This window comes from Gadus macrocephalus, chromosome 3 (assembly GCF_031168955.1).
Source record: "Gadus macrocephalus chromosome 3, ASM3116895v1".
Classification (NCBI taxonomy): domain Eukaryota; kingdom Metazoa; phylum Chordata; class Actinopteri; order Gadiformes; family Gadidae; genus Gadus; species Gadus macrocephalus.
This window is the reverse complement of record NC_082384.1, coordinates 18,133,383-18,205,471: the sequence shown is the minus strand read 5'-3', so window position 1 is coordinate 18,205,471 and position 72,089 is coordinate 18,133,383. Positions and strand designations below refer to the sequence as shown.

The window sequence follows — 72,089 nt, the reverse complement described above, 5'->3', positions numbered from 1 at the left end:
ACCTCACATTGGGTTCTAATGTAATGATCACCATTCAATGTAACTGTGTGTGCGTGTGTGTGTGTGTGTGTTCTGTCCCACTGCTTCCCTCTGTTCGGTTCTCCCATGCCTGCCTCTCTTTCATTCTTCTGCTCCTTGTCTATTTCTCTGTCTACAGCTTACTGAACTGTGTTGCCCGACGGGGATGTCTACCGAATACTGTCGGCTTGGGGTTTCGTTCGAAAACAGCCCTATTCCGATTTCCTGTATTTCTGCTTTGATATCCTGGACCGATTTTCTGTGGTTTCGTATTTTCTTCGAAAACATTATTATTGTGTCACCATGACATCCCCCCCCTCCCCCTCCCTCCCTCAAACACACACACACACACACACACACACACACACACACACACACACACACACACACACACACACACACACACACACACACACACACACACACACACACACACACACACACACACACACATACACGTTCCTATTTTGTTCAATGTACAGTGAAATTGTATTGGCAATAGTGAATTATTTCACTATCACCCGCACATTTCACAGCTCATCACATGCTTAATGGCCTTGTCCTTGGGGTTCGAAAGAGCCAGTTGGACCCTCCAAATCCAGAGCACATCACGTCCTCAGGCATGATGCAACATTTCATGGTATTTCCATTCAAATGCTCTGCCTTTCACCCTTTGCCAACCAGAGAAAACGAAGTTAGAGTTCGTACAACATTCTAATCAGCATCCATACCCCATGAATGCTGAATTAGAAAGGTGTGCAGTCCATACTGTGCACTCGTTCATTTCATCTGTGTTGATGTTATCGGTGTCATTTCGTGTTTGTTTAATCTAAACCCACGCGGTTGGTTTGCACCACAGTCTGCTCCTCTGGCCTCGTTCACACGTTATCTCCTGGTTCTGTCACACTGCTCTTTTCATTTCAATTCTTGCCAGCACCCCCGTCTCCCCCCACCTCATCCAGCTTGTTTGCTGCCTTGTCCGTCTCATATGTACGTATCCCTCTGCACCCTCTCACACAGTCCCACAAACACCCACACACACACCCTCCCCCAACGCCACACCCTGCGTCACCACTGCATCAGTGTGAGAAGACGGTGCTAACAATAGACTATGTTTCTGTTTCCATTACACACTCGACCCCACCACCACCACCACCAACGCCCTCGCTCCTTATTGCCATCTTTTATCTTCACTTGATTTCTTTTTTCTGGACGTAGGGGTTGCAGTTCATGGGCCATTTGGCAGCAGAGCTCCAGGCCAGAGGCGACCGCTGAATACAGGAAACGCTCTGAATTTATGAACGTCAACGGGAAAGAAACGATATAAATTCATGCCACGTGACCAAGTCCCACCTCCACAATGGTGGACATGAAGCTGGGGTCAAGGCTTTAAAGGGACCCTATTATACCGCCAGGCGTCAGGTGTCATTAGCCATTGCAAAGCCTTTTTCTGTGCCGTAGTGACATCACAAGTGGGCGTGTCCACTAGATGTTTGCTGGATAGTTAAACAACACGGTTAAGCTAGTAGTCTGACCTATTCGGCAAACATCTAGGTGGACACGCCCACTTGTAATGTCTCTGAGGCAGAGGAAAAGTCAGAATTTCAAACGGCTTTTAATGTCTAATCACCCTCCCACCTGGTAGTATAATAGGGGACTTTTAAATCTTCAGCTCTTTCTTTAACTTTGACTAGATTTTGGCAGCAATTCGGGGGTTATTTGACTTTCATGTACTTTAGCTTTGTCTTCTACGTGTTGTGGCTGATTAATAGTGCAGCACACATTTGAAATATAAATGGGGTTCTTTCAACGCTGTTGAAAAAGAACAGCCTGAAAAGGCATCACTGTAACTTTGTCAATCAGACTGTAAAATTAGCTGTCATTGTCTTCTAATTAGATATCCCCAGATTGCATCTATTTGAAGGAAAGACAGGCCTGAAGTTACTGATTGAGACACATTTGGGAATTTTAAGATTGCAGTATGCAAGTTACGGATTTTATAATATGCCACTTCATTTGGATGAGTCAGCAAATAATAATTTTGTTGGTATGTTCGTTTTTTTGCTTGCGGTTTGACTTGATTTTGTTCCTAATGTGCCAATGGAGAAGCACTGACAAATGGTCAGTTTCGCCGCTAATCACAGCCCCTTTACCATTTTGGGCTGACACTAACCCAAACAGTTTGTGTATTGTTGCAGTATATTCTCGTTTCCACGTCTTACTCTGCTTTCTAAAAAATGAATAACCTTGGAAGAAAACTATAACATTTAACAGCAACTAAATATATGTACTTATTTCCCCTTGTTTCTTGTCTTTCGAACTTTCGTCCTGTCTTGTTTACTTTCTTTATCATTCATTACTTCTTCAACAGAAATCAAAGCAAAATCACCCCATGGGCCCCGTCTTACATTTTTTCACTAATGTGTCTTTGCTTGGTGTGTGTTTGGACGTCGTTGTCGAGTTGTGTTTAGATTATATATGCTTATGTTGCCCATATGTCATCCAGATGTCCATGGCACATAATTATACTGCACTTTTCAATTTTCAGAAGAATCAGGCTTTTCCTGCCCCCAACAAGAAGTAGTCTCAGTCACCCGCGTATTGTCATTGATTTCCAATAGCTGCCCTCTGGAACATGTTTAGCAGGAGAGACAAGGTTCAGTGACATGGCGCCAAAAGAATAAAAAAATAAAAGAGAGAGGTCAGAAATGGTCAGATGTCCTTCCTGATTCAGTGGAGGCTGAAGTCCTCCTGACAACAAACTAACTGAGACTAACGATTCCCTCCCAGAGCTCCTTCCTGTACTCCAGCAGAGGGGAGGAGAATTTTTCACGAAATGCTTTCCAAGAAAAACTGTATCATCTTCAGCCTTCCCTGATTAAATAGCGACGCGAACAGTGTGGGTTTTTTGGCCCCAGACTCAATGTAAACAAGACGTGGAGGTCATGCCACAGATTATCATTATCACACCTTTGACATTAAGGAGGCTTCAGGGGATGCATGTAGACGTCTCTAATCCTTCCCAGGACTCTTTGCCCCCCCGGGGGCAGTTCTTAACGGTGCGCTATCACTTTTCATTAAGTAAAAGCAGTGCTCGCCAAGCTATACACGTACGGCACTAGTAACAGATGGGAGTTAGTATCAGCCCTCCGTCCTACGGGCTGATACTAACTCCATAATGCGACTTTTAGAGTCATTATTAGATGAATTGAACACAAGCAGCGATTCATCAAATGTCAAAATAACAAAGCATTTAGGCCTGCAGACAGACAAACCTAGCTGGTGCCTATTTTTGTGTTTTTTTTTTTGCAGGTGTGAGTGTGTGCGTGCATGTCTTAGTGGGACTGCCAACCCTGACTGCATGCACAAGCTGACAGACGCACTCGCGCTGGCTACCGGCAAAGGCGCCGTCTCCAAGGGCGGCGTCCAGAGAACAAAAGTGCGGGAGTCATTGCCTTCCGTGTCCTTTATCTCTGTGCATCCCGCCAACTCTTCTCTATCCTCTGTATCAAACGCTGGGGAAATGTGAGCCGTGATAAGCAATTCCGTTCATGTTCATGTTGTCGACAAAAAACAATATTATTCAGACACAAATCTTCTGGGGAATTGATTGGTGTCTCTGTCTTATTTTCCATCAACCTTGTTTGAAATGAGCTCCTTTTCTTTTATAGATAGTATGTATGCTGTATCATACACAGGGTAGAATACAGCAAATATTCTCGAATGTACTCGACTAAAACAAAGAACTTAACAACCAAGACCCTGTCTGTGACAGATTAAAACAGTTGTAGCCTTGCTTCAGTGGGGTTCTTGGTGCTCAATGTGCTTAGGAGTAAATTACAGTTGACAGTTGCACTTTATCAAAAGAAAACTGCCAAATCGGCTTCCATGCCACCCTGTTCCTCCATGCAGATGTATGGAACATTGCTCTGACTTTTACGCTGGATTTTTTCCTGCGACACGACCTGCGGTCCTTCGCTTTAATTATGTGTCAGCATCGCAATCAGATGTACTTTGGAGAGAAAATACATTATTATAGGATGTACAGATATGTATCTTCTTATCATTTAATTTGAGCATCACATGAAATTATATTAGTATGATGAAATGATGATTAAACCTAAGGGGAATTGTAGGTTGCTATTGTTATTTTGTATTTATAGGATTTATTACAAGGGCTCTATGTTTGGGGCAATTGTTTTATGAAGTCATCAGCAAGAAGCATAGTTCAATGAGAAAATGGTAATCATTGCAGAATATCATTTTAAGAAGGACAACCAGAAGAGCTAGCTTAATATCATAGTATTTCCGGTCAAAAAAACACAAAAAATATGTATTATGCGGCAGAGAGGCAGTCTGTCCTCTGTGGTATGATAACTATCTATACGTGTAGCCTGCTATCGCAAAGAAATGCTAAACAACCTCCCAGATTTATTCCATCATCCCGGGACATACTAATATCCTGTTTTACTAGGTTACGCTTCGCATAATATTTGATGGTCTTTTTATAGCTTGTTCAGCAATGTAAAGCGTAAAATTAATGATAGAGTACGCAAGTTTTGGCTCAACAAACAATTTTAAAACCTTTCCTGCCTGGAAACGTGCCAACCGCCAGAGGTGTAAAGAGTACTGAAATAATCGATTCAAGTAAGTACAATAACTGTTACTTGACAAAAATTTAGTAAAGTAGAGTAAAAAGTAAAAAGTAGCTCACTTAAAAAAAACATAGAAATCGATTCCTAATGGTTTTAAAAAACACAAAATTCTACTCACTACTAGTACTCAGATTACACACAAGGTGTCTCTTTTTGCCGCACCACACGCACACTCTCATTGCGCCACAGCCTTGTGTTTCCCCGTTGCAAAGGCCTGTTCAACCACTGGTGTTGTTTCCCCCAAACTCTCCTCTATCTGACCCATGCTCCACTAAGCGTTGTGCTGTTTACTGGAGCTCTCCTTCTTCAGATTGGAATCCTCGAAAATCCACCGGCACGGTGCACCGCTGTTTTGGCCCGGTGCATGACACCTGGATCTGGCTGGCTGGTTTGTGACGGAAGCATTTGACTGATAATTTGACTTTTTCCGTAAATAATTTTAAAGCAAAAATAAATCACATGGGATGTAAAAAAAAATTGTACGTTAAGATAAGAGGTATTGAACGTCTTATCTTAATTTAAACCATACTGAAGTAAAAATTAATTTACTGACTTTAAAAAGTAGTAGACGAAATAACGCCTTAATGGCAGTATTGTTACTTCCACCTCTGCCAACCACTCAGCATTCTCCTAGGTTTCTTTGTTACATATGCTCAAAGAGCAGTTGAGAGCATATCCTGTGCATCGACAGCTGCTTATGTGAAAGAAGATGGCTTCTCAGACCCATTCAAAGACCTGTGGAAGTCTTCGTTGCCGAATCAAGTCACGGATGAGGAAATGGAACTCAGCACATTCAAGGATCTAGCGTTGGCTCGCCTTTGGTCAGTTGAGCCGCTACTGCTTAGACAAATGTTTCTCAACTTCACTTGCCTCCTTTGGCTTAATAGCTTTAGCTTTCTTTTGTAGGGCAACTCGATCAATCTAGCTCTTGAGACAATCCCGATCTCTGAAAATCACAAACTTTCTCTCTGCAGATAAGTCTGGCCTAGATCCTGTTGAAAGCCTTTTCCTATCCAATCTATTCCCCCATGAAAACAGAGTCGAATATGTTGTTGCTTAACTATAAACCAGATTTGGCTGAAGTGAAGTGAGCGAGAGGGTCCATCTATCTAATTGGTTGGATTATTTTGAACATCTTAAGGTCGTGGCCTTATTTGGAAATCCATAACTAAAAGGATGTGTCCATTATGGTAGTATTTGGTATCATACAATCAGTGCCTCTTGGAGTAGAAACGTGCAACACAACTTGGTATAGCTCACACACAAAAATAGAATATACAAAACACACAGTAGGCCTAAGTGCGAACGGACACCTCCACTCCACAGTAGAGGCTGTATGCTGAGCAGGATCTCAGAGTTGATCGCCGATTTACCTTCATATATAACCTTTATCGAGGTTGCAATGCACCAAAGCTAGACGATTTACTCACTGAACTTTTGAACCATAAAAAAAGGTCTGGATTCTGTGTCTACGGTTACCTATGGCAACTGCCTCTACACACTCGTCTCGTCAACATGCATTATTGGTAAAGCATAAGGCCCTGTGTGTGTCTCAGAGCTGGGATCAAGATTTGACACGTTTAGCAGCATTTGAAAGTGTATTCACTGCATGAAAGGCATATTTCTCCCTGTAGAAATGATTCCAAAGGGGACTAAGTAAACAGAGAATAGTCAGACAGATTTAGACCACCTATATATTCCTCCCACTTGAAAGATGCACATTCTTTACCCAACTCCAGGTATTTTTCATATTGCTGCTTTGGAATGTTTTGGAATGTGCTTATTTTGTTTGTGTGTATGCCAGCTGAAGCAAAAGGCATTTTCCCCCTTGTGTGGTCAACAAAGTTGAAATGTATTGCATTGTTTATTCATATATTCATGTTTGGGATTGCCCATTTGTCTATCCTATATTTTTTGTTTTGAATTCAGCAAGGAGGACAGTGAGGTTTGTAGTATTGTTGAAAACTCCTTAGGGTATTATAGTTTCAGTTTTTATTGTTTTTCTTTTCTTTCTCTCTCTCTCTTTGTGCTAGTATCCTGCCACAGAATGAGCGGATCGACATTTTCGCACCAAAATATCGGTCACACAATGTGTATGGGCTTGTTACCTCAAGCCTGCCAACAAATGGCTAAAAAAGGAGTTAAAAAGTGTCACTGCAGGTCACCGAGGTGAAGGAGGAACAGGATAATGGTGATGGTGTTTGATTCCTAGACTAAAAGTACTAGTTCCAATTCCCAATGTCCATAGTGCCGACCCTACCTGCTCCTGAAGGATATGTTTCGCAGAGAAATGTAAATTGAAGTTGCTTTGGAGGCTCTCATCTTTAGAATGGCTGTAAGCTATTGGTTCGTAAGATCTCTTGGTTTATTATCTGCAGTCCTATAAGCAGTCAAAGTATTTAGATGAAGACTATGGCGGTTTGCTTCTTGCCATCTATTTACCTGTTTTTTTACTCCATTCAGTACATCAGGGAATGTTGAGGAGGTAGATAGATCTAAGCAATCAAAAGGATAGGGATTACCATGTGCATATGTGGATGGGGTAATGGTGCTCAACAGCATTAGATTGGGTGATCCATCTATACTTGGGTGCCCTAGTTTTCTCCCACCATCATTAACACTATGCACTTAATGTAGGTGTGAGTGTTGTTAATGTGTGTATGGATGTGTGTATGAACATTTGATACAATGGAATGATGAAAAAAGCATCATCGACTCACATTTACTAGCTTCAATTTTAGGGCGCATTATACTCCGACGCTCGTATTATTGAGGCTGTGACAATTGGGTGGCCTTTATTTTGAATTGGTTCTTTTTTTCATCCATTCTCTCCATTCTTCTCTTGCAGTGTACTTCAATTCCATTTCCAGCGTGACAGAATAGATTTCAGCCTGTGGTGACCCTGACCTTGGATAAGTATGGAGAGAGAGAGAGAGAGAGAGAGAGAGAGAGAGAGAGAGAGAGAGAGAGAGAGAGAGAGAGAGAGAGAGAGAGAGAGAGAGAGAGAGAGAGAGAGAGAGAGAGAGAGAGAGAGAGAGAGAGAGAGAGAGAGAGAGAATGCAAAATGAACAGGTTAAATGGAGTCATTCTTATATTCAACTCTTCACCGGTGATTTATAATGGGGCTCCAGCTGTCTACAGTAGACTCTGGGCCTGCTGTGTCCAGATAGAATGCTAAACACAACCCATGCAGTATGCTGCTCGCTTAAGGAGGAAACAGAAGGAAGAACTGAAGACGTTCAACTCACCAAACGCCTCGAGCTACCACTGAGATCATCTGCATCATCGCAGGGGTAATTTCTGTAGTGGCCCACATTTGCCTTGTTTGAAATGGACACAAAATTACAGCTATCAAACAGCTTGCCAAATGTTGAAGCAGAGTCTCGATGTTTGCCTCTGGTATCGGGGTATATAGTTACCACCATGAAGAGTAGTAAAGGTTCAACACGAAATCGGTTTATTCAGAGATACGCGGTTAGCGGACGTGTACTCCGGAGGTGGTTCATAAAGCATCTTTGGGACGGAGGAAGATCTATAGTGTATATTAGGAAGCATGGCATGACAGAGAAGTCACCTCTGTAGGGTCAGGTTTATCTCAGACACTGAAAAGAGAGTTTACCAGACAGTTGAGTTGGGTTTAACCTTGTATTGTGTTAGACCATGCATTGTGTTAGACACAAATGTGGTTTATTTTAATGGAAATTACTACTATTAAGTCTAACTGCTTGCACGATGCAGGAAAAGCTAGAAAGGAAAGTGCACGTTCACATGGGTCTTAATACAATCAATGTTATACTGTGTTGTGTTACTATAACTTGTGAGTTGGCTTCAAAGAGCGATTGGCAATGATTTATTAATTGTGTGCGGATAGCGAATATATGTTGAGACTGAACTGAAACTGAACACAGCAGGGGACTTGGGAAAAGTTAGTACAACCTAGCTGGCATACGGAGAAATATAGAGCAGGAAAACAGTGAAAATAGAAAAGCCATAAGGGCCGAACATGCACTCTATTCAGAACCAAGCAAAGGCATGGCTAGTCCTGTTATAATACGTACAGAAAATTTGAATTTATTTGTTTCTTGAGAGAACTGCTAGAGACCTGGAGATATTCGCTACGTCCTATGGAGGATCAGTAGATCAGTCCGTCTTTCAAAATGAATAGATTTTTGGGGATTACGATAGGATTCAGATAAGACTGAAACTACCCTCTGGCCTGTGGATCCAGCAAGCAGAAAGTATATAATATGAAAATCGATATTCTGAGGGAAGTTGTGCGTCATCATTGTCCCATGATCTTGGTTGCAGATCCATAGTGTTTTCTATATCGGGTTAATATTTAGCTATACACTCAACCCACCTCCTCCCCCACATACACACACACACAAACAAACACACACACACACACACACACACACACACACACACACACACACACACACACACACACACACACACACACACACACACACACACACACACACACACGCACACACACACACACACACACACACACACACACACACACACACACACACACACACACACACACACACACACACACACACACAAATGTGTTATCTCAAGCATATTTGGTATTATCACATTGACATTTGGCCGATCTGTCTTTTTAATGTCCTACTTTACATGAGTATAATACAACTTTATAGTCAAAAGGACCAATTTTGTTATTTTTCTTTCTTTCATACATCAAAATATTGTACTGATGAATTATGATGAGGAATATTGTATACCTTCCTAATTATAATCTAAATGTCTCTCTAGAAACATATCCATGTGCTTCAGTAAAACAATCAATTAAAACCACACATTATTCTTCTGCATAGCCAGACTTAAATCGCTGTGAGTCTGACATCAAAATGTAGAAGGCAAAGACTACAAACTAAACCCAACATCGTGCCATTTACAATCAGTGCAAACATCTATTGTTGATGTGCAGAGGCTAGAAGAGGCTAACAGGATACACATACTAATGGATGGCCTCGCTAACCAGGAAGCCCACACACATGTTTACCCTTAGAAATGGCTGGCCGATTTATCACTTAATTGGAAGACAGTGAAGCAAAAAGCCAGGCTAATTACAGTGCTTCCTATATGTAGCCACAGTCCGTATCAGGCCATTGGCTCCCTCTCCCTCTCCTTTTTCCTCCCTCTCCCATAATGTATTGATGTGAAGGAGGAGTAGAATAATTAATGTTTCAGGAAGCATGACTGCTTGGCTAAGCAGTGCTGGTGGTTGACAAACTCATGATGACCCCACCTGCTCATTTTGAGCATATGATAATCACAACACATGACCATGATTATTTCATCTCATTTCATTTCAAACTGCTTTTTATTTCATCCATAAGTAAATGTGAACCTGTAGATGGTGCAGATTACTAGGACCGACCAGCTGCCAGACTCACATCTTCCTGGATCCCGGATCCGTTCAACTCACCAGCACCCACTCCATGACAATGGTCTCATTTTTCTGAGGAGCACCGGAGCCGAGAACAATTACACTGCAGTGACTGTAACAGGCCAAATAGCTCAAGGAGAACTAAGAGCAAACAAGCCAAACCGCTAAGGCCTGATTAGATCGGTTGCAGTCATTTTTGATTGTGCAATTTATTGAATCCAGAGAATGGAGGATTAATTGGCTAAACGGGATTAGTAAATCAGAGGTAATTTGATTAACGAGGGGGGTGTCGAGTCATGACTTTCACATAATTCCCTTTGTTTCTGTCCTCACGGAAGCATCCCGGCAGCCGCTACTGCAATGCTTCATAAAAGTCTGCATGAACGCGCACCTACTTTTCGACGAGCAGGAAACAGCGAGCCACATAATGTAGAACTGAATCATGTAAACGGGAAGCCAGGGACAAAAGCTAAAATCAATAATAGAGTTGGCGATTTATGAGGTGGTTGTTTCAGATGTGGGCCAAGATTCTAATCACTGGTAGCAGATGGTTCCCACCTATATTTACTCAGTTCTCTGGCCTCACGTTCAGACCCTTTGATTTGTCAAACTCAATCTGTCAACCAGTCAATTCTATCAGACTTGTAAAGGTCACAGAGGGAAGAGATTAATTTCCTGTGTGATGCCACACCCATCATGTCCAAAGTAGATGGACCAAAAGTAGATGGATGTGGATATCAGTTCATACACGAACATGTTCGAACACGATCGCGTAGAGAGCATATTAAAATCAACACGTGATCAAGGTGTTTTTCTAATATAGCCAGAAAGTCTGGGTATGTACATGTTACTTAGAAGATGCGTAAAGTTTCATTCATTCACAGCCAGCCTATAATATCAAAGCCTATAACACACAAAGCATCAAATATTTATTGAGTGGATATTTTGAATCTGGTGAGGTTACAAGCCAGAACGTGAGATCAACAGACTTCACCCTGATTTATGATCATCATTATGTACTTATTTGTTGTAATTTTTTTTCTGTTATCTGATCCCTATAGCTATTTTTATATCAAATGCTTATAACTGCATTACCTCATGTTAATTAAAGGATATTTGACCACTAGTTAATTGTTAATTAACTGGTATTACTTATTAAGAGTTTTAATTAACGGTTAGTTCATGTACCCTTACTGTTACCAGTTTATTTTGTCTCCTTGTGGAAGTGTTGTTCTTAACTTGTCCAGCCAGATGGAAATGTACAAATTGTGTTACATTTATTATCTGGGCATTGAAAACCATTGAAACCTCAGAACTGAATCAGAATCCTTGCATAGATCATCCTCCTTGACCCTGATCTCCCCAAACTTCTAATCCACCACTCTTTCCTTCTATTTTATTTTTCCTTTCATTAACTTAACTAAATTATTAAAATATATATATCAATTATATATATAACAATTCAATATAACCAACAAAACAATTTCCTGGTTGAAAGCCAAAACCTTATTTTGTGTATAGTACACAATCATTGTTAACTTGAATTTTAATAGAATGTCAGATATAACTGGGTTGCTGTTTCTTTGAATAAGTATGGTTTCATAGCATTCTAGGAAGTATTTTAATAGCTAATTATACAACTAGACATTTAAATCTTTTGAATTTTGTTTTATATGTTAACTTACCAACACCTATACTTACTGGAACTCAATGCCAACTCAATACTAACCAAACACAAGCATGTTGCTGTAGGATATTCTTACAGGACTCATTACAGAAAAAAAATGGATGGAATGAAAATGTGCGATATTAATCTCAGATGTGAAATATGTGATATTACATCTTTTTCCTGTTCCATTGGGGGAAGACGTGGTCTCGGAGGCCATGCAGTAGGGTGTACAGGGCATCCTGTGCCGAATGATCATCATCATATGAATGATTGAAGATTAAGCACCATTAGACCATTGGCGGCAATACAAGATAAAATTGCTCGAAATAATAAAATGAATACCTCATCCTCTCCTTGTGGTTTGCACCTGCCCTGCAGCCCAGGTGGGCTGACTCCGCGCTTTTTGCCTTTATGCGGCGCAATCCAATGTACTATCAATTGAAGAAGGCGCTGGAAGGCAATGAGTTGGGGAGATTTGTGCTGATCGGATGTGAAAACCGTGGGTAATCAGAAAGAATGGAGCTCTCAGGCTCCGGAGAGACTGGCCACAATTTCATAGATGTATCATATTTATTACGGTACATATATATTTATATTAGTAAGTCTACATTATGGTATATAAGGCTGATAGTAGCCTATATTTTCTCTCAAATTTGAATGCAGATGCCGACATGAACCGAAGCGTACACGTCGTCATTGTGAAAGTGAATTTGGAAAGGTGGTCGATCATTTAGCGTAGGCGCTGGGCCTCGCCTATAGACATGGGGGAAACTCTAATAAGCCAATTTATTACTACAATATCATATCAATAAATAAGGTCTCTATTGGATTTCTGTTTTGACGTGTTTCTCCGAAACTCCCGAAAAATTAAACTACAGATTTCTCAAGGTTTGCACATTGTTGGAAACATTTTATATTATGTACACAATTCAACGTAACATATAACATAGGTTTTTAGAAACTTTTGATATGTTTTGAGATGTTTGACCTTTAAACCAACACAAATTACTCTAGTAGTAAAGAATGCATACAGATTGCTGAAAATGAGTGATTAGTAAATTAGTAAATAACTTTTAGTAGCAGTCTTATCAATCTGTTTATTTGGCTAAAATACAATTCTGTTTCAAGTAGATTCCTACAAATAATACAGGGACTATAGGTACAGCATTGTGTGTGTCTGTTTTTGAGGACAGTGGAGAGAATACTTGGAACTAACTGTCACCATTATCTTATAGAGACAATACAAGGCAGGCTGGCCCCATGGAAAAACTTGCCAGAAATGATTATTATCCATTGTAGTCAGTAGGCAGGATATGAAGATATTAATTACACATATATATCACAAATGGCAAGCCAACTTGTGTGGCACAGCAATTAATGCTCCCTTCTCTGGTTTGTTGCAATCTGCATGGCAGATTGCATTGAAGGTCACATCTGCAGCCACTTCTGCTGAAAGACCTAATGTGTGTGTGTGTGTGTGTTCCTACACATACAGTGTTCGTTTCATTTTCAAAAGCTGTTGCATTCAGGCAAAATTTTGCTGCAGAGTAAGGGGAAAGGATGATTACTTGCTAAGTGCCTGTGTGTGTGTGTGTGTGTGTGTGTGTGTGTGTGTGTGTGTGTGTGTGTGTGTGTGTGTGTGTGTGCATGCGTGTGAGTGTGTGTGTGTGTGTGTGTGTGTGTGTGTGTGTGTGTGTGTGTGTGTGTGTGTGTGTGTGTGTGTGTGTGTGTGTGTGTGTGTGTGTGTGTGTGTGTGTGTGTGTGTGAGTGTGTGTGTGTGTGTGTGTGTGTGTGTGTGTGTGTGTGTGTGTGTGTGTGTGTGTGTGTGTGTGTGTGTGTGTGTGTGTGTGTTTGTGTGTGTGTGGGTGGGTGTCGGTTTGTGTATGGGTGTGTGTATGTGTTGGGGTGTGTGTGAATGAGTGCTGGAGTTTAGACAATAATGGTTCGGGTAGAGAGAGGGAGGGGGGAGAAGAAAGCAGTGACACAGAGAGTGATTGAGAGAGAGGGATGGAAAGAGAAATAGAGAGTGAAGCTCTTTTATTTCATCCTCTCCAGCCCAAGCCCACCACTGTTTGTTCTTACAACATCCTGACAGGATATATCTAATGGGATGCTAGAGCTTCTGTATCCAACAAGCATTTACTATTTTACTTTGATTGTTAAAGTTTTTGGATGGTTAAAAAACCCAGGTTAAATGTTGACATTGTCTATGTAAGGATGTAAATCAGCCATGCTTTTGGTTCAACTCACCTCATCTTGAGGCGTAGACGCGTTCAAAATGGTTGGCCATCAATTGAAATCCAGTATATCCCAAGTCAGTTAAATAAAACAGACGCGCCGACACTTACCCTCGCGACTGATGAAAAGACGGCTCTGCTTTCAGAATTCAGAATTATTACACTTATCTTTACTTGAATCTTTACCTAATTCTAACTGCGCGCCTCAGTCTACTGTGAATAGTGGCTTGTAAACACAGATCGAAACATGTGGATTTGTGGTTTTGTGGTGCACTATAGAAAGAGACGAGGGCGACAAGAGCCGCAATCATGTCTTGTTGTGCGGTTGGTTGCACAAACCCTTTAAATAAGACTGATTATCCCATTTATTCTACTTCTTGCTTGCCAACATAATAAAACAATTCAAATACTTTAATAATTATGTTTTTTTTTTTTTTTTTTTTTTTTTTCGTATTGCACGTTTATTAAATTTATACTCTGTTTGAGTTCATCTCCCGCCTTTTTTTATCAGAGTAATTTACTAATCCCGAGGGGAATTATTGTTATGTCGCTTATACATTTTCATAAAAAACAAACACAGAAATAGACATGAGGTAGCCCAGCAAAGCGACTCTCGCATCACGACTTCTCAATTCCGCAATTCCCTCCATGTGCCATATTCATGAATCTAAAGAGGATGACCTAAACCAGGGATGGGCAACTTTCATGATAAAGAGGGCCACAATTCTTCATCATCACCATCAGAGGGCCATGTGACTGTGCACTTCAACTAGACGTAAACTGAGAGAAGCTACACATTTTTGTATTTGTTGGATATGATTTCCTGTATTCTGGTGCATTTTGGGGATGGCCACTGCCTACAAAATCTTCCACATTCATAGGCCTACCTATGTATGGTATGTTGATTGAACCAACATACATTCATTTCATGTTTTCCATGCTCCAACAGCCACATGATTGGTTAGTATTTTGATCAGTGCAAAGGGCTCACATACATCATCATTCAATGATGTCACAAAACTGAAAAACAGTGGCCCAACATTAAGTGCAACAACTCAATGAACTCAAACCCAACAAGCATGATATTCACTTCAGGGCAGTTGTAGTAGTGGCGACTTAAGTGGAAATATTTCATGACTGATATCGTTTCTAAGCAAACTAGACACATCGGTTTGCCTTTGAATAGTATGAACAGATACTCTGCTTTTCTTCTTTCTTAACCAAGTTTTCTGTAACTCGATATATATATATATATATTTTTTTTTATTAAATAAAAATTATGTGCGGGCCTGATTGAGTGAGTATGCGGCCCGCGGGCCGCCAGTTGCCCAAAACTGTCCGGAAAGTTGCCATATTGTTGAGTTCATCGCCATCAAAAACAATCAGATAAAACTTATATTTTCAGAGATAGGGCACTCCATTGAAGGCTATATGACCAAGAGGTCGCACAACAGTCGGAATACCCGAATACGCTTGTAGAAAATTAATGAACAGCATCTAGAGATGCCTTGCGAGAAACCTCTATTGAGCTCTATTGTCCGTTTGTCGTCTAGTCTAGACCCGTCTCAGGGATGCACTCTGCTGGGAAGATATGTAACTACACTTGTGTTGAAGAGTATCTCAACGGTTCTTCACAACTCCTAGACAATATCCCCTTTGTCACGTATTATTGAATGTGGACCGTTTTGTAGGCTACTCCAACCCACGTAATGGATAATGCAACGGCGTATTAATTGGTTTTATTTATTTATTATTTACTTTATTTTTTTTTTCATTGAAAACATCGTTGCGCGTGATGTATCACTCTGGTACACACAATATTTTTACAACTGTCAGTTCCATGTGCTGCTTTACACATTTAAGATCTTACGCTGAAGTCTCGTGATATTTCACAGTTCACGTCAAAGTAAACTGGAGGGATTTTGGCATGCTGCTGGATAGCTACGGATAGTATTAACGTTAACTACTACAAGTACGACAACAATAAGGGTAAGGATTTTGTTGGACATTATCAAGGCTATGAGAGATTTAGAGCACCATTTAACCAGGACAATTTGCATGAACCATTTTCGCTCTATAAACTTGTTCTGACACTCATCTGCACATCACATTAGCGTAAAGATCCCCAACGATATATCTCGCTGTAGCATAACAAATACTATCTTCTCTTTTGAAACAAATTGCAATAGGAGATCAGCCCAGCCCAGCCACAGCTATCTGATTAAATTCAAGATACATTTAAATGGTCGCCTGCAGTCGAAACTATCAGTAAACACATAGCCTGTCTAGCTAATGTTGATGTTTGTTATAAAGCTGGCCAGCGCAAAGACAGGCATTTCCGGACAACCTCAAAAGTAAAAGCCTTCAAGTTGTTTTCAGACACCGTTAAACGAGTTTATTGTCCGTCTGCCCTTAACAACGATTATTAATATATAATAAAATCGTATTTTCTGGTTGCTAATTTCCAAGATGCATTTGCTCTTCAGGGCATTGATTTAGCCATTACCCGGCAACGCTTCACTACAGCCGGTTTCACAGTAACTTATTCACCTGGTTACACTTCATGTAACATGCTATTTATCTGCGCTATAGGGATGACTTTATTGATGAACTTCTGAATGGGGAGGGTTGTTACAGTGGAGTAATCTGTATCATACCTGCTCTTGTCACCTTAAATCTGACCTTCCTACATGGTTCGATGGTATCAAGATTCTTCTGTGTTTCACATAGCAATACACAGGTGGTCTCAAGATGGATATGGAGGACAACACCACTGTATTCTCAACCCTCAAGTCCTTCAACTCATTTATCTCTCACCCTGAGCCTCCCAAGCGCCACTCCGAGCAACCAGCAGGAAGTGCAAACTTGCAGATAAACTACAAACGCAGCATGGAGGTAACCATCTATCCGTCCATCCACGGCAGGAACACCATTTATAACCTTAATGTGTACACACAGCACTCTCAGGCAAACCCCATTAATGGCCTGCTATCTCTCAGCTGTTAGACGCAGCAGAACGGGTTCAGTCCAAGAGCCAGTACATTCAGTTGGACCAGGAGAAGAAACAGATGGAGTTGAGTCACAAGCGTGCTCGCTTTGAGCTTGAGAAGGTTGCCACTGATAGCGCCCGGGATCTGGAGGTATAGTAGGCTACTTCTGTGTTGTTGTTGTTGTCGTTTATGTTGTAATTGTCCTTGGGAATACTTATTATAAAAAAAAAATGGATGCAGTTCAACAAATGCACATCCCTCTTGTCTCTGATGCATTCAAACACAAATAACAACCAATTAGAGATCAGAAGTTAGATGGAGCAGATTATTAAAGCAAACATTTTTTACGTTTTGTTTTTCAAGCGAGAGGTGGACCGAAATCAGGACCTCCTGGGGAGAATCAAACGTCTGGAGCAGAAGGAGGGAGATGCTGCTAAAAACCTTTCAGAGCAGTCTGGGAATAACAGAGTTCTGCGCAAGAACTTCGATGACCTGAACAAGAAGGTGTTGGAGCGAGATGTGAGATTAAACACTGCAAACCAGGTAAATACAAAAAACCCGCAGGGGGTTCAGGGGTGCTGGCCCCGTTGCTAGGCTACTTGTTTACGTTTTAAACGTAAACAAGAGCTCAGCTCCGGCGGGTGTCCCGGAGTCCGCAATCATTTTGGGACAATTGCTGTACTGCCTTTATCGAAATAAAAAAAAGAATACACTTTCGAGACAGTTTAAGATTTTGCGTCATGGCACGCATTTTTGAGCACTCTTCATATTGTACCTTGTAGTTCTGCTTCAAGTGATGGAAGTTGTTGGTCGTACCCGACCCTTTAGTTGCGACAGATTTGAAGCACTCTCTACAAAATACCAGATTCTGTCATTCGTCAGACACCTTGTACCCAAACCATTTCCCAACTATGGAGCCATTTGTCTTCCGCTTACATACAAGCTCCTCGGCGCCCTGTTGCCGGCGGACTCCATGTTTCTCGCCGTAGGGGATTTAAAAAAGTGACGCGAGTGGAAGGGGGGCCGGGTCGTGTGTGTGTGAGCTGGAGGCATAGCGGGAGAGAGATAAGCTGGGTAACGAAATAGCAGGCGGCAGGTGCGGTTTGAAACTGCTGTTATTTGGAACAAATGTGCTTAAACTATATGGATGTTGACGATAGCGTCTTTCATATCTCATTTGAAAAAATATCGATATATTTCAAATATCGGTTTATCGCCCAGCCCTAATGCACACGCACACATACACTGTCATTGATGTGCTCTAGTGTTTCTTCCTCAGCAATGTGTGTTTATGTTTCTTCATCATCTGCCCTGCCACAGATGATCAGTTCTCTGCATGATGAGATCAGAGAACTGAAACAGACGGTTCAGAATCAGGACTGTACCATCTCCACAAAGAACCTGGAGATCCAGTCCTTGCAGGAGCAACTGGACCTGCAACGCAGGTACTCACTCACTCACTCACTCACTCACTCCCTCATGGCATGAAACACAGAGCAGATGGAATTTATATAATCCGGCTTGTCGTAATAAAGCTAAAGCTAATAATGGTGCCGTCCACTCTGTTGGGTTCACTTCTATGATTTTAGGAGGTACCAGGAGATGTCCCAGCTCTGCCAAAGTCTCCAGTCTGCCCAGTCCTCGTGCTCCGAACATGTGAATAAGATCAAGGTTTGTCACTCGCGCGCTACCTCACTCACCTCACTCACTTCACTCACTTCACTCACCTCACTCACCTCACTCACTTCACTCACCTCACTCACCTCACTCACCTCACTCACCTCACTCACCTCACTCACCTCACTCACTTCACTCACTTCACTCACTTCACTCACCTCACTCACCTCACTCACCTCACTCACCTCACTCACCTCACTCACTTCACTCACCTCACTCACTTCACTCACCTCACTCACCTCACTCACTTCACTCACCTCACTCACCTCACTCACCTCACTCACCTCACTCACCTCACCTCACTCACCTCACTCACCTCACTCACCTCACTCACCTCACTCACCTCACTCACCTCACTCACTTCACTCACCTCACTCACCTCACTCACTTCACTCACTTCACTCACTTCACTCACCTCACTCACTTCACTCACTTTTCTCACCTCACTCACCTCACTCACTTCACTCACCTCACTCACCTCACTCACCTCACTCACCTCACTCACCTCACTCACTTCACTCACCTCACTCACCTCACTCACTTCACTCACCTCACTCACTTCACTCACCTCACTCACCTCACTCACCTCACTCACCTCACTCACTTCACTCACCTCACTCACTTCACTCACCTCACTCACCTCACTCACCTCACTCACTTCACTCACCTCACTCACCTCACTCACCTCACTCACTTCACTCACCTCACTCACTTCACTCACCTCACTCACCTCACTCACCTCACTCACCTCACTCACCTCACTCACCTCACTCACCTCACTCACTTCACTCACCTCACTCACCTCACTCACTTCACTCACCTCACTCACCTCACTCACCTCACCTCACTCACCTCACTTCACTCACTTCACTCACCTCACTCACTTCACTCACCTCACTCACTTCACTCACTTTTCTCACCTCACTCACCTCACTCACTTCACTCACCTCACTCACCTCACTCACCTCACTCACCTCACTCACCTCACTCACCTCACTCACCTCACTCACTTCACTCACCTCACTCACCTCACTCACTGACTGATGCTTTCCGCCAGGAGTTGGAGAGACGTCTGTCACTTCAGGAGCAGGACATTGCGTTGGTGAGGACCATGAGGTCAGAGGTCGCCAGGGTTCAAGATCTGGACAAGGAGGTCCGCCGCCTCCGGGAAGACAACGCCTACCTCAGGTAATCTGTGCTGCCGGTCAGCGCTAAGAAGGGCACTAACGGACGATCTTCACGGCCAAAACATGCTTGGTAGGCCTTCCCCGCTGATCCTGAACGTTATGCTGTTGCTGGCATCTGATAAGAGGTGAAGCTACATATTCTTTAGCATTACTTTATCCAACACGAGGGCCTTGGATCGGGATTACCCTTCCTTCCCTAACTTACTAAAGACCACTAGATAACTTCCTCCTCATATTGTGCATATGAAGTTGGGCTCCTGGTATTACATCCTTCTATTGACCGTATTTCTTCCTGGTGTTGGGCTGGTAATTAGAACGGTCCAGAAACGAGTGGTCTTTTCGTTTTCTTAAAAAAACCTGTTTCATGATATCTTCTTTTCGTTTGATCAGGGAGAGCAGAGAGAACAGCAGCCTATTGAAGGAGGAGGTCGAAGGGCTGAGGAGGAAACTGGAGAGGATGGAGAAGACCAATGAAGACCTTGTCAATTCAGAGCTGGAGAAAGAGGTGTGTTTTTGCATTTTGTTTGTGTTTCTTTTTGACTAGTTTGCTGCTTGTGTGTTTGTACCCAGTATCAAGTAAAGATTAAAAAAACTGGAAAAGTTTCTTCCTTAGCCCCACTGATACCCCCATGTGCAATCAGCTGTAATTCAGGTTCCATCCAGCCGTGTGTGTGTGTGTGTGTGTGTGTGTGTGTGTGTGTGTGTGTGTGTGTGTGTGTGTGTGTGTGTGTGTGTGTGTGTGTGTGTGTGTGTGTGTGTGTGTGTGTGTGTGTGTGTGTGTGTGTGTGTGTTATGCGTTTCTTATACATTGTATTTTTTTGTACAAATTAAACATAGAGGCTGATTGAAAAGCTTCAGGCCTGGGAGAACCTTGGACAATCTACCGGGCTGAACATAAGGTAAGTGAATTTAGGGTATGAAATATGGCTCAATTTTTAGGCCTGCTGAATCTGATGATGCACTAGGGGGAGCTGTGGCCATTTCTAAATATGTCACCCAAGCCTGCAGTCGCTGGGTTTTACATTTGTTGAATCTTCATGATTGTGTCATACACTTTTTTTTTCATACTTGTTTTAACTGCATGGTAATGGTAATATACAACATCTTCCATTCAACAAGATCGTCTCGTTATAAGTGCAAAGAGAGAATAAGATTATTATGAACAGTTTTCTACCAATGAGTCAATATTGCTTTGCTCCAAGTAGAGCTATGTGACGGTAAACGATTCAGCCTTGGTAAGTGAGTACGTGAAGAGATTATAACAAAATAAATTATTGCTTTGGCACTGAAAGTGTTCCTACATTTTTTCCCACACGCTAAAAACAAAGCATTTAGACTCTCCTGATGATATGCTTCCTGTGCCAACATGTGTTATATTATTTAGCAAAATCTAGCGAGCAATGATCTGGATGAAAGTTTGTTAATTATTTGTACTTAATTATATTACATATACAATAATATGATTGAAGGCCTTAACACAATGCTTGTGTAAAATGAACCATAATATCTTCTTGCTACACGATGTGTTTAATCACAATATTAACAGAGACGTCTTCTTAATTTAAATCATAATGTCAACATTTTTACATGTTAATAGTGTCATGATGATTATATATTGGCGTGCTCTGCATGTTGTCACAACTGCCAGTCCATTGCCTTCTGAAAAAAAAGATTGATAGGAAAAGTTTTTCCAGTTGTTTGTAGCAATGTCAAAAGAGCTTAGTGAAGCAGTGGGAGGCTAAATCGAGTGGTGAAAAACCATCCAAGTGCCAAATTGCAGCTAAATTGAATAAATTTAAAGGGACAGTACATATATTATTGGAACGTTCTCATAAATCAAGTTATTTCCGACCAAACGCTTATCAGACTGATGAGCTTATAAGAGCTGATGACCAAGCTACTAAATGCAGGGCTCAATAGTTTCTGCACCTGGCATTTCAACCACAAAAAACACCCAATTGTAGCTTGCCACTCACTACTTGGGGCATTCAAAATGTGCCAAGCTTTAAAGGTCCCATGACATGAAAATCTCAATTTATGAGGTTTTCTAACATAAATATGAGTTCCCCTAGCCTGCCTATGGTCCCCCAGTGGCTAAAACTTGCGTTTGGTGTAAAACGAGCACTAGCTGTTCTGCTCGCCTTTGAAAAAAACGGAGGCTCAAGCGCGCTGATTTGGAAATCTGTGCTCATGACGTCATGAGGAATCTCAGCTCCTCCCCTTACTCTGCCTGGCCCGCCCAGAGACGTTGGCCCGCCAATGAGACTCGACCGTGCGAGCGCCACATGTGTGTGCGTGTGTGTGTGTGTGTGTGTGTGAATACACACACTGTAACGCAAGTGTTTCTTGTCGGTTCTTTGACGTGTCTTGTATTTCCACAACGAGACTGTCGTGGGGGTTATCTAAGCCATGGTTGAGAAGGAATTGGGGGAAAGGAACTTTGGTTTGACTCGCTGAAGTACATGAACTGCGACATGCCGCCGGTTGCCGCGAGGCACCATCGCCCGGCAGCGGGCAGCCGGCCGCAGGCAGTGCGCGGTTCAGTCGACTTCAGGTTGATGTGGAAGAACCAGAGACGTCGCAGAACCCGACAAAGTCGTTTGTGATTCATAATATCGTCTGGAGGCGCACACAATATGTTATATGATATAGATATCTATGTATTATATGATATTATTTAGATATAGAGCTCCAGGACTGTAACGCAAGTGTTGTACACTTCCTTGTTATTTGGATAACCGTTCTTCTGTTGGTGTGATGGCGCATAACACGTCTGGTATTTCTACAACGAGACTCGTATTGGGGGTTATCTCAGCCAAGGTTGAGAATGAATTGGGGGGAAGGAACTTTGGCTTTGACTCCCTCAAGAATGTTCATGTTCTTGAGGGAGTCAAAGCCAAAGTTCCTTCCCCCCAATTCATTCTCAACCTTGGCTGAGATAACCCCCAATACGAGTCTCGTTGTAGAAATACCAGATACGAGAGTCCGACGTCACACCAACAGCAGAACGGTTATCCAAATAACAAGGAAGTGTACAACACTTGCGTTACAGTCCTGGAGCTCTATATCTAAATAATATCATATACATAGATATCTATATCATATAACATATTGTGTGCGCCTCCAGACGATATGAATCACAAACGACTTTGTCGGGTTCTGCGTCTCTGGTTCTTCCACTTTCACATCAACCTGAAGTCGACTGAACCGCACGCTGCCTGCTGCCGGCTGCCCGCTGCCGGGCGATGGTGCCTCGCGGCAACCGGCGGCATGTCGCAGTTCATGTACTTCAGCGAGTCAAATCAAAGTTCCTTTCCCCCAATTCCTTCTCAACCATGGCTCAGATAACCCCCACGACAGTCTCGTTGTGGAAATACAAGACACGTCAAAGAACCGACAAGAAACACTTGCGTTACAGTGTGTGTATTCACATTGATGTGGACGTTGAAGAACCAGGAACGTCGGAGAACCCAACGCGGTCGTTTGAGATTCATAATATCGGCTCACACAGCTTTTGGCCGTGATAATATATATTATATGATATAGATGTCTGTGTAGGCTATATGATAATATTTAGATATAGAGCTCCAGGACTCCCGTGTGTTCTAGAATATTTACAGAACACGGCTAAAGGCTGTGTGCGGCTCGCCATTGCGATACATCCACTGTAAACAGAGCGCATGGTGGCTGCAAGCTGCTCAGGGCCACACCCCCACCCTCCTCCTTGACACGCCCACCGAAACAGCGCATTTGGGGGAAGCTCAATGTGCGACTGGCTCGGAGTGGCTGTAACTCTGCACCACGGCTGAATTTAGGGAACGTCTTTGAATACTGTGTTAGTTGCCCACTAATACCTATATTAAAGAATACATAAAATAGCATGTCATGGGACCTTTAACAAATGTGTTTGTTAAAACACATTTGAAGATCAAAAAATTGATCTTCAAGTTGGAATTGTAGAGGAGGGTAAAAAGAAACCAGCATGTGTGAATACAATGCACTTGTGATACTCATTAGTGGCAATCAAAACTTCAGCCTGGATGTTTTCTAGAAGATAACTAACTGGATAATGTTTCTACTTTGTTTCAGTACATCAAAGTATGATGTGGTATTCCATCACAATGTTTCCATGAATTTGGTTTTGAACAGTATCCATCAGCCAAATGACACCATGCAAAACTAAACAAATAAATGCACAGGCTTTGTCAGGCTGTGCCTACCATTTTTAAATAGGAATTTACAAAAACTAATATTTTTTTAATCTTTTCTAGAGTTATGTGGTGGAACGTTGATAGATGGGTTGGTTAAATGAATGGGAAAAGCAGAGATGTATTTATGCAGATTACGCTATTTACATATTCATTAACTGAATGAAGAAGTCTGATTAACTTAAGTCTGGGGCCAATTAGAATTGTATAAATTACATAAATTATATCATCCGCTGAGTACATAATTTGGGTTAATGTGTCCCTTAAAGATCTAGTCTCCATATTGTGATTAAAAATAAAATTCCTGCTAACTTAATGTTACTTCGAGTCACACTTCGAGTTACTTCGAGAAAATCCATTTTGGATGTTGCTCTTGGCCTGTTCTGTGTGCAGCCCACCAACAGTTATTTTCCTTGGCTGTAGAGAGCAACAGCTGTTATGGAAGGCTGAAAAGTTACACTTTCTGTTGTATGAATAGGACACTTTTATATGCATTATTATGAATGTTATGAACCGGGTGTAGGTAGGGACATTCCCACCGTGAATTCAAGTCCCATGCGGCGCACTAAAGGTGACATGTTTTCCATCACACAGCAGTGGCTGTCCTGCCAGTGAGGGTATGGCATAACTCCTGCAACTCACTTGATTTTGTATCGGCGTATAGTTTCTTTGCAATTGTGCCGCCGCACAGAATTGCGGTACCTATCACTGGAAGATCCGGAGGTCTTTAAGATTGAAACTTAATGGTATACCATTGGTTAGATCATCATGTTTCAGTGACTAAACATAGAGTTCAGTTCATTTTATAAGCATGTGAAGATGGTCAGGGTATTTTCAAATTTAGACTTATGAATACAAAAACTGGCTACAATTTGTAAACATTTACCAATTGGGCAAAACGTTTGGTCTTCTAATAAGACACACCAATAATACTATTATGATCTGAAACAGGCCTTGCTGCTGGTGATGCTTATTAGCTATCCTTGAATTATTTCCAGAACAACTTGGTATGAGAGCATGAAAGAAAAGATGCACTGTTTTCTCATTATCACCTTTAAAAAAGAACACATGCATTCCTCTCAAAGCCAAAGCCAAGTTCTTAAAAATTCAATCCAAGGGTAATCAAAGGGAAATCATTCATTACTTTGTAGTGAATTTATTTGGTTTTCACTGGAAAAGGCTATTTGAAGAGTTTATTTAGATACTGTTGGTTGGTCAATTGTATTAAAAATATTATCTTCTGCTGAGACTGAGCAGGATATAATTTGTTTGTAAGAATAGACCTTGTGAATTTGTTTGAACAACACTTAACAAGAAAATGAATTCCATTTGTAAGGGGTGTGGAGAGATTATATTTGTACTGAGAGTACAATAATAATTAAAAAAATTGTAGGTTAAGCGGTACATTGGGTGTGGCTTTGAGGCTTTTTTTTTTAGGTTTGATCTAATTCAGATACATTTGCATCTAGTAAGACCATTTTCCTCAAATTTTGTGAGTGTATCGTTGGTTCTAGTATTTGGGGTACAAGTCTTTGCATCTTCCGGATAAACTAAAATAACAAATGTATATCTTTACTTCTACTAATAATAATAACTATTATACTTTCCCTAATAATAATAATGCTTAATTTAAATTGTAGGCACAATTTATGCTTAGAGAAATTCAAAATTAATTAATTGAAAATTAACATTACATTTTCTGGGCAGATTTGTATGTAGTTTATAAAACTACAACCTTCATTCAACCTTTTTAAAAGGTTGACCGATAACAGAGTTGAGTTAGAGCAACAGAGTCAAATGTTCCCAATTCAAGCATTTTGCCTTTTTTTAAATGCTTTATGGATTCTGAGCCATTTAACTGTAAAGGGTGCATTTGTGGTATACCATTCCAGTTTACGGAAATGTTATAATTGATGTTCTAGGTAGATAAAGCTGTCGGCAGCTGATAAGCGCTGCAATACAGGGCAGGGGGAAAATGCAGCAGACCCTGTGAGAAAGCCAAGAAAATTAGCAAAAGGACAAATGGATAGAACAAAAAAAGAAATGCAGGGAAGACGAGCATAGTGGCCAATCTGGGAGAAATGGAGCAAAGGTACGCGCAGATATTGGAGAGAGGTGAAAGAAAGCAGGGACAAAGTCCTGAATCCAACCCTCACCCACAGATATCGAGGTTATTAGATGCATAGGTCCAAGAGTCTATAATTATAATATATAGAGTAACTACACAGACATGCGCAAACTGCTAATGATATGAATGAGGCTGGACTAATAGTGAGTCTTATTATTAACAATACAATATATATTAAAATGTATTGTTAAACCATTTCTTTCCATCCAGGCTTCTGTCACAAGTAGCAGCAGGGACTATGGAAATAATATGGGGAAATCGCGCATTCATCCAATTGAATCTCCTTATTTGACCTGCACGGTCACAGCAAACCCACTAGTGTTGAAGGACGTTTCCATGCATCTGTCAGGATGGTTGATCACCAAAGCACCAGGGTCTACCAAACTAGATTGTCTGTAGTAATAACACTGCATTGTTAGTGTGCTGTATTATTGATCGCATGGACACGAATAACCAGATTATTGTCTGCCTCGTGGCAAAGCAAGTTTCTGTTCACACTGATGGCTTTGTCTGTTTCCTAAAGCCTTTTTATATCTGCTATTGAAATGTTGCCGAAAGCCAAAAGGAGAAGCGTGTACTCTTCAGGTGGTAGTTGTAATGGCTCTCTCTAAGAGACTTATTAAAGCCAAAAGGAGAAGCCGGTAGTCTTAAGTGGTAGTTGTTATGGCTTTCTCTAAGAGACTGATTAAAGTCTTCATTTTTTTTATAAGTTAGGGTTAGGGTTAGGGAGTTGGCACAGGTTTACCAAACGGCTTAACAACAGTGCAGAATTGCTGCTGGCATTTAAAAAGTACAACAAATAAACATGACCTTGACTGTATCTTGTGACGGCATGTTCTATAAATAACGTGTGTGGGGTGTACAATTATTTTAACACCGTTGAAAGTCTTCTGATGTTTGGTTATTTTTATACAAGTGCAATTTCTTAATTATGTTAGCAGAACTTGGAAAGAACATTGAGTTACGCATATTGGAATTGGACCCCTACTCATTAATATTTGGTATAGCTCAAGGCTGCTGCAGGGACTGCTTTAAGTGTTTATGAGCTACAGTAGCAAACTGCTCTGTACACGGTTCAGAGGTTAGATTTACTCCTCCGTTCTTGCAATATTGGCAGCAAGGTGTTCAGGTCGGTCAGCTCACCTCTTGTGGACTGGCGCGTCTCAAACGGCGCTCCGCTTTCACACCATCGGGAGTGAGATCCGGGCTCCAGCTTGACTAGCCATCGCAGGACATTCACCTTTCTGCCGGGGAACCCTCTCCGGGGTTAACCCGGCCTGGCGCCTGGGTTCATTCCCCTGCTGACGCAACCAAACTTTCTCCCAAACAAGTTTCTCACATTTTAACAAGACGCCAGGCCCCTGCTGTTGAAATGCAATGGCAGAGCAATCGACAGCGTTGGCCTTCCACACCACACGTGGCCCTTACAATTCATCACGCATGTCTCTGGCTCTTGGTTGCCTCTGACCCCTGAACAAAGTCCAGTCGTGCTGGATTTAATATTTATGCATTCAGTTTATTTATTAAGAAAGCTGTGCTAAGCATAACAATGCAGATTTGTGCGTAATGAATGTGCTGTGCTGTGGGTTACCTACTTCTTCCTCCTCAATCATGGGAGCTAGAGGAGGGAAATAAATGCACAATGGGGCAATTAATCAAATGGTGCTTGTAAGACTGAAGAAGAGAATTATAAGACTGGCAACTTTCTGTAAACCAGTCTACCCCGAAAACGCTGTGGCATGTTTTGATGTGCGTTTAGGACAACAGTGGCAGTCTATTGAGTGGTTGAGAACAAAAGTTGTCTGAGGCTGGCTAGACATACAATAGTTGTGAGCAGGAGAACTTGTAATTTCCAGTAGTGAAGGTCTGTAATGGCTAGACTGTCACGCTCCTGAAGAATGGCAGGCTGCAATTAGAGAATGTACAGCATGATGCGAGCTATGTCCTCTTTTGAAAAGATCACGAGCAAAATATGGACAGCAGATCATCCATTTGGACCTTTTACAACGGCATTGGCCGATCAAAATCCTGCATCGTAATAATACTAAACCAACTACTATGCTTGTGATCTGATATTACACTAGTCTGCTAACAGTAATGCACAAATTGCCCTTAATGCTGTGCTGTGACACGTTTACCAAACATGTTGCATTGAAGATGCTAAAGATGGATTCCTATACTTTTTTAAATTGTATACTAATCAACGAGATTGGGCTCTGTCTGTAGCACTAGATTTGATATGTTCTAGTCTAATAAAGCTTTTTCCGCCCACATGGCCCAGCCTTTTGCACAGGGCGCTTAATGTTATACTCCAATCATTGGTCACAACAACAAAACTGCTGTGGCAACCTCTGGAAAAAACCTAACGTTGCCTTGCGTCCATCTTTATTTGCCAACCTGTTGCCTATGCTCTCCAGCTGCAATAACTTGTGCTGTGCGCTGAAGTGCATGTGTCTTGAAGTTGTGAGGCATACTGTTAATGCGCTTTGGAAGTCTGCGAGAAGCTACTTGATTGTTCCCGCTCTTCTGTGTCTACCCCGTCCCCTGTTGTTTTTTCTGGCTGCTTTTTCATTTTATCTCATTTTAAGTAGCAGATCTCTGTTTCCCCGTCTCCTGATTATTCATGTGTTTTCCACTATTTTTCCATCTGTCCCATGCAGTGAGTTCATTCATTACATTAGTGGCCACTGTTTAGCAGATCCTTCCCCCTCTCACCCTTAATCACTCTTACCGCTTCTCTTGTCATCTTAATCCGCACCCCTCGTTGGCCCTGCTAACACCTTGGAGGAACTCCAAGGTGTCCACTAGTCGCCGTCCGAATCGCGTTCTCCCTCACAGCCCTATTGATTTCTCATTGTGTGTGTGCGTGCTAACCATTCTGTGTTGCGTTTCTCGGTAGGAAGCCTGAAGATCTGTCTCGGGAAGTGATTCAGATTCAGCAGAGGGAAATTGCCCTGAAAGAGCAGAACTACACACTTTCTAGCAGGTAAGCACACACACACACACACACACACACACACACACACACACACACACACACACACACACACACACACACACACACACACACACACACACACACACACCATCAGACTCTGGACCAGTTTAATTAACTTTGTGACAATTAAGGATTGTTCAGAGATACGCTCCGCTAAATGCATGGGTGAAGAACACGAGAGATGGATAAAACTGGCAAGAAACACACAGAATTAAATATAAGAGCCGCACTTGTGCTCTGTGTGTGTCTGAGCATGTGCGTGCGTGTATCTGCTATAGTGGGTCTGCAATAGCAAGGGGAAAGGAGTAATTAGACTTTTTCTGTTGAGTGTGTGTGTTGAGAGGGCCTTGCTCGTGCACTTGGCAGCATCGACGTGGAGGCCACGTCTAGCACGGAAGACTTTCATTATCTAACGAGCTCCGCTTCTCTGATGAATGTGTTGAGCTCCTGGCTGGGAGGCTGGTGGCGGAGGTGGTGGTGGTGGAGGAGGAGGGCAGAGCAGAGCGTGTTTTAAAGGTTGGAGAGGAAAGGTTGTTGTTGGTGACCAGTGATCCAGCCGACACCCGACGGTGACCGGGCCAAGTTGTGGTTAATGGGGATCCATTGAATGGCGTTCTTCCTCCCATTAGGGAGAATGCCATTTCCGAGTCGGTGGACATTGTTTGATCCGGAGCATCAAACAATGCTCTGTCCTAGCGTAAAAGAATACGATGAGCTATAGCACTTTATTACCCCCCCGAAGGGAAACGATTAGATTTACAGAAGGGTGATAAAGGGGTTACTGCAGTTCAAAACACAGTGCAAGTCGAAGAAAATAATAAAGAATGAAAAAAATGAATTAAAAATGCACGCAACACATTCTATGTTCAAAATAAATGTAATTGCATAAACTTAGGTTAGGAAAAAAACATGTATTTACATGAGCAAGCGAAGGAGGGAAACACTTGCTGTTGGTACTGTGCAGTCTTACTATGTTATGGTTGGTGGGCAATTCTTTACTATTCCACCACTAAACTCAATTTTGTCCACAGAAGCAGTGCTTACAGTCAGCCCACATTGGAGTTTTAATAGTTGTCTTCAATGTGCTGCAGCCATCCACCCTGCGATTCGGATATTAGTTTAATCCCCCTAGGTGCGACAACAAGTCAGGCGTTCCGTGTAAGAATCGCTGCAAATCCACTTATTGCAATATTCCAACCGAGAGTAATCAGTGATTTAGCAAGAAGAACGCACTAACACTTCTAGCCTTGCCGTCAGCCCTGTACAGCTTCAACTTTGGTTTCAAGGCTCACGCAAGGCAGGGGGGGGGGGGTAGGCGTCTTGGGTAACACTGGAGCAGATCAGAGACGAGTCTTCACTAGGGATGGGGATCGAAACCCGGTTCTATCAAGTATCAAGGACCCGGTTCCACTTTTTTCAAAACCCGAAAATCATCAACGTTTGGGCTTATCGATACCACTATCGAGACCCGTCGTTCATTTATTTATTTTTTTGTCCCGTAGTTCCTGTAACGTAATGTTGTGTCCCTCGTGTCGCGTCACGGCATTTAAATCAAATCAATCCAATCCCTGCAGCGTGTCCACCTATGTTTTTGAATGGAATTGTAAGCAAACAGGTATTACGAGTCAAACAAGTGAAGTCTGGCAGTTAACTTTGCTCGCGAGGATGGCTGAACGGGCGAAAAGGGCGGAAATTATTTATTGTAAAGGGGGGAACACAACCTCAATGGCCAAGCACATTGGCATTGTGCATCAAATAAAGACCAAATGCAGTACCTTCGACTGTCTCCGAGTTGAAAAGACTCTGTCTCCTCCTTCTCCTATCGCACCACAGACGGGCCCGTCTTAATCATCCACTCAAACTACGAGCGGTATTCGCACACACAGATATTGTCGCTAGTCCCGTCAGTTAAAAATAGTAATCCAATTGAGAAATCAGTGTTGTAATCAGCAGCATACAAGCTAGTTATCTTAAAAAGTAAAGTTTCAGATGTGCTGCATGTCCCTGTTATCCTCAACTTATGCATGCACGCCCTTCAATTAAATTCAAATAACTTTTCTTTGGGGAATTTCTCTTGTTTAGAATATGTCTGTGGTACGGATGCACGATTCCACTTTCCAAGTACTTACATTTGGGTACTTACCGTTACAAGTTGTTAATACATTACAGTTTAAAGAGCCAGTGAACCCACTGTTTCAGGGGGAATTCTAATACTTTGAGATCCTAAAAGAGGGCTGAGATTTCTAGGAAAGAGCGGGGCGTGTTATCGACATGGTAACGTCCCATGGCAACTTTGTGTTACTCGTTGGTACCTTTTAGGGTTATAATGAGTGGTGTTGTATATAACATGAACCACACACTGTAGCGATATACTGTAGATTTCCGGCAATCCTCAACCCCCAGAAGAGGGTTTTAATGAATCAATGCTTGGACGGATGTTCACCGTCCACACAGACCGTAGCGTTATACTATAGGTATCCAGGAAGCATAACCCTCGGAAGTCTGTATTAAATAAATCGCTGCTCAGACAGAGGTTTACCATCCACACACACACCGTAGCGTATACTAGATGTGTCGGGGAATGCTAAACCTCGGACGCTGGTATTAAATAAATCGCTGCTCATACAGAGCTTCATCATCTACACAAACCGTACCGGTGTACAGAAATTTCCAGCATAAGTTTTCCTTTCTCAAACCGTGCTGCCGGTGCCCCTTGGTCATGACGCCACCTTCGTTCGCAGCAGAGTTGAATGTTCACAAAGTGTTTTTGAAACACTTCAGAGTCCCCAATTTAGAGTCTCTTGATTGGGGACTCATTTCAGTTACAGAGATAAAATTGCATAGATTACAATGTTGACGATCATATAAGACAAATTACCTTTAAGTTTACATGCGAACATGATCATGGTATTTGTTTATTACCGACAATATAGTATAATAATATAATGCATTCATTTATAGTGCCCTTTTCATCCGAAGATTTCAAAGGGCTACAGGTTAAAAGCAGTGCTGTTAAAAAAAAAATATATATATATCCATTGGTGCTGGCCAATATCAGGGGTCCGGTAGTCCCACCAGTAGTCCCGTCCATTTGCCCTCTCCTAACCGTCCCATCTCTCCGTCCGTGTGCCAGGGTGCGTAGCGTGGACCGCTCCCAGTCCCAGCTGCAGGGCGAGGCGTCCCAGCAGCGCAGCAAGGCCCTGGAGGAGCAGAAGAAGAGGGAGACGCAGGACGCCCTGGTCCGCCGGCTGCAGAAGAGGGTGCTGCTGCTGACCAAGGTGCACGCACACACACACTCATGCACCCCCCCCCCCCCCCCCCCCCCCTGCACTGACTGGGACTTAGTTCCATATCGATTTTTCAGTGTGTCCAATTCCCAGGTCAACATGATCATTGTCCTAACACACAAACATTACACACACTCGCATGCATACACATACACACACCTATATATATCCAGCCCATAAATCCCAAGAGGGATCAAGGGCGCTTTATACCGGTGCGGTTAAAAAAAACCTCACAGCTTCACGCTGTTTTGACGCGGATGACAAATTGAGGTGCGAGTAATGATTCCGCATACAAGATCCCATTATTCCCTGCTTCTGTGCAGACGTTTGGGTTCCGAGGAAACACCGTGCGAATGGGTTCATCCTTCAGTGTTTTGGCCATCGGTGACCTTCTGCTCCTCCTGGCGGGGCTCTGTGTGTGGCGGAAGTGACAGCGCAGTGTTGTGTTTCTCACACCTCCCATACGTGTCTCAAGGTGTGACCTGCCCCGAGCTTACCGCAAGGACCACGGAGCTCACCGCAACGCTAGCGGTGTGAAGGCTGTTGCAGTGCTTTACGTGCATGGCCGGCTCACCTAATGGAAGCACAATTGGTTTTTCTCTCCTCCGCTAGATAGGAGTTGACCAAAAGCAATTTAGAGAAAATGGGGTAAAAACTATGATTGTTTTATCTCTTTCTCTGTCTGTCTCCCCCCTCTCTGTGTCTCTCCGTCCCACCGCGTCCTCCTCTCTGTTTTCGCTCTCTCTTATCTCTCAGTTTGTGCGTATAAATGGAGAGTTGCCATCACAAATAGAGAGGCAGATTTTTCATTTAGATTATGTGTATGTGAATTCCATTGCACCTTAATAGACAGTAAACAGCCGTGGGGGTTGTCGTTAGCATTAGCGCCACACAGGCACACACACGCGCGCACACGCGCCACCAACTTACTTGACCCATAGCCACAATACATCTAGTACCTTGTATTTGGGCGTTCTGTAGAGAATATCGTTTGTAGAAGCCGCTTTTGCTCTTTGAACTGTATAATACTTTGTTATCTACTCGATGATAATCAGTAATCTGGGTGAGCAGGCGCCTATGGGTGGTTGGACATCTCGAGAACGTTTGGTTGAGTCTGATCATTCGCATCTTGTTTGACTTGACACAAAGGCTTCCTGATTGTCTCAGCTTGCACGTGGAGAGGCCCATCAGTTGCTTTCTTCTGAAATGTGTCCCAAACGGCCGTCTCATCATGATCAGGCACCATAAAGAGACACTACAATCAGAATGACAAGTCATTCGTAATTCTGGGATTTTTGGTTGTTGTCTTGTTTCCAACATCGCAAGTATCACGAGGAAAGCATAATTTCTCTACTGCGGTTATTCAAAATCTACTTTTTCCTGGGTCAGCAGACTTCATCTTCACCAGGCAAAAAGTGTTTCACAAAAGGCCCAACGAAATTTGTAGAGTAGTTAGTTCAAGTTTAAATGAAAACAAAGACACCCAGAACAACCTTTAGGCATGATCATCCATTAGAAAACAAAGTTTGTATGTTGAGTTCATTTAGCAGTTGCTCTTATCCCATTTTAGTTAGCGAGCGGGTTCCAGGTAAGGCTGGAAGCGATCAAAGCAGATAATCAATATTGGAGCGACTACACTAAGTTTCCAAATTACTATAAAAAAACCAAATAGATTGCAGAGTAGCGGCAGGGATAAGAAATCAGTTTGAATGTAATTAGTGGGGGAAGTGCACCACAAATGAACAGCTGTATTGTGTTTATCAGGTCTGTTGGAGTTGCTCTGGGAATCCCATCGATTCTGCTGGTCTGGCAGGTGCTACAGTGTGTCCAAAGGCTATGCAAGCAAACGACCCCTTGGCGGGCATCAATGACTAACGCAATTGAAAATTATATATGCTTGAATATGCATCACCGTTTCATGTGGGACAAATTTGTTTTAAATTATGTAAGTATCATATATAAATAAGGTATATTGTACACGGATAGATATAGATCTATTAATAAATCATACATATATACATTTCTTTTACCTTCATGTCTGAAGCATGTACGTTTTGGTCCATGGAGGCCAGGAACAAAAGACACACTGACAGTGACAGTGAGAGAGACAGTGTTTTTATTCCAGAGATGGGCCTCATCCGGTGGAGTGACACCTGAGCACAGAGAGAGAGAGACAGTGCCCGGTTGGGATTTCCCTCCACTGCGTCCCTCGGTGGAGGCAGCTCTTGGTACAGCGCTGATTGACTAGAGTCTATGCCGTGGCGGCGGTGACGCCGACTTCACACACCTCCGCCCTGGAGAGTCTCTTCTGACGAGCACGGGCAGGCCCAGCCCAAATCATCTTGTCAAAGTGTGAGAGACACGGCGCGATACCAAAGGAGCGGGCTCATTTTAAATGCTTCATTTACGACAAGACACTTGTCTGTCATAACTCGTTGATTAAATGTGATTTATATCCCCGCCTCTGATTTGAATATCACACGGCGAGGAGATGCAGATGAGCGCTGCCACCGCCTCAAACTCCTCCTGTCATCGCTGCTGAAGCCACGCGGCCGTATCCTCCTCCTCCTCGCACAATCGCAGAGACATCCATCAACTATATGTACACATTTACATGGACGGGATAACGTGGATTCAATGGATAAATGGACTTGACTGATTTTTCCATGCATGCATACATCCACTACCAGTAGAACTCCACTTTGAAATGCACACGCACGCACGCACGTGTGCGCGCACGTTTTTTTTCTTCCCTGTTTGTGTACCTCTGTTGTTGGTATGCTGCTGAGCGTATCGTGGAGATGAGTTACGGTGTGTGTGTGTGTCTGTCTGTTCTCCAGGAGCGGGACGGGATGCGCTCCATCCTGGAGTCGTACGACAGCGAGCTGTCCCACACCGACTACTCTCCCCAGCTCGGCAAGCGGCTCAGGGAGGCGGAGGACATCCTGCAGAAGACCCAGAGCCACCATTTGGAGATGGAGGTACAGGAAAACGAGCGGCGTTGGGTTTTCAACACATTCATCTTCTTTATCGGTGTGCCCACCAACGGTGATTTAGTATTTTGGAGATTTTTTAGATTTTTTTATTAGAGCTTCACTTTGAGCGAAGGAACATAAGATCTCATATAAATATGAGATCCTATAAATATCAGAACTGGTGGCTTTTTGAAAGAGGAAAAAAATAAATAAAGTGTTCCGTGGTTTCTACTTCGGCCGTTGCATAATCTACTGCTGAATCCGATGTCCGCTTATGAAACATGTGCAGAGCTTCAGAGCCGCCGAGACAAATGTGGGAGTGTGTTCTCCTCTGAAATCCCCGAACACTAGTTAAGCGTTGTGCTGTAATTACAATCTTCTAGTTAGCAAGACAATGAACTTGCCTCACTATCGTTTTGGATGAACGTGTGCTAACTCTAAGCTAAGGAACTGTGGGGATACCGAACTCCAGGCCGCTGCAGCTGCGACTGTGGAGGCGTAGTCGAGTCATTTTCGTATTCACACTTGCCATCTACTGTTACTGTTGTCAACTTGCTGACAGCGTAGAAAGTCAGTCAACATCATTTACAATCCAGAGCACTCTCCCACTATCGTCTCTGCGTCTTACATATTCATATTCAACGCATGTGATGGCCCCGGAGAATGTCAATCTCAATATTCACTTAAGGAACTCAAAAGAGCCTCTTTTTGTCTGATTTTTTTTTTTGCAACCATCACTTAGAATATTTCTAGTTGTTTAGTGGTTATGTCAGTTTTGAGGGATTCTCTCGTCCCTAATGTTTTCTTGATGCTCTCCAGGGCCAGCTCACCAAAGCCCAGGAAGAAAGCGGGACTCTCAAACTCCAACTTCAATCCGTTAGTACACACACACACACACACACACACACACACACACACACACACACACACACACACACACACACACACACACACACACACACACACACACACACACACACACACACACACACACACACACACACACACACACTCTCTCTATTGATTAGAGTTTGTGCTTGTGTATGCGTGCCGCAACAGGGCTCTGACCATTTACTGATAATCGGTAAGCTGCACCCTTTTACTCGCAGTTGTTTTCACGGGGGCTGTTTCCTCTTGAGGCACCCCCTCCCCCCAGATAGGTTCTCGTTGCCAGGGAGACGTCACCTAGTCATGGCGATGAGAATTGATGCGTGAAATCCACCTGTCGGGTTGAGGAGTAATTACTTATTCGTCTGGGGAAGATGAAGAATTAGGATGAGTGCAGACAGACAGACAGACACACTTAAGGACAATCAGTCGCAAGGAGGGAGTGGGTCGGAGAGAGAGCTTTAATTCAAACCCAGAGTTACCTCAACAGAAATACGGAACACATTTTGGGTCAGATGTGAGATGAAAATTAAAGGATTATGGGATGTCGTTGGTTGCAAAGAAACCCACCAGTTTCTGGTGCGTTACATTTGCGGAGGATAGTCGCATGCTGTGCTGGATTTTGTAGGATTCCATCAGCAACGTTTGAGCCGTGCGTTCTCTGCTAGGCATGCTGCCAGAGACCTCGGCACAAAGCGCTCAGATGTTCGTGTGTCTTCGTCGTTTCCTTTCATTTGGATTTTGTTTTTTCTGTGTTTTTTTTGTGTGTCTCGGCTCAGGTGGAGCTGGAGCTCGAGTCTGTGAGGAAACAGCAGAGCTCCGTTGCCGAGAGCAACTCTGGCATGGTCAAAGAGGAGGTCCTCTTGCTCAGGTACAGGGACACACACACACACACACACACACACACGCACTGCCCAGCACTTATAAAACGCAGCCCGCCCTCATCTCTAGTAGGAGTTGAGTCATCAAATATTCATAGTTTGCTGCTGTGCCATCTTTACTAACCTGTCTGTCATTAGAGCTGTGCCTTTTGCACCCCTGCCTCCCGTTCAAAAGAGATGACGGGCTGTCCTCCCACAGTATGACGGACAGCCGGGAGACATTGAGCCCAGCAATGTGTTCTTGTCCTTTTTTTTTTTGCAGGCAGAAGATTGAGGATGTTGAGGGGGAGCGACAGCGATTAGAGGAGCAGAACAACATTCTGGAGATGAGACTGGAGCGACACAGCCTGCAGGTGGGTGTACCCTGCGCCCTCCTCTCTGTGCTCTTTGTGACGGATTGACTCGTCTGCCACAAAGGAACCAATTTAACACCCCCAAGGGCAGTGGCGGAGCCCGGCCTGTACGACGCCGCAGATTGATTTACAACAAACACTGCCGGGATCTGACACATTTTCCAACACAATTGGACCCAGGTGGAATCTCGGCAGTGCGCACTAGAAAGTTCTAGAACTTGTCGTTGCTGATTAAATTCGGTTCCTCATTGGTGGACGAGAGCAGGGGATTAGAATGGTCCCTAGTGGAGGGATGACTCCTGGAAAGAATACTTGATCTCCTTCCAGCTGAGCTTAGGGTGGCTAGGACCGGGCCTCGCCCTGGCTATGTAAGACAAACACATATTAATACCTTAAATCCACTTTCTAATGCACACACACACACACACACACACACACACACACACACACACACACACACACACACACACACACACACACACACACACACACACACACACACACACACACACACACACACACACACACACATACAGACTCTCTCTTTAGCAGCACTAATAATAAAGAAAGTACACACACATGCAACACACACCACGCCACATACACACACGCACGCACTATAATCCGTCCTCTTTCATCTTGCAAAGTTGCTTCACTAAAACCCTCATTTGCAGCTGATCCATTGCCTTTTCCTGCGCACGTCTGTGCGTACGTGCATTTGGGTGTGTAGTGTTTGAGTGTTTGTGAGGCAGACTGCGCTAACGTCTGTGTGTTTTTGTGTGCGAGCACGCTGTCTCAGCCTTTATTGGCTGGGTGTCGTCCCCCCCCCCCCACCGCCTCTGTGTATCGGGCAGAGCGGCCCACCAGGGCACCGTAATGAGGCGGTGTGGAGCGCTGCCTTCTGACTCCATTTAGCTCCGGAGGGTTAGCAATCCGAGGCTCGTCGAGCATGACCATCACCTCTTTAGGCAATTGACTATTTTAGGGGGCGTCAAGGTTGCCCTGGCAAGTGGATCAGGTCGGTTCCCCAGAGCTGATGTCTGGACTCCTCCATGGTAGCATAGCGTAGGTGACGGCAACCCCAGCAGCCTCTGGTGAACGAACGAGCGACTCATTGCAGGGATGGGTGATTCGAAGAGAGGTAAATGAACGACTATTGGTGCTTTGCATGCCATGTGGATGTTGTGGATTGGACTCTTCCTGCATTCAGGGTTTTCTTTTGGATGTTTTTGTTTTTAGCACAACTTTTTTGTATTCTTGCAAGCAAGGATGCAAAAGGAATGAGTCGCAAAACAGTAACAGCTTTTCGATATTGCTTACCCCCTATTCACCCAGATTCTAGCTCACCTGCCATCGGAATTAAGAAATAAATATTTAAATGTATAAACACTTTTTCTTTTTTTTACCTCTTCATCCCAAGAAGATCTATATCTATAGATTTTTTTCTATGGCCCTGTAGTACTATAGTACCTATATTATCTTTAATTTCAGATGAAAATTCAATATTATGGGCAAATCCAAACCCTTTCACCTGACCCCTTCCACCTGGCCCGCCTCCACAGCTGCAGCAACCCTGATCTGTGGTTGGTTGCTTTCCCTATCAATCTGGGTAGACTGTAACTACCCACCATGTACATAGTCAAGTGTCGTCAATATGGTGTTTAAACAATGAGCTCGTTAATCAAGCGCCAACAAACTAAATACAGGCTAAATAAAGGTCATTATCAAATTTTGTAGAGTTCCGTCGTAACCGTAACAATCTCTTGCCTTTATCAAGTAAAGCCTCACCCTCGTCCCGCCAACTCTGGACACATTTCTGATAATGGGACCAAGCACAGAGTAAGAGAGGTTGTGGAGCAATCATCCAAAAACGTAAGCTTTGAACCGGCACATCTCCTACCCCCTTTGACCTACAGTTATGAAAATTCGTACACAAATGCGTCTCTTCATTTTGAACACAATTATAATTTTACGACTTCTTTAGATTTCCCGTCATTTAGAAATTCTGAGTTTTGTGAACGATCCCAGTTAAAATTCTTTGGGACTTACCATCTATGGACCAATATCTACCAATCATACCAGAAGAAAAAATTAAATCCAGTACGAGCCACTGCATTAGGAAAGGGTTTGGTTGTATAACATATAGATTGTCTCCTGTGACTTTGAGTTCAGTATAAATATTGTTCAGGAGATCTGAACATTAATTGTTCAGAAGCCCCAAATGTTTAAAGTTCCCATTACATGCCCCAGTTGTGAGTGTTATTAGCCGTTACAAGCCATTTTGAAAATCTGGCTCTTCTGACATCAGAAGTGGGTGTGTCCACCTAGATGTGTGCTGGATATATCAGTTTACCAGCCCACCCAGTGGACTGTAGCAAACGTTGATCATCTATCTGTCTCCCATCTAGGTGGACACGCCCACTTTTCAAACACACCTGGTGGCATGTCGTGGGACCTTTTTTAATTTGAGCACAACCACATTTTTGGCGTTTCGGTTGAAGATCCTGCCCAAGTGGGATGAAGTCGATCGACCAAACCGCCCAATAATTTGATCCTCAAATACAATTTGGCCAATCGTCGTTGGTGCTGACGTTCTTGATACATGGGTCAATTTATCCAGATTCTGCATAGAGGGTGCTATAGCAATCATCTAAAGTGCTAACTTTTGGCAAGCATATCTCCTGACTTCTTCCTCAGGAACCAGTAATGTACAACAACATGGCCGCCAGAGACCTAAATTGATCCATTCAGCTTTAAGGGCCCACACCTTGGGTATAACTTGGCAAGCAATATCCCTGAACATTTTGACCTACTGTCGTAAAACTATGTTTGCGTATCACCAGACCCAACCTCAGGTTATTCCATTGTAATTAACCCTCTTAATTAGGTCATATTGGTCTGTATCGGGTTCTGCCCTGCTGAATGCAGCTTTAATTCATAGTTGTTATTTATGCTCAACCAATAAAGCTTGTGGAGGATAGATCTTTAAGCTTCATTGTATAGTTTTTTTTTTTAGGTTGAATCTTTTTCATTCTTTTTGTTTAAATAATTAAAATATCCATTTAAATAGATTAAACAAGGCAAGCGGTTGAAGCATATTACAGTAACATGCAACGCCTGTCCACTGGAATTACTGTGATCACCTCAGATGCTCAGCAGCACGGCTGCTGGATTAATCCTGCCACTGTTCCACATCTTTTCTGTACCACGTTGTATTGGGATCTCTCGCCTCACTTTTTCGGCCCCGATCTCCTTCCTTCACCGTACAAACAGTCAACCGCAGCGTCCATAACTAAAGAATAGTTCATTACATGCACTGTTTATTTGTGTAGGTGATCCACCCTGAGCTTATGTGTCCCTCTTGGCTTAGGATACCTTTCACCCAGGACAACATGGTACTGTGTTTACAGTGTGATTTATCGTGTGTGTGTGTGTGTGTGTGTGTGTGTGTGTGTGTGTGTGTGTGTGTGTGTGTGTGTGTGTGTGTGTGTGTGTGTGTGTGTGTGTGTGTGTGTGTGTGTGTGTGTGTGTGTGTGTGTGTGTGTGCGCGCGCTGCAATGCCTCAGCGTTGTTGGCTGATTATGCAAACGGAGGAGTGAGGCCACTAATTAGTATGTTGATGTACCTTTTGTACCATAGTTGAGATGTGGGCTCAGCACCAAACAGGCAATTTGGCCCCATTACACGGAGAATGATTATATTATATCAAAGTTAAAAGCAAGCAAGCAGGGCCTTGATGACATTTCTGTGTGTAGTTGACATTATTTTTGGGGTAACCGTGCTTATTGGCTCCTTTTGAGAGGTCATTAGTAGGCAAGCACTAATTATTATTATAATATATATATATATATATTGTAAGAATCATAACGACAGAATATCACGCTGGTGTAGGTTTCATCCAACCTTGAAATGCTAGTACTACTACAGGTGTCTGGGCTTGTGCTTTTAATGTGACCGAAGAAACTTGAATATCTAAAGCAACGCAAAAACAATATGTCAATGTTGCTTCACTAAGAGTATTTATGCTCGCTCTCTCGCTCTCCTGCTCTCAAGCTCCCTTTCCCAAGCTCTTAGTGTATTCACTCTGCAGGAGTGCGCTTCAGAAATGGACTAGGTTCTGGGTTTAGATTCATTGTTATTGTTGGCGCCATGAATAAAAGATGTGTGCCCCTGGCACTCCACCTTGGGGCCCATGAGACGACGTAGCGGCAAAGCGGGGATGAATGTGTGCATGTAGTCGCTCTCGGAACAGGGTGACCGGACACACTGTAGTACACAGTCAAACATCAAAGGGGACATCTATTATATCTATATTTGTGCCCGCGTATAGTTGATATTATTTAATCTTGCGGGATAATCCTCAAGGCTGTTTAACAACCCAGTCGTCCTCATTCCTCCAATGACGTTCATTCAGTTAACACCTGTCTGTTTTTCTTTGTTTCAAGGGTAGAGACGACCAACTAATCTCTTTCTCTGCCCTCGCTTAATTTGGGCTGTAGCCAATAGGGGCTGGAACACCGACCGGTTCTAAATGGGATAATCCGCTACCGTTGCTTTACATTCAGAGAAACGTATTGCTTCAACCCCCATGCACTGTAGGCCCATGCACTGTAGGCCATAAAAGTGATAAAATAAGCAAAAATACACGAACATTCTGTGCTCCAACACCACCAGGGAGCATTGGCCTGAATCTGGATAAGTCTTATTGGGGAGGGAAACTTTTGTCATTTTGACATTGATGCAAATATTGGCTGCTCCTTTTCAAGACTTGTTTTTATTTTTGCAGGATTTATTGCCCCGATTTCCATATCACCTGAATATACTGTCCTTTAACAAACTGGCTCAAAGATTTAAGGGGGGAAAGTGGAGGCGGACAAACATCAAATCGCTTCCCTTCCTCTGTTAAACCCAGACCTCGTTACTGTGTGTGTTGTATATTTTTCTGCGTGCGTGCGTGCGTGTGTGTGTGTATAAATAAACATGCTTTCTGTCCATTCATTCAAATATCTTCTACTGGCCATCTCTTTTTCTATTATGGATGATTGTATTTCAGAGGTTTTATTTCTGTGAGAGTGTGACGTCCGCACCCATATCCATGTTGTCTCCTTCTCCCCGTCCGTGTCTCAGGGCTGTAGCACGACAGCCTTTGTGTGTGCCTCTGTTCGCCTTGTCCTTCGGGGGCGTCTCCTCTCCTCTGCTGTAGTCCCCTTTTCCTCCTGCTCCCGTCAAGGCCTGTAGTTTATTTGGCAAGAGTCGCTCGGGGCCATATGGAATGTAATTTAAACCGTAATCAACAGAGTGTGTGTGCGGTCGTGAGTGTCTTTGCGCGCGCGCGTGTGTGTGTGTCACTGCGTGCTCGTGTGTGATTGCGTGCGCGTCGGTGTGTGAGCGATTGTGCACACGGTGATTGTCGACGTGCGTATCCCTTTTTTTTTTTTATTGACATTGAGCTAACATAGACTTTCATTTACCCCGTACTCTGGCAAAGGCAGAATGAAACAAAATTACAGCAAAAGCAGGGAATCTGTTTTTATTTATTTTTTTAGGAAATCAAATTACATTTCTGTGTGGCGGGCTTCCTCTCTGAGTGTATGCAATATATCCTCGGCCCACTTACTGCCTTTATTGCCGGTTCTCTTATGTAATTTCCTTGCGACTATGGCTGCGTTTCACTTGCTAGGGTGCTTCCTAGGGCTGCACGGCAGTTCTAGGAAATCAAGCCACACAGGGCCAGTCCCTGTGGCTGTAATCTGCACACGAGACCTCCTAAAATGGCTCCTTCCAAACCCGGGGTCTTATGTTTTAGTGTTTCGGTTCCCCAGTCCTAAGCACTAATTTGAAGGGATGTTGTAGCTGTATTTTTTAATTCATAGCGCTATAAATAACACAACATATGCCGGAGAACACAGCCTGACCGCAACACCACTCCGTCTTATCACTGCTCACTGGTAGGCCTCTGGCTAAAGGGAAAGCATCAAATTGTCTTCTAAATGTGAGCGTGAAAAGACGTCTCAGACTGAAAAAAAAACCGGTAATAAAGACCTAAATATATCAACAGCACGCAGTAAACTACACAGCCTCGTATGATTTACATCAAATAACCCTGGACCGGATCCTTGTGGATGTCTCATGTTCCGCTATTGGAATACCCATCCATCATTGCTGTGTTTGTTAGTGCTGCTGCTGTGCACCCAGTCGTATCACCCAGTTTGATAAACATCAAATGGAGAAATAATGATCATATTTGGAAAAAGAGAATGCTTCTATACACACACACAGCGATACATAGATGATCAGTCAGCAGGTCACTTCAGAGGCTCACTGTCTTTTTATGGCAAGTTCATTAGAACCGAGTCAAGGCAAATTATATCCTCCTTCTGCTCACTTTGCCTTTCTATCTTGACACTCTCACTCCCTCTCCCTCACATCTCTCCTCCTCTCTCTCTCTCTACCCCCCATCCCTCTCCCCCTCCCTCTGCAGGGTGACTATGATCCAGTCAAGACCCGAGTACTTCATTTGAAGATGAATCCCACGAACGTTGCTAAGCAACAGAGGCAGCAGGAAACGGAGGCTCTTCGGGAGGAAGTGACACGACTGCGGGAGCACCTGCGCTCGCTGAAGGACGCCGGGCCCCTGGCATTGCAGGACGACCCCCACACTGGCAGCCCAGGCCTGGGCCTCAGCCTGCCCCCGTCACAGGAGGTGCTCGGTAAGACACACAGAGACACACACAGACACACACAGACACACACAGAGCAGTGAGCCCTGCTAGTGCTCATCAGCCGATAGCTGAGGATGGCTCACGTTTGGTGAAGTGACCTCCACACACTCGCTCTTATACATCACATGTATTCTGTCTAATTAACTCAACAGTTGAAAATTATCTTGTAAATGAGGTTTACACCAGCAATTATCACACGTTTTTGTAGGCAAATGGAAATGAACTGGCATTTACATTTTTGCACTCCCGTATCACGTTGGCGTATAACCCCGACAAGCTCCTGATTTGCCCTCTTCCCCTACACAAGTGGAGTCAGAGGAGCCATGCATCATTATATGATAAAGAACATTCCTGCATCCCTCTTATGGCTCGGGAAAGGCTGACATTGGTTATTAATCGTGAGGATTTAATTTGACCTTTTGTGACTTATCCATATGTGGAGGTTTCCCAACGGAGCGATGTTGATGGACCTTCCCCAACCGTCATTTTTAATAGAATAATTATGCAAAGTATGTTTGCAAATGACATACAAATGGCTTAATGGGTTTACACAGTTGAGGATTCGGCACAGACAACGGCAGTGTTTTCCATGGCAGCGTTTTGGTTTTTCCCCCTCAGTGGAAATCTTGTCACTTGTCAATCCCTATTCTGTTCCTGACATTTGACATGTTTTTCTAGAATAAACCAGCCAATTGTTGACACAATAGACGTACATCCAACTGCATATTCCCCCCGAAAATCCAAAAGCACGCAGTTACTATAAAACGGCCTCCATCTGATACAAATGCCTAAAGCGTGTGTACTTGAAGATGAAAGCTTCAAAGGGACATGCAGTGTTATCCGTCAATTGGCATTTGTTATCCGTCAATTGGTCTTACTCCGATTCAGACGAGTTGTAGGCGTCATTTATCAATGTCCGTCCAGAAGGGGAGTTGCTTGACTAGCATTTCTGTTAGCTGCTTCAATTAACTTGCAGAGTTGCAGTGCCCTTGTTCCAGCTCATGTGAATGGAATACACTTTTAATTACTTTAAAGTAAAAGACCTCGGATGTGTTCCAAAAGGTTGCTTATTAAAAATGAGTGCGTTAACTACATTGTAGTTTTTCTACAGGCACACAGTTAATTCTGCTCCGTTTCTGGAAAACAATGTTGAATTGGGTTTGAAGGTGCAGCTTTTGGAATTGAGTAGTAACTACATTTTTCTTTTTTTGTGCATAATAGTTGCATCTCAGACATCGTACATCTCAACACAAGTGATAAAGAATGCAAGACAGGAGAGGGACTGGTGGCATTCATGATGACAGGTTATATATCACCTTGGGTGTCTTGAAAGGCGCCTCTAAATGAAATGTATTATTATTATTATGATATAAATTTAATTTTATTAAGCATTTAGGGTCTTTAAGTATGCTGGGCTAATTCATCTTCGATGAAACGTCAGAAAATTCTGTGTGTGTGTGTGTGTGTGTGTGTGTGTGTGTGTGTGTGTGTGTGTGTGTGTGTGTCCCTCTCGCTTACTGAGATGCCTGCATACCATCCGAACACAGGGTCGGTGTTTAAATATCATGGAGCCTTTTCAAAAGATCTTCGCTAACAATGCACAAGCAGGCTTTTCTTCTCAGATTCTCTCCATTTCCATCCACCTTTCCTTTTTATTAGTCCCTGAGCTCAGCGTGTGTCACCCTCTACTGCTTTTCTTTAATCTCTCTTGTTACATGAGGTACATAATTGAATGTGTGGTTAATGGTCTTCGTTTATGGACTACATTAATGCACACAGGGATTATATCTTGCGAGGTGAGAGAAGAGCTCTATTGGAAGGAACTAATGTGTGTACGATTGTTGACAAGTCAACCATTTCTTGATATTTGAATATTAATGGATATGGCTGATTGAAGCTTGGTTGAATTCAATCTCTTAGTAAATAGATGGCAGAAATTGTACCTAAAGGTAGGGTAGAGGCAATTAATTTTAGACAACTTTTTTTCAGATTTGTTGAAATTCTCTTTTCATCCCGACAGCAATCAATAAATCAAAGACTCTGTGTCTGTCGCACGCCTGTGCCCACGATGCAATGCTGGTGCAATTATAGTATCAGCTGCTTCTGGCTGGGTAGTACCGCAGAGGGTAACCTGTCAGCGGCACATCACAGTTAGCCTAATAATCACAGTGCAGGAAATAGCGTCAAATTATCTCGGTGTTTGTAGACTAGCTTGTGTTGTTACTGGCACTCGTTTTGAATAAGCGACTACTCTGAACACATTGGAAATGTGTAGCAAGTTTTTAAAAGTGTATTCTCCTCAAGGAACCGACTGTAACTCTGCAAGTCGGAAGCGGCTAGCGGAAATGCCAACAAAGCAAGCTTCCCTTCTGGATGCACATTGTTGAATTTAACGACTTTTCTGAATCTAACTAAGACAGGCAATCGGCAATTTACAGTTTTCTCGGGGTGGCCCTTCAAGTGTAAACTTGCTTATGTGGAATAACTATCATCTCTTAATATGGCCCAGAGCCAGGGCTATTCCAAATACCTATTTCTAAGATTTGGATGATTCAAATTTATTTTATAACAAATAGCTGAATGTTCATCCTTATGGAGCCCAATTAACATTGACCAAGGCCCAGTAGGCTTGGGCGAGCCTTTATGTATTAATTTAGTCAAATCCTGGTTATTCTAGGTGGCCAATATGAGATCCAGGGGGCGGAGAGAGGAAAGAGTGAAAATTTAATTTAAAATAATGAAACATTAAAAAGAATGTTAATAGCAATATCTCCTTTAATACTCTTGGTTCTGTGCTTGGTGCGGCAATATCACAGCAGCATGTTCCGTTAAACGTTATTATCTTATCTTCCATATCACATCCAATTCACATCCATATGGATTAATTTACGGAACACAGAGCAATGTTTGGACGAGCAGGCATATTGAGAAGCGGGTGTCAGATCCATGGAAAACAGACAGGAAACTGGTTTTAAAATGAACATATGCTGTTTAACGGGGCTTAGCGGTCGACATTCTGCTCCACCAGAAACATCTCTCAATGCCAAAAAGGGCATGGTTTCTAAAGCAAATTTTTTTACTTAATCTTAGTTCTGATATTACACTTATTGTTACTATACATGGAGCACACCTAGAATCCGTCTGAAGGTAGGGCGCTGCCTCCCTCACATTATTTTACCGTTCATCAGACATAACGGGCGCATGTGCCCATTGGCCAAAGCAGAACAGAACGAGTTATTTCAGACGTGGATTCTAGAGCCAGTACACTCCGTCACATAGTATATCTGGCACTTTCCAGCGGTAGTCATGGTCGGATGCGTACAGAAAATGTAACCTAATCGGAACAAAGTGATTAATTCGTTAGCGAGTTACTTTTATCTATGTATGGTTTGGGCTTCCGGGGGTGGAACGGATTGAACAAGATTTCATTGCGTACTTTTTAATTCATACAAACAAGTTTACTTTAAATACTTGAATTTAAGTCTCTGCTAGCAGTGTTTGGTTGTAGGGCCTCTGTGGTCCTTGTGGAAATGTACAACTTTGTTATTGTATTTAAGAGGTATTTTGGAAGAAGAATTCGAGTCGGAAATGTTTTGCAATATGGTGGTTCAATCAATGGTCTGTTATGACCCTCACCGAAAAACTTATCTTGAAATTCCTTTCAACCACTTCCTCCTCTTTTCACGCCCTGAAAGAAAGTTAGACCACTAGTGCTCTGGAAAATTTTTCAGTTCAGAAAGGGTATCTGAGGAGAACCATTAGTTACGTCACTGCTGGATCGGTTCAAATTCGGCCAAATGTTCTCTGTTGCGAATTTACGGTTTGGAGTAAGAAGAGCATTTCATCTGTAATTTTTCCAGATTAACTCTTTCTGGAGGGCGAGTGAAAGGAAAGGTCTGTTGTGAATAGGGCCCTTTAATGTCACTCCTTATTCATCCAGGGTGTGTGTGTTAGTCGCTTTTTTTTTTTTTTGCACCTGACTCGTTTAGTGCACTGATCAGAAACGCTTATAATTGCTGTGCCTCTCTCACGCAGCAGAATGAAACCCTTTTAAAGGCTGTTATATATGCAAATATACAGAAAATCACAGGCTTAGGGTTAGATAATAAATATTCGGAAAAGCATGAAATTCTGTGACTGTTTTATCTACAGTGTTAAAAAGCGTATTCCCGTCATTGTGTCTGCATGCTTTTTTTGGCCTCCATTATTAAAAAGCTGGGCAGAGGATCAATCTGTGGGTATTTTGACAGCTGCCATAAAATTACAAGTTTCACATAATCTCACTCAGGAAAAAAGTGATGATCACCGCTGACAAACTCGCACTTCCATTGGAAAGGAGGGACCCCTGGGACGCATGGACAGACATACACACTTATACCGCACGTGCAAGGAGACACACCCCACTCTATTTATAGTTTCCCGACACCTTCCTGTAGAAATAGTCAAATAGGCAAGAAATAGCAGACAAGGCATTCTAGGTGTGTGTGTGTGTGTGTGTGTGTGTGTGTGTGTGTGTGTGTGTGTGTGTGTGTGTGTGTGTGTGTGTGTGTGTGTGTGTGTGTGTGTGTGTGTGTGTGTGTGTGTGTGTGTGTGTGTGTGTGTGTGTGTGTGTTAGAAAAATGCTGACCAATAGATGTTCTTGGTTGCTTGCTGCTGTAGGAATGACTGACTGAGTGCCCGAATGAACTGACTGGTCATGATGAAACTGGCATGGAGTAATACCTCTAATAAGAGCAAGGTCAAACTGATGCTGGAAGGCCAACACCTACTTAGTATCATGATGCATTGTTTCATTTTTACCCTGCCATTTGCCATCTGAATATGCTTAGTCAGGATTTCAGCACGTTACCCCGCACATCAGCATAAAACACAACTGATGGATAATGTTAATCGTTTGGTGATGTGTTTTCTCCCCATAGTTTATAAATAATGGAATCCGAACCCACCTATGATCTCAGTCCAAAGACCATTACTTAATTAGTCGGTGAGACTACTGGTAAATCCATCGGTGCTCTCCTATCACAGCACTTCATCCAGAGTAGGTGGCCATATGGAGTGTGAACAGTTGTTCCTCGCGGGGTACTGGTGTTTGATGCGAACTGGAGCTTAGTTCAGACATCGTATATTGCATCTGTTCCTGCTAAAACCTCCAAGCTGTTGGTTAAGGAAAAGCACTTATGTTCACGCAGGTGGCATATTGTGTGAATGTTTAAAAGTCGATAGGCGAGACGCCCATGGTTTTCGTTTAACATGATAAAAGGAAAAATTCATGTGTGTTTGTACGTTTTCAAATGAATTAAGTTGCTTGTCGGTGCAAATGTCTCTCTGTTCCCGAGCTCTGCACTCTCGCGTTAATATTAAGGCCTTTTGGAGAAATGGGTCTATGAAATGTATCACATTACAACAACCGTGGCGCTTCGTGCTCGTGTTATTAAGAACAAGCTTAACCCTCTGTGTTGTATCAGTCACAAATACAATCCAAACGTCTACACTTACCGAGGGCGGCAGTAGCTCAGGAGGTAGAGCGGGTTGGCTGGTAAACGCATGGTTGCTAGTTAGATGCCCGGCTCCTCCTAGCGGTGTCCCTGAGCAAGGCACCTAGCCCTAACTGCTCCCGACGAGCTGGCTGTCGCCTTGCATGGTTTACTCCGCCGTCGGTGTGTGAATGTCAGGTAATTTTGTCAAGCGCTTTGGGTAAAATATAAATGCTATATAAATGCAGTCCATTTACCATTTACTTACCCCCCCACAGCCCTCATACGCACATATTGTATGGTGTTTGTTCTGGCACTTAATGTTGTCGCGCCTTAATGTACACAATCAGATCTATCTTTTTTGTTTACAGGGAATGAGTTAACCTCAACATTGTTAGTGCTTGGCACTAGGTTCTATGAACGTCCCTGCTGTACCGACAGCGAAATATTGTTTCTCTTTCTTCTGACAAATGTACTTATTGTAAGTCGCTTTGGATAAAAGCGTCTGCCATGTGGCCTAAATGTAAATGAATATTGAACACTTGTTCGGTTGTGTGACGGGAAATCGGTCTGGACGTTTGATCAAATTCAAACAAACATCACGGTGTGATAGAACGCGATTTGGACAAAGCAAAGGAAAGAGCAGTTTATATGTTGACTGCTTCCAATGTTGTGTTGGTCATACTATAGAAAGGATTATTGCTTGTTTAGGGAATAATACAGAACATAAGGAACTTTAAAAAGAAAAATTGCATAGTAAATCACAATCACAATATTGGTTGAAATAATTGCCATTGTTCAGCCCTAACGGGAAAAATCTCGCCGGTGTCTCTGTCCAGCATTGACTCTGCAACACATTCTCCGTCCTCCCTCTACCAGATCTGCGTAAGCAGATGGAGAGCTCCGAGATGAAGAACAAGCGGCTGAAGGAGGTGTTCCAGAGGAAGATCCAGGAGTTCCGCACCATGTGCTACGTGCTGACGGGCTACCAGCTCGACGTCACCACGGAGAACCAGTACCGCCTCTCCTCTGTGTATGCTGAGCACATGGACGACTCCCTGCTCTTCAAGAAGGTGTGTGTGTGTGTGTGAGAGGGAATGGTTTGACTGGCTGTTTTTGCTGTGTGTGTGTGTGTGTGTGTGTGTGTGTGTGTGTGTGTGTGTGTGTGTGTGTGTGTGTGTGTGTGTGTGTGTGTGTGTGTGTGTGTGTGTGTGTGTGTGTGTGTGTGTGTGTGTGTGTGTGTGTTAAAATCTGTGGTCGTGCAAAGGAGTGTGTTTTTGGCCCTATGCCAGTGTCCGTGCGGTTAAACACTGCGAGTCCCCATATCTCTTGCCTCTGAAGAGGTTCCGGTGCTCTCCTCCCTGCCTCTCGAAGCCCTTTTGATCTTCTTTTCATCCATTCTTCTCTCATTGTCTCCGTCGTTTTCTCTTTTATCTTCTAAAAATGCCTTTCACTCGTACTGCTTTCCTCTCTGCGTTCCCTCCTCTTTTTGTCTCTCTCTGTCTCTCTCTTTCTCCTGCTCTCAAATGTATTTCACAAAAGGAGCTTCAATGGCGAGGTATGACATGGATCAGTGCAAGGACTGTCAAAATAAAATCTCCCCCCCAACACACACACGCATAAATATACATGTACTTATACATACACAAACTTGCATACAGGGAATGCCCCAGGGTATTTATAGTGGTTGATTGCCACTGCCTCGCTCTTGGGCTGGGACTGTTACTTAAAGTTTAAAGGAAGATAAGGCGGAGAGGGTTGTGTGTTTGTGTTTCCTTTGCGGTGTGTCTAATCTGGAGCACTGAGCCCACCTGCGACCCTGCCAGGGGAGATAATTCACTGTCGATATTTATTAACCTCAGAGCACCATCCCACGCCAATGCATGCATGCTGATTAACCCACACTCACGCACACATACACACACACATGCACACACAATTCCTTATAGTTGCACTCAAATGCACACCTCCTCAAATTCCACCACACAGTGTCACACCTCACTTCGACGTGCCTCCAACGCTGTCGACCCAAGCATAAATATACATATATATGCATGTGTATACACATGTAGGCACGTACTAACACACGCACATGCACACAGATAAGGACACACGGAGATACGGACACACATGGTTGGACGGCAGATGCCAACACCTCTGCTATTTGTATTCCTGGTGTGTTGGCTGCTGTTCCAGTGTACATGACGGCTGGCCACCCAGGAGAGACAAAAGGGTCTGTACTACTAATGGAATAGGACACGCATGCACGCACACGCATGCACGGATACACACGCAAACACGTGCACGCAAACTAGCACGTGCGCGCACACAAGACATCCACTGTGGGGAATACCGTGCACAGCTGGTGTTTCTTGGCCAATTCATTTGTGCACGATTTTTTTAATCTTGTAAATAACAGAATATAACAGATTAATGTAAGGGGAAGGGATCAGGCGAGTCGGTAAAAAAGAGAGGAAGTATGGATTTTTCGACCAGAACTCTTAACATTTGAATCCAATCTGTAATTACTTGTACTCACCTCAGCTAGCAGATAATCCTCCGCTAATATCCAAATCTAGTAGTGTAACACAATCTAATCCCTTGCTCTGACAGTGTTAACTGTCTAACCCAGCTCTGTCTCTGTCTCTGTCTATGTCTCCCCCTTCCTTCCCTCATACATCGGGTATGTATTTCCACTCCACCTAACACCCATGCTTTTACGTCTTACACAGACCTGTATCTAACTTGAATTAGATGGCAAAAGTTTGGCGTTAGTGTCAACCAGATTCATTTCCTTTTGTCTAATTTGTTAAACCGTCTCCAACTAATTAATCCCTACTGTGCACATCTGAACACTTTTATCCCTGGTGTTATCTTAAAGCGGATATATCTCACAGCACAGACCAAATGTGTGTTTAATGATCCGCAGTCAGGAAGTAATCAGCAGATTAGATAATAGTATGGTACATTTTGATAAGAAGGGGAAATATGAAACTGCATGCTTCCGTTATATAAACAGGTATATTTATACATTGATGCTATATGCAGTTGCTTGTTTTATGAACTTAGTTTCATTTTAACGGTCTTGTTTTATCTAGTTTGGTCACACAGTTGACGCAGAACATCCAACACATTTTAACCAAGGACGGCTTCCTCTCGGACAAGCACTCAAACATTCATAAATATAAATCTCAATACATGTTTTTTAAATACATACAATAATGAATATATGCTCCTCATGGCATATCAATGCCATGAGGAGCTTTTATTTGGGTGGGGAAAAAAACTAAATAGTGTGCAGTAGGGTGGCAGGGGTATTTGAAGCGCACCCCTAGGTGAGAGGTTTGATTAGCCTTGGTGATTAGGTAGTTATGATGATGCTCATCAGGCAGATAAACGGCTCCGCTTGGTACGGGAGCAATTTGACACACTTGATCCTTGCAGAAAACCTGGTGGGGTTTAGAACTATTCTTCAAACTTTAGTTCAGATTTAGTAAAAAAATCGACCAAGAAATGTCGTTACAGCACAAAACAATTTGATCGGCATGAAACAAACAAAGCTTTTTTTCTGTATTCAAGCTCAGTTCAGTTCCTTTTTTCAGTTTATGTTAAGCTTCAGATGTACAACTTCAAATCCTCTTTTCTTTATCTGCATACTTGCCTGATATTAGGAGTTTTAAAAAGATATATATATATTTCCCTATTATTGTAACGGTTTCTAGCTTGGATCATGATGCTTGGCTTGCTTCGAAAAAAAAAGTAACCACATTCATCTTAATTCTATATGAGACCTCCCCCATGTTGGCTTTGCAATCTCAGAGAGCAGACCAACCACTGGGCTTGGACAGTTGGACAGCCTCTGCTGTTGATCGGACGTTTAGCACACACACACTCACACGCTGAGCTGCAATGTGTACACGGCGCTGATTTATTGCTTCAAGAGGTTCGCCAACAACGGCTAAGAATCCCGTCCTCTACTGTTCCTCTTCTCTTTCATCCTTAATGAAAATACGAGATACAATCTGGGACAGCTCATTAAAACCTCACCGCCATTAACTGAACGAGAGGACTGGGTAGAGAGCCATCTTAGAGGGGTGGGGGGTGTTGGAGTAGGAAGGAAGGGGTGTGTCTACATCTTGTTCTGTTTGAGTGATTGGGGTCTTAAAGACGGCTTGTCGTGTCGTCTTAAAACTGTGAGACCTCTGAGGTTGAGTGCAGATTATACAAGTTTGCGGTTATTTTAAGAGGTCCCTCGCTAATCGGGAATGTGGTTGCAATATTTACTGCGTCCTCATTTAGAAACAAACCCATGCCATGGTTCCTTCCATGTAGCCCACTCATGTTATTGCCAAATGTCAAAACCATTTAAAAGCAATAAATTGTACTTAAAATGAAGTTTAAAATAAAGACCTACTAAAATCCATGAGTTGATGGGATCCGGCTCTTAACTGCATCTGGTCTTAAAGATTAAATATTATAGACATTAAACCAAACCAGTTAAACTGGAAAGCAATGCAATAGTGAGGAAGTCATTTTCAAGGCTTGTTCCATTTCATTTAACATATTTCCAAACCTACCACAAACGGCATTGAAAAGCATAATGGATGAAAAGCATGTCATCCATCATCAAAAAAGTATTTGAATAGGCTTTTAGTCAGAGGAGATGAGGTATTTTACCTAAAGTCGGAGGGAACTCCCTGTTTCAGCTCGAACTTCAAATACTATGTATTTAAAACATGTTTTGGGCTGTGAGTTCTAGGAAGGAGTTGGGGGGAGGGGTTGTTATCCCCATGACCACGCCAACTTTGCTACTTTTTGTAGTACCGTCGTTGTGTATGTGCATTATGGGTGATGAAATTCGTATTACTCCGTACCGTAGAGTAATATTTTTGAAGTGTCTGAGAAGCTTAACCCTATCTCAGACACGTGCATCAAAATCCAGTACTGGCCAGACGGAGATCAATACTTCCACAAACCTCATCACCGGTGTCCTTTAGTCCTGGCGACACCGAGTATCCTCAAATGCCTTTTGGTGTCACGAAATGACCATTCACAAACTGGTTGACAGAAAATGGCAAAAACATAGGACATTACTATTTTTTTCTCAAAATTCCAGTCTTATTTTAGATAAAGTTCAAATATTGTAAATGGTTTTGGGTTCACTCGCCCTTTTAAGAATGCAAATAGTTAAAAAAAGCGGAGGCTCAAGCTAATCGTTATTTCTTTGTGCATATTAACCTTCGAAGGAAAGTAAAAACCATTAATCTGAATACCTGGTATTACCTCCCCAAAAGGACAGTCTATTTGATGTAGTTACTTTTCGTAAGGTCAGCAGATCTAATTTGCTGAACGCCTGGCGTCCATGTACCCTCTCTCATCTGGGCCTCAATGTTCAGCCTTAAACCAGAATCTCTCAGAAATTCTTCTACACTTGTTATTGACATAAGGAATGACATCTTTATTTCTGGATGTTGCTATTTCTATATCCGTGCACGTTTGTGTGTACTTAATCCTTCTTGTGGAGTTAGTCATTTTTCTTATTAAGGATTACAGACAGATTCTGACCTTGAGAGAGGGAGAGAGAGAGAGAGAACGAGAGAGAGAGAGAGAGAGAGAACGAGAGAGAGAGAGAGAGAGAGAGAGAGAGAGAGAGAGAGAGAGAGAGAGAGAGAGAGAGAGAGAGAGAGAGAGAGAGAGAGAGAGGGAGAGAGAGACTGGTATTCCTGGGCAATATGATCATTATAAAGGGATTATAAAATATGATTATAATTCACCATTGAGTGGGTGGTGGAGTAATGAAGAGACAGAAAGCTTATTTTATTGACTGAATTATGTATATTTTTTGCTCACTGTCTCGAAAAAACCAACAAAGAAAATATAATGCTTAGAGTTCCAATTTGGACATCTGTTAAGATAAACAGCAGTCAATAAAAGGTCTCATCTGTAAACACAGACCACACAGGGGGAACCAGAGAGAGCTATGTGATTCAGTGGTGTTCAGGTGGCTATGTCGATGGCCTCTTGGTTACTCAAACCTCTCTATGGGGAACCAGAGAGCGCAAATCTAGCTGAGAGCTGGGGCAAAACACACCATGTTGATTCTGATGCCTCCTGACAGTATCCTGCCCCCTCTGCCCTTGGGAGATGGGGGGTTGGCTCCTTTGTGTGCGTGTGTGTGTGTTTGTGTACACGTGTATGTGTGTGTGCGTGCAGGTGTTTGCTGTGCCCCTTCTCTTCCCTGGGCGCATGTTGAGAGCTTATGTCAGCTGGCGCCGTGGTAACATGATACATCTGAAGCACCCAGAAGTCCGGCCCACTTCATGAATATTGCTGAGGATCAGAGCAGCTCCGGGCCGCACCAGAGACCAGGCCCTGCCCCGGTCGTCACGTGTCCCTTCAGAGCCATTGATTTTGATATTTTACAAAGTATTTCAATGTATTATTTTATTTGCAGTATTTTCGTACAGTAAGAACTGTTTTGATTCATCAATGGGCTACAGTTTCATTGGTGTGGGCACTTTTTCCCCGAAGAGGAACAGGTGGAAGTACAAGGCAGACCGAATTGCACTGAGCCAGTTCACGATGCGTGTTACGGTCACCATGGTAACCGCCTCCGCCACGGCTGGCCCCCGACGACGGCGTTGTTAGGGTTCATGAGGAGCCATTAGCCGTCATTGTATCGAGTGAGGCTGCGGGACTCGGTTTGAAATGTGAGAGCGTCACTCTCTGTGCGATTCATCATGTCACGCAGGTGTTTGCACTCTGCGGTTGAGTGCCATCAGCCACTCCGGTGACCTTCCGAGCTAAAGAGTACAAACGGGGGGGAAGGTGGTGAAACCAGACACTTGGTTGTTGTTTAGCCGCTTACAGTTGCAAGTGTTGAAATCCAACCGTCACAATAGGTCGTATCGATTTTAAGCGGTAAACAAGGTAAAGATCTGTAGAAATGGGTGGGCAGAAACTGTCCCCAGATCATTTTTCTATCTCTTTTGCTCTGTCCCTCTCTCCTCTGCCTCTCTCGCTCTTGTCCCCCTCTCTCTCTCTCGTCCCCGGCCCCTGTCTCTTTCGTACTCATTGTGCTATATCATGCATAAAAATGCCAAAATCTGCATTTAAATTGAAAGCTATTCATTTGTAGATTTCAGATTATTCAATTAATCCCTCTTCTCTTTTTTTCCCTGGTTATTATTTATCTATATATATATATATATATATATATATATATATATATATATATTATATATATATATATATATATATCCTTCATCAGCGGCTATAGTATCCAGCCTGAGTGCATCGTCTACATGCTGCACCGGTGTTCATTCTACTCAAGGGGAGAGGGGTTACGTGCCCGGTCTCGGACCGGTAGAAATGCCAGAGACAAGTGGACATTTAAAAAAGGGAACAAAGGTTAAAACGAGAGTGGATATTCTCTCGCTCTCACACTCTCTCTCTCTCTCCGTCACATTGAGTCGGTGAGAGCGGATCTCACTGGCCAGCGTGTGAGGCGCGTGGAGTGGAAGGACGGTGGCCTCATTAGCAGAAGGCAGCGGAAGACGGAGGTCAGCCGATCTGTGACCCTGCCTGTCAGCACCTCCACATAGAGCCATCTGTCACCCACCACACAAACTCCTGCACACACACACACACACACACACACCCCCACACACCAGCACGCACACATACTGATACCGGCACCGCGCACATGAAGTTGGTCATTTCCGCCAACGCCTGTTGCCGGTGGGTGTGATTAGCCCACCGGTTGTGACACTGTCTGGGTCCAGGCTGGAAGAGAGAGAGAGGGGGGGGGGGGGTGGTGTGATTGAGTTTCAAAGCATCGTCCTACTCCATGGTCGGGTGAGGTCATCACACAAGCCCCGCCCCGAATCTCCGAGCCAGGCACGATTGATTTCCATTAATTGGACGCAGAAGTAAAAAGTGGAGCCGGGCCGGGCCAGTGCCTCAAACCCCACGATGCGCTCCACGTTCGTCCTTCATCACTTTTTCTTTGCTCGATTTTTATGTTCAGAAAGTCTGAGGTAGACTTCAGTTGCTTTCCCCCCCCCCCCCCCCTCTCGTCTCCCAACTTGTTCCGTGAGATGTCAGTTTGGTTTCTTTTGCCGGGGGAATAATCTCTTTTCCATCCCGGTATCAGCAGGTACCCGCACCTTTTTGTTGTCCTATCCCCCGTCTGATTTTACTGGTGAATTTTGTCGTTTCCCCCCAACAGAGATTCCGGTGTATTTTTTCATAAAGGTCAGATATTGTTTAAAACACGTTTGTTAGGAAGGTGTGAATATGCAAATTAGAATTGATAAGGTCAGCATTTGAATAAAGCTGTTGTTTTTTTTTAAGAAGGGAAAAACAAACCCTTCTTTGACCTTCTTTTGTGAAGTGGTTTGAAATCCTCCCGTTGGAAGACTAAAAAAGACCCAAACACCTGCCTACCGATGTTTGGAGACTCACTTAAACGATATTGTCACGTTGCATTTGTCATTTTCACAAATTTCGGGTTCGGAATCCCAGTTGTTACGGCAACACGGGCGTCACCGTTGGGCTTTTTGTACATTTTACCTGGCGGAAACGTACTGCGACTACCCTATCTTCTGGGTCTCGCTCTATGGTGTGGCCCGTGTGGCACCTTTCGGACAGTATGTTGCGATTTCTCTGGAAGTGAGAGTAGAACTCGTTTGGTTAATTGGGTCTGCTGGCTCCACTGTCACATGGAGGTGCACACGCGTTAGGTTCCACCGGTGGAAAGGGTTGAGGGGTGGAATTACTGGATTCACGCCAGCTGAAATCCATGATGTTAAAAAAAGAAAAACGGAGGGCGAGAAGGCGATACTTCTGAAATGAATCTCAGCCGCTTCTGCTGCTTTTATTAATGGCTCCTCTCTATCCGGTTTCTTTCGGTTTTTCTACCAGGGCCAGTGAGAAGGGTGTTTGACTTGATTGACTTTGATTATGATTCTTCGATCTTTCCCCCTGTGGCGACTGGTGACCTCCTACATATCCTACAGCTTACGTTGAAGCGATCCACCCTCGACCTGCACAATACTAATCCTGTACATTCTACAAGAATTGAAGCCCCTTAAATCGCAGGTTCTTCTTTTCCTAAGGTCACATTTACCACAATCCTTTTTGAGTGCTGAAATCCTATAGATACTGCTCAGGCAGCCCGGAGCTGCTTGAAAAAGACTCAAGGGAGCTCTGGTCTAAGCTTGCAGAGTGAGTGTGACACTTGCATCTGGTCCACACCTCTCTGCTCATGTATGTCATCCACATAGACTGCAACCTCCCGGTTGGGTGTCGTTCACCTTATGCGATCCGTGTTGGGCTCTGGCTAACCTTTCCCGGGCCCCACCCTGGGGTATGTCTTGAGCGCGTGGTGCAATCAAGCGAGCAAGCGTGCGCGAAGAACTCGAGGTGTTCTCCGGAAGACCGGGCGTTTATCCCGGGCTTCGTTGAGCTCCTTTTTCAGCTGCAGGCTCGCCCATGAACCTCTCACCCCCTGCTACTTGTACCAACGCCATGATGCATACCGATGTACATGCACATGAGCACACACGTGCATACCGCTGTACATGCACATGAGCACACGCGTGCATACTGGTGCACACATGCACATACACATGCACGTACAGACACACGCACCCCCTTGCACACATGCACTCGTTCAATTTGTTCGCTGCGGACAGCTTCACCTGAAGGTGTTTCTGACAATGACATCTCCATGGTAACAGCCTGCGGTGTTTACCTTGGCCAGTGTGCGCGTGTTTGTGTGTGTGTGTGTGGCTAGGAGTTGGAGGCTGAGAATACAGCAGCAATGGTGGATTAGAGTTAAAGTGGAGCATTTCAGATGGAATGAGTGAGGAATGCCAGTGGGATTGTTGAAGGGTCATGCTTTAATTTCCCCGACATGCTCCATCAACTATGGCATCCCACCTCTGTCTGCAGCCCATCAACATCATTTTTGGCTTATTATCCAATGTTTCATTGTCTCTCTCACACACGCACACGCACACGCACACGCACATGCACACACGCACACGCACACACACACACACTGTTTGTGTGTTCAGATGCTCTACACCGCAGTGCTTAATACACTTCTTCCTACTGCTTCATTTAGGATGATTTGATCATCTTGGAGCTGAGTCACTCCCTCTCTGGGGTCGACATCTTTTGGTTAGACGGATGCACTCCCCCCCCCCCCACTCCGTACTGTACTGCGGGCCCGGTGGTGTCAGCCAGCTGAAATGCTGGAGCAATTTAAAAGGATCGGGCCCGGGATCGCTCTGCTCGACTGGCTTCACAACATTATACAAAATAATAGGATCAAGGGCAAACTACAGCCGAGTCATCCTTTCTAATGCCTCGCTCGTGTGTGACTCTGAACTCTTGAATGAGGGAAAATATGCAATTTGTATCTCCTTGGTGAATTAGAGCCACTTATCAGATTGCTTGGACTTAAATAGGCGTGTTTTAATTTTGAGTGTGTATTTCGTGTTTTGCTCTGTAGCATTGACATGTTGTTGACATATTGCCGACCACGACTTCAATGAATGCTGAAGTGTCCCTCTGATTAGCTGATAGCAGAGGCATACACTATCCTTTTCTTCTTCTTCTTCTCTCAACCTTTAGTTAAGAAAAAACATATCTTCTGCTCGGCAACAAAAAAAATCTCATCAAGCTAGACCTGGCTTGTTCATTGTTTTCTCCATTTCCTTTTCTCTAAGTATCAATTTTGTCAAGAGCGTCCTCAGTGCTACCGAGCAAAATTGCAAATGTGGTTAGTTCTGTTTTCCTGCCCGCTCCCCACAACAACCAGTTACGGCTCGTCCCAGCGGAGTGGCAGAGTTGCTGCGCTGTCTGCTTTTGTGTACGGCAACGCCGAACTTGGTTTCATTAAATTAGCCGGTAATATAGGTCAACCCCATGGCTGCTGATGATCCCCGCGCCCCAGCGCCCAAACTAAATAGTCCTGATGTTGAGCCTCGGCCGCCGCCTCTCATTACTCTCCAGTATGAATTGGTATTATCTCCAAATTGTGTTGTTTTTTTTCCTGAGTCTGCGCTGTAGCGCCAAATGTTTATTTCATTTTTCAAACGGTGGGCGAGGGTTTTTTCCATTGCCCACGGTTTTACATGCGCGCGGGCACGCACGCACACGCACGCACGATAGCGATAGAAAACTTCTCCATGTCTTAATATTATTCCAGAGTGTCCAGGGAACCCTGTGTCTACGTGAAGGTGTGCGTGTCCCCTCCCTCTGTGCAATCCTTTAATTACTGCGTCCCTCGGTTCCCTCGTTCCCCTCTTCTCTCTCTCCTTCACTACATCGCCCTGAGCGGCTGCTTTCCTTTTAATTAATCCAGGCAGATTTAGACACCACCGTCGCCCTGGTGGGTGTGGGTGTGTGTGTGTGTGTGTGTGTGTGTGTGTGTGTGTGTGTGTGTGTGTGTGTGTGTGTGTGTGTGTGTGTGTGTGTGTGTGTGTGTGTGTGTGTGTGTGTGTGTGTGTGTGTGTGTGTGACTCACGAACACACGCACCCCACAATCCCAAACAGATATAAACATCTTTTTTATTTTTTTATTCAATTGATCCGGCCTCACCGCAAAGTGGCTTTTTCCCTCCCCTGGATGTGAAGCCTGTGATGGAATACCTTGACTTTTATATATGAGGTAATGTCCTTTGTGTGTGTGTGTAGGGCTCCAGTGGCGTCATGCAGCTGATGGAGACGGAGTTCTCCAAGACTCTCGGGGAGATGGTTGCCCTCCACCTGCATCACCAGAAGAGCATCCCCGCCTTCCTGTCCGCCGTGACCCTTGACCTCTTCAGCCGGCAAACGATCTTCTGAGCCAATCAGAACAAAGCATGTGATTTTGGGTCCCCTTGTTTTTTTAGTTTTTTTATTGCCTCTCCTTTTCTTTCACAGGATGCGGAAGGTGGTTGTGGAAGGAAAATGTGTCGACAGATTTACCACTTAAGTGGATCAACAGTCATTTGGTACACGAGGAAAGGAAAGCTGTATTCCTCTCCTCGTCAGCCCCACCTGTAGGGATTACATTTTGGTGAAAGAGAATGATATGGAAATGTGTGAAATTCAATGACGCGCAATATTGATATAGACAGGAGTCTAATGTGTGTATTTTGTCGTTGCTATTTGACAGTGTATCATGGGATTGAGGATTTGTGTTTTCTTAAATATTTTTATGATTAAAATGCAAGTATTTACTTCTAATTGTATCATGTGTGTTTTATGAAGGAGTGTGTCTGTAATTAAGAGAATTACCTAGTGTGTATCTTCACTTTTTAAACTCTTAAAAAGTAAAGACATAACATTTTCCCTCCATAATATCAAAATTGAATTGCAGTTATAATTTAGTACCCATTTTATGGGTACTAACTTTATGGGTACCCGTTTATACCCATAAAACAGATGGGAATAAAATCTATAGAATATATTTGTTCAGAACTTGTAACAATATGAAGTCAGGCTGTGTCTCACGACGGAATTTGAAACAGTTGATCATGAATTTCGCCTTTTTTTTTTTTCCCCAGAACCTCGGCGACCAGAATACATGAGAGACCGTGCTCTGAATCGTAATTAGAACGGGGAAAAGACAGGGACTGGAGATAGTTGGAGCGGCGCAATAGAGACCAATAAAACCAATAACATGGAGGGAGGCACGATCCAGGGAGAAATCTAATAACTCACACAAACTTTAGAAAAGACCAAAATGAGAATCAAACCCATCCTCCTTACAGAAACACCCAATATAGAGAATAATATATATGGTTGACAATACCCCAGCTGGTGCCTCCCTATACGTTTCACAGTGAAAGTCTCCCTCTTGTATATGGGACAACTCCCCAACCCTCATTTGTTTTCCCAGGGTGTTGGCTCAGAACGTCTCCGCCCTGTGTAATGCGTCATCCTATAGCGTGGCTCGATAGCCTATTGATAAGTTATGGCTCCTGCAGCAGTGCTGCACCGGATGTTTACCCATTTATTTCTGCACCGGTTTGCGACATTTTCAGTACCTCAGGCTCGGGGGTAGGGGTTGGAATCACTGGCACCCAGACTGCAAGATTAAACCAACCGATTCTTTTTAGTTATTTGAGCATTACAAAAGCCAGGTGCACCCTCCATGTATACACACACACACACACACACACACACACACATCCACCAAGGACCACGTTCCCTCTCTCTCTCTCTTTAAGGGTTGGGCTGGGATCCAAGCTTGAAAGATAATATATGATGTGTATTTCTCTCTCTCTCTCTCGCTCTCTCTCTCTCACACATACAATTATTCTTGGGCCAGGTTTCTGTTTTTGCCTCTCTTTCTCTCTTTGCCTCTCTGTCTCTCACTCACTTTCTCACGCTATCTTTCTCTCTCACACATACACAATATCTATTTTCTGTACATGCCTGTAACATAGCCCAAGTCTATTGTGACTAATTTGTTTGGGTAATATGCATGCTTTCCCCAACGCATGCATGCATGCATATACATCTTATTGTCTGCGAAAGCAGCCCTATTCCCACATCCGTAATCCTTGGTTGTTATGTCTTTCGAGATCTGCTCGCAGCATAGCCACTGATTTAAAAAAGAGTTCTAAGAAAAGACGTTAAGCTCAGGGCCATTAAGTTCAAGATGCCTGGAACCTGAGGCATATTTTTAGGTATCGACCATTTCTTCTTCGTCTTTATATAATTAATGATCTCATTCTATCTGCGTTTCAGTGCCATGAGCGATTTTTGCAGATTGCAGTAAAAGGTTGAGTCATTTTGACGTTGCTTTGATTAACAAAGCAACCCGTTTGGATTGCAGTATCATGGCCGATAGAAACAATGGGTTGTTCGTTACGTCTCATGCTAAACCACCTACCGCATACATAAATATATCATACATGATCTATATATTTATGTATACTGTAGGGATAGTCTAGCAAGTGTCGGAACTCCCCAACCCATCGTACAACATCATACATGTAATATGTTGTGTTATGATTGAAATAATCTATATTAAATGAGCCATGTTGACATGGCTCATATCTAATAATAATACATTTAATTTAGAGGCGCCTTTCAAGACACCCAAGGTCACCTTACAGAGCATATAGTCATCATTCAAAACTATGTAAAACAGACTAGGAATAAAAGGAAAACAGAGGTTAAACATGAAGAATAATAATAATTAATAACACTCAAAGACGCCTAAAGTGAAGGGGGGACCTCACTAACCACCACCAATATGTAGCACCCACTTGGGTGATGCACGGCAGCCAATCGGTGCCAGAACGCTCACTACACACCAGCTTGAGGTGGAGAGTTAGGGATGAGGTGGAGAGTGAGGGAAAAGAACATATTTAAACACTATCGACCATATTTAAACACTATCGACCATATTTAAACACTGTCGATCACATTTAAACAATATCGACCACATGTAAACACTACCGACCACATTTAAACAGATTTGGGTTTTGCATATAGCCTCCTTCTCATGGGGATATGCCGTCCCTCCAGGTATAGGATACTGACGCAGAAATTCGGTCCATTTATCCACATATTTTGTCTGACAGGACTCCCAGTCCACTCCCTCTTGTGCCTTTGTGGCTTTGTAATCAACTGTTGTATGCAGCAATAGCTCAACCTCCTCGTCTGTCCAGACAAAGTTTTCTGTTCGCTTCTTTGTCATGTTTTGGTTTTCCGAATTTCGATTTCGCGCTAAGGAGAGAAGTAGAAGGACGTTTCAACGCATGCGCGCGCTCTTGGTGTTGTAGTATGGCAGTGCTTCACAGTACCACCTAGCCACCTGGCATGCATACTACATCAAATTTCACAAATTTTTGCGACCCCGTGTGCATGCAGATTTCCACCCAAAGTCGCTCGTCTAAACGCAAAATAAAAAGTGGGAACGCAACGCCACTTTTGCGGTTTGTGTTCAGATCGTTGTCGTGTAAAGCTAGCCTCACTCGCTTGCAATCGCTTCTTATCTTGACTGCAACTTAATTTATGTATCCCATCTGTCTAAGAGTATGTAAAGTTCAAGACATGCTCAAAAGTAAGGTGTGACATAACTCACAGACACACGCAAAGAAACACACACACACAATAACACAAACACACACTCATCCACACCCGCAAAAAAACGATAACACACCCATTGAGCAATTGGATACATCCCCAACCCTTGGTGCAATCTTTTTGTTTTGTAACTCTTTTACCCACTACCACATGTAGGTATTGATAAATGAATCCCACAGAGACCAGACGTCAGGGCGCCGGTCTCAGCTGGAGACAGCAGAGCGGCGGGGGTAGGGGGGGGGATGTCACTTCATTCTTTCATGGCGTCCTTTTGTACCTCTATCCCTCCATCCCCTAATCTCTCCATCGGCCTGATTCTTCCTCTCGAGGGAGGAGAGGAAGAGCTCGGTATATATTCTCCCTCTGAAGTCATCCCTGCTCTCGGCCCCCTCCCCCTCCCCCCCCCCCCCCCCCCCCCCCCCCCCCATGTTCTCTCCTTCTATTCCCCTCTCCTCCCTAGAAGGTGTCAATGCAGAGCGAGCAAGAGAGAGAGTGATGGAGAGAAACAGAGAGAGATATATTTAAATAGAGAGAGAGAGAGAGAGAGAAGCTGTCATGCAGTGGTTGAGATCTGGCTCCTGCCTCTCTGGCTGCCTCTGAAGGGAACGAGCGCTGCGATGCTGTACTCTGGGACGTGGAGGTGGAGAGGCGGAGGACGGGGACTGAGCGACTGGAGGAGAGACAGCGCCATGCAGGCAGGCGTGTGAACACAAACTCATGCACGTGCACACGCAAACATGCACACACACCACACCCAGACAAACTTACGCACAAGCACGCTTACAATTGCGAACGTACACACACTTACAATTACACACACATACACCCAGGAAGACACTTTAGTGTCAGCGCAGTTGTCAGAGTGTAAAATCGTCCTGTACCTGGTGACATTGAGGCAGGAGGGGGAACGAGGCAGGTGTCAGTGGAACCCATGATTCCGCGACTCAACCTCTCAATTATGCGTTGGCTTGGAAGAGATCATCCTGGCCCATTGCTCACGTGATGGCGGGGTGTTGGAGAACAGGCTCATCTCACCCTGTGTCAAATGAGGGAACTGCAGGTTTGAGTTGCTGCCAACGTTATTTAGTTGTCTGGGTGTGTGTATATTTATACACATAAACATATGCATAACCATAATCACGCCCACACACACACCACAGCGTTACCAGAATTAACATTTTACTCATGTGGCCCATTGCCAAGGGATTTGCGAATACAATTTGAAAATGTTTAGAGACGGATTTGAGTAAAAAGGAAAAAGCCAAAAAAATTACTTCCATATAATCACCCTGCTGCTACAGTGAGAGTGTTGAAATCCCTCTTCGGCTCTGGCGTATTGTTTGGTTTAGTGCCTGGGCAGGAGAGAGACAGCCCCATGGCAGAATGAAATGCTGAGATGATTTGACCCTAGCTCACATCCCATAATGCCACACTCACCCGGTGTTTGCTTTGCCTCTGTCAAGAGCTCATTGTAACACTTTCACTGCAATGCACTGTTTCCAAGACACTGTTGTCACTGCTGACAGCACCTCATTCTCCTAGATTAGCCCTCGTTATTACGCTCACACACACATTCGGCTGCTTCTTCCAGTTGATTATTCTACAGTATTGTAGATTAACTGTACACACGCCAACATTATCAAACCAACAATAGCTCATTAGGATAAGAGGGGAAGGTTTTTTTTTCCGGTTTTGAATATATGTAAAAAGATTGACGGTGTACGACACCCCTTCTGTTGTCTCTAATGAACCACGAGGGACTCCCTATGCATCATCAACATTTCCGTTCCATTCTGCTGTGCAGGCCTCCTACCCAGCAACTGGCAGCGCACTCCAACATGGCCGCCAGAGCCCCAGATTGGCAGTCGGGATAATTACAGCACTTATAATTTGTGCCGACTTGATCTCTCGTCTTGGCCCCCTTCAGTCAGGCAGACGCGAGAGTTGGCGTGTGTAAACGGCCCGTGTGTGTGTGTGTCTGTGTTTGTCTGTGTGTGTGTGTGTGTGTGTGTGTGTGTGTGTGTGTGTGTGTGTGTGTGTGTGTGTGTGTGTGTGTGTGTGTTTGTCTGCCCGTGCAGCCTCAAATTAGTTAATTGCCAACTTGTACAGCGAACTGGGAAAGGAGAGATAAATATGCATCGCCTTCTCAACCTTTCCCTTCCTGCTCGCTATCTTTCTAGCCGCGTAATAGCACCTGATCTCGCTGTTCACATTTCTTCTCTCTTGCTCGTTTTTTTCGAGTTCAGACGTGTGTGTGTGTGTGTGTTGTGCTCTGGAATTCACCCCTGTCGTGAAGCACACAGAAGAGAAGAGAAAAGCATCTGTTATTTACACTCCTTATAAGAGTTTTAAAGAGTGTAAGTAAAATATGTTCTTCTCGACATAAAATCCGTAAAACAAAAGTAATTCTTAACGGATATAAAGGACGCAAACCAATACCTGTCTTAATCCACAACATCCCATTCATTAAACATATACCACAGCTACTATTACAAATTCCATTGCTTTTCGTACAAATAGGTTCCAATGCAGTGGTCTCCAACAATCAGCTCCAGAAATACAGAGAATGGATCACAAAGCTGAGGCATGAGACATTAACAGAGAGAGCAAAAAAAAAACACAGCTTAAGAAGACTCCACTAGTGGAATATAGAGTTTCCCTCAGAAGTGCATTTATATTAGCCGAGCATCCAAGAAAACATTTTATGAATATTTTACGAGGGAGGCATTTCACGACAGGGGTGCACACCATGGCACAACAACATGTTTGTCTTGAACACAGTACCAGTCCGAATAATTTCACAACAATCATGGCACTGGAGCCACTGGAGGAAAGTGTTGCTATCCGTACCGTTTTAAAGGATGTGAGAAAATAGCAACGTTAAAAGTTGAACACAAATCTGCACATAAGGGTTTTCTCATTGAGGAAGATGTTTTTGCTTTCCTTGCATCTTGATTCGACAACAGCGACGAGAGCAACCGCGTGATTTATTTTAAAGAATCGAAGGCATACTAATAGTTATTAAGAAACACAAACGTGAATCACTGGAACGGTCTCAGGGGGCTGCTGTCTTTGTACTGGAACAGAAATAAGAAAAGCTCCTTTAAACCTATACTCTCACTACAATTCCCTTCTGTTCCCGCCGTCTGCTCTCCGTATCCCCAAACCCTTTGCTGGGCTAAACTCTCGTGTGTTCCTCTCTCCTCCGTGTACGCACACAGGAAACAGGAGGACATCACATATTGTGAGCTCTCACTATGAAATCCCTGAGCAAGTTCTCCAAAGCATTGCCCGTGGTTCTTGTTACTGAACTTTTTTAATCAATTGGTGTTTGCTTCAACACACACTCCTGTGGACCCAGAGGGGAAAACAGAATGACCTGATCATTCATAAAGCAGGGCTGTCTCAGTGCCAGCTGGACTCGACCTTTACACACTGTTCTCAGTGTGCTACATGCTACATTATGGATGACAGTGGGCCTTGTGTGTGTGTGTGTGTGTGTGTGTGTGTGTGTGTTTGTGTGTGCGTGTGGGCTTTGAGACCTTAATATAATGTCATTGTCTATTATAATATAATGTCATGCTATTTCCTTCAAATTTAGGATGGTGATGATAACGATGATGAAGATGTGTGGTGAAGTGGAGGGTTAACGTTTCCTTATTTCACCTCGATCACCAAACGTTATCTCACCTCTTCAGGCTAGCTGGCCCAAATTAAACTGGGATCCCTGGGTAAGAAAGAGTCTAATTTCTGCTTCTAAAAAGGGAATCGTTTTAGAAAGAGGACCCCGGGGCTTGAAGAGAACTGAAAAGCAGGGAAAGTGTGCCACGGAAGCGGAGCCCCCCCTGGTCTCCCTGTGGTTTATTCCATCTCCCTCCATCCCTGTCCTTGAATCAGAGTCCGACCTCACCCCCTCTCTCTCCCCGCTCTCTCTCCCCCTCTCTCTCCCCTGCCCGTCTTCCTTGCCCTAGGCATCTGAGTAGATGGCATGTAGGGAACAAGGGGTGGAAGTTTGTGCCTGAGGTGAGCTGGGCTTTTCCCTTACCCCCTCTTCTACCATAGATATATAATTTTGTCATTTCTCTATTATTTCTTACTTTCTTTAACTTTTCCCTTCTGGGGGAAAAGAAAACATCAGGAGTGACAGGAGACATGGTGAGGAATAGAGACCCTCACTAGAAGAAAGGTAAAACTAATGTTTTTTCTGTCATTTTCAGCCCCCCCCCCCGCTTTTAACAGACTTGTCTTGACAAGCGTTTGAAGTGTAAGTCTGTGGCAGGGGCAGCTGGAGGCTCTCTCTCTCTCTCTCTCTCTCTCTCTCTCTCTCTCTCTCTCTCTCTCTCTCTCTCTCTCTCTCTCTCTCTCTCTCTCTCTCTCTCTCTCTCTCTCTCTCTCTCTCTCTCTCTCTCTCTCTCTCACTCACTCCCTGTCTCCCTCTATCTCTCACTCCCTGTCTCCCTCTCTCCCTCTCTCTCTCTCTCTCTCTCTCTCTCTCTCTCTCTCTCTCTCTCCGGTGCACGTCGGACAGGCTTTGATAAGGCCACATCCAGAAAGGGCACTGCTCAAGCCAAGCAAACCCCACAACTTGACTCTTCTACTTGGGCTGCGCTTCCAGCGTGAGGAGCCCATAAAAACCATTAGTTTGTTGTGGCTGCCCTTTTCCTTAGCTCCCTGGAGTGTGTGTGTGTGTGTGTGTGTGTGTGTGTGTGTGTGTGTGTGTGTGTGTGTGTGTGTGTGTGTGTGTGTGTGTGTGTGTGTGTGTGTGTGTGTGTGTGTGTGTGTGGAGGGGGGAGATTGAGAGTTGAAGCTGAGGTCTGTCAGCGGCTGTTCTTTATTAAACTGTCTTCCGTGGACGACCTCGACAAAGACTGCATCGGCCAGCGCTGGAAATATCACGAGATAATCACTGGATTTGTTTTCTGAATGTCAATGAAAGGCTTAAAAAAAAAAGGAAGGGCTTTTTGATGTTGGAGTTAACAAGATAAAAGCGCGTATTGTTCATGGTAACTGCAGTGGTCTGATTGGCTTCTGTACACACACACACACACACACACACACACACACACACACACACACACACACACACACACACACACACACACACACATACAAAGAACCACATACTCGTATAGGCCTAATATTACACGACGGCAATTTGTGGTTCTTGGTGAAGAGTGGGGCTGAGTGAAAGGTAGAGGAAACAGGGACAAGCGAATAGAGGGAATGAGAAAGGAGATGAGGGGGGGGGGTTATCAGATAGGACGGAAAGCAACAGCTTGAATGATGTAACCATGGAGACAAGACTCCAAAGCTTAACTTTGCTCCAGGGTAGAGCAAGAAGTGTGAGAGACAGGCAGACAGGAGATTGAAAAAAACGATATCGACTGACCACATTCAAAATCTAAAAAGAAACCCTTGAAAAGTCCCGGAGAGAACATGTGCCTGAACGCGTTCAGGCTCCGGTGTGATTGAAAGGCCACAATCCTGACCCCGCAAGCCCAGCAGAACCACCGACACGCCAGATAAGAAATTAAACCGGCTAGCGTGACATCCAAGATATTCCCCAAATGTTCACTCCACAGAACACACAAAAATGTTTTGTTTGTTTTTTCTTGCTTTTTTTTAATATACATTTGTTCTTATAGGAAGCATTTGGTTTGCAACCCGTTCAGATGCATTTTGCAGTTTTGTGCATTTGTGTTGTCCTGCTTAATGTTTGTGCATTGTCTTTAGTATGAGTTGCGTCAAGAGTAGATGATAGCGAGCTACTCAATAACGCATTCGCTCATCTCGATTGTTTCGTACAAAAATGCACTTCTGGTATGTTCGAAATACTTTCAAAAATTCCAGAAATGTTGTGGATTCTGTGTCATATCAAGGTGCATTCACACCGTTGTTGTCCAGGAGACCTTGTGACGACTGCTCATCTCATCTGCGAGGAATGTACTCAGAGACTGCCAAACAGCCAGACCAGGGTCGGTTCATCCACAAAATGAGACGCAAGGAAGAAAAAGGCTATTTATTTTTATTGTGCTCATTTTAATTTCCGACAAGAAAAAATAAATAAAAAAAAGACCCCAACACTGATCCTTAGATTACATGTCTTTTTCACCTCAGTATCTCCCTCTTTCTCTCTCCATCCCTCCACCCCTCCACCCTCACACTTCTTCACTCTGTTCACACTCCCCTCACTCTCTCAATAAATTCCCATTCAATAAAACAGCAGGAAAAAACGTCCCTGCTTTTACTCCTCGCAGCAACTCTACTGTCCACTCTCTGGTACCTCTACTTTGTATTAATATATATATATATATATATAAATGTATACTTATTAGTCTTTTTTTTCCTCCCTGCTACAACACAACTCCCCATCACAACCTCAAAGACCAGCAGTGTGGACGCAGGGTCAGTGTTGACCGATTCCCTTTTCTCTTTATGACTGTCGGGTTTCTAGACTGTAGCACTGCTACTCAGATACATGGTAAATACAGGCCACTGTTCCATCAATGAAAAGGATAGAATAAACCACGAGAACATAACCCCAAAAACAAAATAAGTAGTTTAATACATCGCTACATCGACATTACTGTTATTCAAAGAAAGCTTGAGTGATGCTTTAGGATCAAGCAGTTGAAAAGAAATGTAAACAAAACGCGGACAGGAAAGTAGGAGTAAAGAAATCAGAATAATTTACCTTGATTTCAAAGCAATGCTCAAGTTGGAAAGGATTAAAACAAAATCAAATGTGTTTTTTTTATTATTTTCTTTTAAGGCTGTTGTTTGAGTTAAAGCCACAATCCAGGACATAATTGAAAAAACCAAGCCTAGCTTCTAAATAAAGAGTTAGCCTATAGATCCAGGTTACTTCTAAATGAAGGTTTAGCCTTTAGGCCGAAGTTGCTTCTAGATTAAGTTTTAGCCTTTAGACCAATGTTGCTTCTAAAGGAAGGTTAAGCCTATAGAGCAACATTTCTTCTAAATGAAGGGATAGCCTATAGACCAAGGTTGCTTCTAAATGAAGGTTTAGCTTAGGGACCCAGGTTGGAAGCACAACCTCTGCTCTCAAATGTAGGATCCACACACATTTCACACACACACACACACACACACACACACACACACACACACACACACACACACACACACACACACACACACACACACACACACACACACACACACACACACACATCCACACACCCACACACACACACAAATACG

The 72,089-nt window shown here is 43.5% G+C and overlaps 2 protein-coding genes across 2 annotated transcripts in view; one reads left to right on the top strand and one right to left on the bottom strand.

Moving 5' to 3' along the window:
- The first annotated feature begins 15,883 nt into the window (after nucleotides 1-15,883).
- On the top strand, nucleotides 15,884-62,012 carry mad1l1 (mitotic arrest deficient 1 like 1). The gene is made up of 18 exons (XM_060047751.1): nucleotides 15,884-15,990; nucleotides 16,732-16,896; nucleotides 17,001-17,141; nucleotides 17,355-17,534; nucleotides 18,312-18,436; nucleotides 18,581-18,662; nucleotides 19,726-19,856; nucleotides 20,246-20,360; nucleotides 20,693-20,754; nucleotides 29,091-29,177; nucleotides 32,323-32,467; nucleotides 35,317-35,457; nucleotides 36,271-36,327; nucleotides 37,119-37,210; nucleotides 37,483-37,573; nucleotides 44,055-44,283; nucleotides 50,649-50,842; nucleotides 61,479-62,012. The coding sequence occupies exons 2-18, from the start codon at nucleotides 16,753-16,755 to the stop codon at nucleotides 61,626-61,628; spliced, it is 2,166 nt and encodes a 721-aa protein (XP_059903734.1). The 5' UTR covers nucleotides 15,884-15,990; nucleotides 16,732-16,752; the 3' UTR covers nucleotides 61,629-62,012.
- Nucleotides 62,013-70,872: 8,860 nt separating this feature from the next.
- Nucleotides 70,873-72,089, bottom strand: part of LOC132454411 (protein ELFN1-like) — an 8,250-nt gene continuing 7,033 nt past the window's right edge. Inside the window, exon 5 of the mRNA XM_060047749.1 lies at nucleotides 70,873-72,089. This exon is cut by the window's right edge and continues 3,498 nt beyond it. The gene's annotated coding sequence lies outside the window, so the exon portion shown is untranslated.

Bases quoted from the DNA above. Each gene is read 5' to 3' on its own strand.
- mad1l1 (XM_060047751.1), top strand. From the start codon at position 16,753: ATGGATATGGAGGACAACACCACTGTATTCTCAACCCTCAAGTCCTTC. The intron at 29,178-32,322 runs GTAAGCACACAC...TCCGTGTGCCAG, and splicing joins AACTACACACTTTCTAGCAG to GGTGCGTAGCGTGGACCGCT. The intron at 35,458-36,270 runs GTACAGGAAAAC...GATGCTCTCCAG, and splicing joins GCCACCATTTGGAGATGGAG to GGCCAGCTCACCAAAGCCCA.